The sequence below is a fragment of the Bos indicus genome, chromosome 14 (assembly GCF_029378745.1).
Source record: "Bos indicus isolate NIAB-ARS_2022 breed Sahiwal x Tharparkar chromosome 14, NIAB-ARS_B.indTharparkar_mat_pri_1.0, whole genome shotgun sequence".
Taxonomy (NCBI): Eukaryota; Metazoa; Chordata; class Mammalia; order Artiodactyla; family Bovidae; genus Bos; species Bos indicus.
In genome coordinates this window covers 1,096-71,680 of record NC_091773.1, presented here as the reverse complement: position 1 = coordinate 71,680, position 70,585 = coordinate 1,096, and the positions used below count along the sequence as shown (strand labels likewise).

Below are 70,585 nucleotides of genomic sequence, written 5' to 3'. Positions count from 1 at the left end.
GCAGGATTCCAACGTGCCTTAGCATGTTTCCAGCTGTAGCGTGAGGCTGAAAGGAGTTATCGGCCCTGAAGTCAAGCATGAGGTTGAAAGTGCCCCTTTGGCCCTGCCCTGCAGCTGCTGTTGGAACACCTGGGGTTACTGGTTTCCCGGTACGTTCCATCCCTCTGGATTACAGTGGGCAAGTGGCAGGCACAGTCCCCAGCTAGCATGACCAGTGAGGTGGAGGTGCTCAGGGCACTGAAATTTCTGTTTGAGCACCACAAGGCCCTGGACGAGAAGGTACCAGCCACCCATCCATCCTGGATTTGTACACTTAGTGCCTTGTTTTGACCTCACCGATTGCCTGGAAGTGCTGTGTTCCTTCCCTGTCAAAACAAGGCTAAGGCTTCCTTTCCCCCTTAGAGACCCTCCTACGGCTCTCTAAGCCACGAGTAAGACCTGACTAAGGAGCTCGCACTCAGGAAGTCATAGAAAAGCAGTCACAGGAGGAGAGCCAGTTGAAGGAGTGCCTGGCAGCCCTCTCTTTCCACGTTACAGATCTGGAGGAAGACCTGGACACGGCCAGGAAGAACCTCCTCAAGTCCAAGGACATGAACACGAAACTGCAGTGGGACATCCGCGAAGTGAGTGATGGCGGTCCTGTCTGCCTGAGGTGGACTGTGGGTCCCTTCTTCTCCCGGTGATCTCAGCCTTGGGATGGCTGCGTGAGTAAGAGCAGAGCACTGGAGAGACCACAACTGGCTGCCTCCCCACCTCTGCGTTGAGGTCTCTGGGGTAGAAGAGGCCTGGTCCAGGCAGTCCGTTGGCAGTGGACCGACATGAGGGCAGCCCTGGCGCTGTGCCGCACCCTGGGTGTGGACTCCTCATTTCCACAAGTTCTAGGGGGCCCATTGTGCTCCTTTTGTAAAAATTCATTCATCCATTCATTCATTAATTGGTGTATAGTGGCTTTACACTGCTATGTCAATTTCTGCTGTACAGCAAAGTGAATCAATCATCTATCTATCTATCTGTCTATCTATCTGCCTCTCTTTTAGATTTCCTGCCCATTTACTTCACCACAGAGCACTGAGTAGACTTCCCTGTGCTGTACACTAGGTCCTTACTCATTGACTTTATGTGTAGTATCAGTACTGTATATATGTCAACCCCAGTCTCCCAGTTCATCCCCGCCTCCACCTGCCTGTTGAATGCTGAAATTTCCTTCTGATTCCCTCAGACGAGTCTGGTGACATCTGTGGAGCCCATTCTCTCAGAGCGATGGGAGCATGCTGTGTGGGCTCTGCTGAGGCAGCTTGCCTGGCCATCTTCTCGAGTTTTCTGAGGTTCCGCTCCTTGAAGGGATGTGTGACAGTGATACAGTCAGACAAGTCGAGTGATGTTTGCTCACCCTCAGATCTTCAGGCCCGAAGAAATGTGGAATCATGATGTTTCTGGCGGTCGTGTCTGTGGGGGTCATGATTTATGAAAAACATTCCAGGGATGTGGTGCTGCTACCGGAATCGTCCCCACTGCCAGCCAGCCAGCCAGTCAGCCACCTTGTCCTTCTGGTGGGAAAGTGTTGCCCCGCACTGCCGGTGGGCACTGGCTGGTGATGAAGAGTCAGGCGGGGTTGTGCTGGCGTGGCTGTTGGGAGCGTTGCCCGGAGCTCAGTGAGCAGCTGAGGGGCCGTCCATCCGTTGGTGGGTGGTGGGCGGTGTCGGGTGCTCGCAGACCCTCCCAGAGCAGGGTCACTAACAACCGCCAGGGGGCGCCCTTCTGCCTGTGATCTTCTCCAGGCTTGGTTTCTCCTCCCCGCTGGCATCTCTGCTGTCCTTCCCCGGTTGGCCTCGTAGTCCGACCTTTTGTCTTCCAGAAGCTCTGCCACTAAGGAGGCTAAACGGTTCAAACTTCCTTCCCAGCTTAGGAACGTAGAATGTGTGCCTCGCGCGTCCTGCTGCCTGCGCTGGCTTGCCACATGCAGTCCGAGGAGGGGGCGCAGTGGCGGCGGTTGCGGCGCCCAGGGCAGAGGGGAGCACGTCTTCTCTCACGAGCCGGTCACCAGCACCCTCCGTGAGCCACGCGTCACACACAAAACTGCACAGGCTGCGTGAGCAGGCATGCGGGCATGCCCCCCACGAACCTGGGGCCGGTGGTCCACACAGAGCATGGTCTGCTTGCCGCCCCTGCGGTCACAGCCCGCGTGCCGTCAGGACAGGGTCGTTGAGAGCGGAGCTGATGCTGTTCTTGGCGGACAGGCGGGAGAGAGTCATGGCAGCATGGAGAATAGGCTGTGCCAGATGGAGGCCCAACTGGAGGAGAACAAGGAGCTGCAGCGGGTGCCTGTGCTGACGGGGAGGCGGCGTCTGGGCAGGAGACACGGCTTGGGCAGGGGCCAGAGCTGCCTTTCTCCGCCGCTCCCTTCTCTGCCACCGAGTGTGTGCATGTGTGGCCCCATCTGCTGATCCGGGCACCCACCTCCTCGGGAGCAGGGCCAGAGGTGGTCGCCCATAGGCGGTGGGCAGGAGCCAGGGCGTCCCCACGTTCAAAGAGGCTGCTTGTTGCTCTGACCAGCCAGTCTGGGAGCTGCTTGGGATACAGGTGGACCTCCCAACTGCCCCTCAGACAAACCTGAGGGTGCCAGCCCAGGGCCCATGAAACTGAAGGCATGGTGCCCAGGTGTGGAGCCTGCTTGCCTCGGACGTGGCGCTGGAGTCCCACATGCCAAACTGCTGGTCCAGACACGGTGTATGTGTAGGATGGCTGCTCCTAGGCAGGATGAGAACCGTAGTTGCGCTGCGACAGAAGGTGCGTCAGGAAAGGGTGATGGTGGAGGCTCACATCACCGAGTCCTGAGAGAGGTTTCCTGGAAAGGTTGGCCACACGGCGATACAGACCATTCAGGAAATGGAGTGGGGATCCCAGGTCCAGCCTCACATGTTAGTACTGTCCCCACTATGCCTGTGTTCTTGGGCCTGGACTGCAGAGCCTCAAAGACGGGCTCCCAGGGGGCAGTGGTTCTGACTCCCATTGTGAGACCTGTGGTGAGGCGCCTTCCTGGCTTAGGCAGAGAGCTCAGTGGCTCCCGATCAGGGGTGCTCTTCCTTACTTTCAGAACTGCTGTTCAGAGGCTGTTGAGATCAGGATGCTGTTTATGACTAAGCCAATTCAAAGTCAACTTTTGTTTTGCTTTAAAAATCTTTGAATGCCGATGCCTTATTGTGGAAGCTGTGACAGGTTTTATTTCCTTGGGCTCAAAAATCACTGCAGACGGTGACTGCAGCCATGAGATTAAAAACTGCTTGCTCCTTGGAAAGCTATGACAAACATAGACAGCATATTGAAAAGTAGAGACATCACTTTGCTGACAAAGATCCATATAGTCAAAGCTATGGTTTTTCCAGTAGTCACGGATGGGTGTGAGAATTGGACCATAAAGAAGGCTGAGCCCTGAAGAACTGATGCTTTCGAATTGTGTTGCTGGAGAAGACTCTGTTCTAACAGAAAATAAACTGTTTTTAAATGTATTACAATGGAAAATTTCAAACATGCACAAAAGTGGATGGAGTAGTATAATAAATACCCATGACCCATCAATTAATCTCAGCAATTTTTAACACAAAGCCAATCTCAACTAGATCATTCTTCTCTCCATTTCTTTATACAGTAGATTCTAAAACAGCTTTTTAAACCTTGAAATTGAATTGATGCTCATTTTATAAAACACAGCCTTGCCAACTTTGTTATTACGTTTAAAAAATGCTTGAGGTAATTATTTCCAGTTTTTTAATATGAATTTTCATATTGGAAAAGACCCTGATGCTGGGAAAGATTGAAGGCAGGAAGAGAGTGGATGACAGAGGATGAGATGGTTGGATGGCATCACCAACTCAATGGACATGAGTTTGAGCAGATGCTTAGCAGAAGTCAAGTTACATTTTCCTTATGCTAATCCACTGCTGTAACACGTATAGCATTTCTGGTTTTGAACACTGAATGTGTTTGCATTATAGTTGAATTTAGAGTGTGTGGCTGTTATGTGTGGTTCAGAATTCTGAGTAGTCCTTTCTGGGATCACCTGAAAGCTGAGACAAAGCGTGAGCCCTTCACGTGGACTGTGCTGTGCGTCAGAAAGATAATACGAGCCACCTACACAATCAAAAATTTCCTAAAACCCAATGGGCTCCTTGACATCCTTCTTTCACTGTGAGTCTTGAAATCTTCTGTGTGATTTCCACATCTAGTGTTGCACCAGCCTGTCTCACGTGCTCAGGGGCTGCACGAGGCGAGTGACTGCCATGGCCGACAGCACAGAGCTTCCAGGTTGAGTCGAGTGACTCGGAAACTTGGCCCGTTTGACTTGTTTTACCCCATAAGGAAGTGAAGTGGGCTGTAGAGGAATGAATGTGAGGAATGCCCAGGAATGCAGGTGAGCTCCATGGAGACCGTTTAAAGCAACGAGAGGAGTGAGGGCAATAGAGTGAGTTGTGTCCCCCTGACCCGAACCCCCGCCTGAAGTCGAGCTTCTCTCTACAGACTTCATCGTTGTTAATGGCTTGCCATGTTTCCTCCAGAGAAACCTTTTCTGCGCCTGAGATGGAACTTCCTCCTCATTGTGGTTTATGGGTGAATATTGTTCTGAGTGTTTATATTTTCTAGGGACTCCTAGAGAACATTTTCTCAGAATTAAAATGTTCGGAGTGGATACCTACTCACATAACCTGTTCTGCACATTTTGGTGCAAGTCATTTTACATCAGGAAAGCAAGCGGTGCAGGCTGTGTCATTTGCTGTTTCGTAGGACCAGCTGATTCTAAACCTGGAAACCCTGAGAGCTGAACTGGACCAGATGAGAGTGCGAGGGGCTCCCTTCCACTATGGGTAGGCTGCTCCCCCGGGCAGCTCCCCTCAGCGCTGTCGAGTGTGACAAGGGCCTGTCTGGTGTGTGGACAGTATGACTGGGTGTTGCTCATGGTCGCACCTCAAGGAGCCTGTAGCTTCGTGACCAGCGAGAGGGAAGAGACAAGCATCGTTCCTTAGGGTCAAACTTGGTACCATGGAGTGGTAGTCACAGTATTGACAACACTCAAAACCACAGGCAGAGATTTGGAAGTGTGGGGGCGACCAGTTGATATTTGGGTGTATTCATTTGAGGGGCCTGACAGACTGTGACACTGATGTTTCGGAAGAGTCGCAGAAGGTTAATGACCTGTAGTCTTTTTTACATGAATGGAGACTGAGACATGACTTGCCGTTGACTGTGGTGGGAGGAATCACCTGGCTTGTGAATGAGGCGAGCAGATTACTGAGCATCCTGATTTTTTCTTCCTCATTGTTCGAGGGGTGGTAATTCTTATTAAGTATTTAAATGTTTCTTTGGCTTCTTCACGGAAAAATGGTCACAAGTGAGAGACAAACTTTAGCAAAGGTCATTAAGTGCTTAACTGGTGACATTCATTCATCTGTAGGAAATCGACTACTGCTTGAAGCCTGACTTAGGAGACAGTTTGGAGCCCATACGCATATTTCTGTGTTTGTGTACTTAGGGGATCCTCACAGTCCAGGGCCCCAACCCAGCCTTCTTCTAGAGTAAGGGGATATCATTTGAGACAAAGGCAGAGCCAGAAACTGGCAGGTGGAGTCCGAAACCACAGTGGGTGGAGTTCAAGGAGAGCACGTGCCCTGCAATATGGATAGGGGACATGGCTGGACTTGCTGGTAGAGCTCCCCCAAGGTGAGAGGCTGGTGCTGTCAGAAGTGGGGAACCCCTGCTCCCGGGATGGACAAGGTGAGTGTGAGGCAGACTGTGTAGACAGTGGAGAAAGAGGAGGTGGACATGGCCTCCTGCTCTTGGGGGTTTTTGGGTAATGAGGAGGGCCCTGGTGCCAGGACCCGAGGCCTGGCATGGTTGGGGGGCTCAGATGGAGAAACCTGGGGCCTGGTCACCAGTCCCCTGTGTGTCAGTGAGTGTGAGAGACAAGAAGAGGAAGCAGCCGCGGGGCAGGAGGAGCCGTGTGTTTCAGCTGACCCCACTTGGGCAGTGCTCTGGACCTCAGGTTCCCTGTGGCAGACTGGTCAGCAGACTACTCAGGAGATCGGGCAGTGCTACAATGCCCCCAGAAAGGCCAGCTGGCAGCGCTGCACGATGAGCTGTCAGAGGCAAGGACCCCGCGGCCCTCTTCCCGTCCCTGGTGGGCACCTTGTGAGGCACCTGCCCCCTCACACTGTGGTCCTGAGGTGGGTTTGGAACAAAGCACTGATAGGTCGCTTTATGTCTTCCCATTTTCCTTTTTCTGGCTAAGAGTTTACTTTTAAGGCATGCTTTTTTTTTTTTTCTTAAAATAACCAATTTGGATAACTTGTGGCCTACTGTGAGCTCCAGCATGGTACTAATTACCACAGTTTTGAAATCATCCTACGAGTAAATGGATACACATATCCATCAGCTTATAGTGAGAAGAATTCTCATTGGGAGTTTAAGTGCCTTTATCTTTTCACCTCATTCATGCCATGTGTTTGTTCATACATGTCTGTGTTTTGAGCTTCCATATTCAGTGAGCAGTTAGTTTGGGCCAGACATGGTCAGAAGTAGGACTCCAGCAGTGAATTAAAAACCGTGTGTGTCCTTTATCCACTGCTACGTAACGAATCATTGCAAAGCTTAATGACTTCCTAGGGAGCAGCTCACGGTCCACAGTGCCTGTGCATTGTAGCAGGCGGGCCTGGTTCAGGGCCTCCTGAGGGCACAGACACAGGAAGGCCCCCCAGGGCTGGATGGCAGGCTTTCAGATTCACTTGGCTGCTGGGGACAGGCCCAGGTCCCTGCCGTGTGGCTTTCCCATATGGCCTGACTCTCCTCGGAACACCCTCTAAGAGTGAGAGCGTGGGGTTTAGCCCGGGGCCTTTTGCACCCTGATCCCGAGGCCGCACACCTTCACTTCTGTTTGCAAGAGTGAGCTGCACAGTCCTGCCTCGCTTAGGGGCTGAGCAGGAGTTGCCCCTTCTGCCGCTTGAAGGGAGGAGGAGGGAAGAATTTGTGGACCCCTTTTTAAACCCGCACAGCCTGTCGAACAGTAATGAGCAGGGAAAGGAGACCAGAGTGCCCGAGTTGTCCAAGGAGGAGGGGACGATTGTGTGTGAACAGGGTGGCCAGCAAAGTGACACCAGGAGGGTGACCTTGAACCAGAGACCCCGAGGCAAGAAGAGAAGTAGCCACTTGGAGATAGAAAAAGGGTCGTGTCAACCAGTGGGGACAAGGGAGAGAGCGGGCCACATCAGGGAGGAGCCCGGGCTCAGGCCTCAGCAGCTTGAGGCCAGAGCCTGTTTCCTGAGGTGAGGAGGGCTGCCGGGACGGGGAGCTAAGAGCTGGGCCTTGGCCCTGTTGAGGTGGACAAGCCCATGGGGTGTCCCAGGGACTTGTGAGGAGAGCAGCTGAGTGTTCCGGCCTGCATCCGGGAGAGGACTCACTCAGCTCAGGGTGGACTTGGGGTCGTGGGCATACAGGTGGCATTGAAAGCCACGAGCACGGTAAAGTCACCAGGTGGGTGCCCGTGGAGAGAGATGGGGTGCAAGGGTAGAGCTGTGGGGAACCCTGCATTCCAAGGTTGAGAAGGGGTGCAAGCGACAGGAATAACTGCAGGGAGGGCAGGGCCTGGATCCCAGGGAGAGACATGCTGGGGCGGGTGTGGGGGAGGGCAAAGAGGGGAGGGGGCTTGGTAACATGGGTTCTTCAAACCCCCGGGGAGCTGCCCTGCAGGTTGGGGCACACCCACCGCCTGCTGGCAGAGAGCTAGGAGCCGGGCGGGAGGGGACCATAGAGGCTGCTCCCAGGGAGCTTTCAGAGACCCACAGTGGGTGCTGCAGGGAGCCCTGGAGGAGGACTCTGCTGGTTCCCCTTGTGCTATTGGAAGGCGAGAGAAGGGAGAGGATTTGCTGACCGGGCTGATGGGGGTGAACCCATAGGCAGCTGGTTTGCTAGAGCGGAGCAGGAATGATGGCAGGTGGTCCTGGAGCCAGCGAAGGGGGTAGCCCAGGCCTGGGGTGGGGTTGTGATGAAGACAGGAGGCGAGGGCACTGGCCACAGGGGACAGGGAGCCAGCAAGCCAGCACCTCGAGGCTGCCCCTCAGTCCCTTTGAGGTCATGTTTGGGAAAGAAGGCAGGACCTGGGTGACAGTGTGGCAGGGGGGACGTTTTCAGAGAGAAGGGTGTGAGGTGTGAGAGCTGGAGGGCGGGACGGGGCCCCGTGGGCCCTCTCCCGTGTGTCTCTGATGACAGAGCCACACTTGTGGTGCGAGGGGCCGTCCCCCAGAACAGCCCGAGGGCCTGTGCCCAGAGAGGAGAGCCGCAGGGGGGCTGGCCCTCCTGTCTCCTGGCTGACCCTGCTCGCTCCTGTCTGTGGGTGTTCAGACCAGCCTGGGAAATGGAGGGCTGGAAGCCTGCGAGGATGGCACTCTCTGGTGAACTGGTACCAGAGGTGACCGCTGATAGGGACCCAGTGGCTGCCGAGCTGAAGGGTTCTTTTTTCTTATTTTCCTCCAGCCTGGCTGATGGAGGCATGGATGTATTTTTGTAATTTTCAGTTTCTGTCTCTGACTCCATCAGCCCACCCTTTTGAATAACCTCATAGAATGCCTGCCGTCCTGGGTGTCACCAGGCCATCTAGGAACTGGATTCTCCCCCTGCCCGTTTCTTCAGTCCTGCTCGATTAAGAGATGGCAGTGTCTCATGAACATGGCCCATTTATCCACAGTCAGGGTTTCCATGTAAAATTGGGTTCAGTTCCTGATAGACTTGAGCTGCCCTGAATGTTGCTGACGAGACGTGGTCCTCTCGTGCCCAGATGCAGACCCTGAAGGAGCAGAACTGGGAGCACGCGGAGCAAGCGAGCATGCTGGCCGACGTGGCCCAGGCATTTGAGAGTGACGAGGGCGTGTCTGACGACGAGGGCGACAGGGTCACCCTCTTCAGCTCGGCCACTCAGCTGTCGCCCAGCGGGCAGGCCAATGCCAAGACTCTGACTGTGATGCTTCAGGAGAAGCTGGACACCATCAATGAAGAGATTCAGTGGGTGATTGCGAACTCGGCTCCCCAGAAACTCGGTTTCTCTGAGGAGCTGTCTTCTAGGGACATCTGAGTGTTCCATAGCAAGAAACCTGACCTCAGGTCTGCTTCAAGAATTTTCAGTTTTTAGATTGCCCTTGCTTATAGAGCTCGGTCAGCCAGGGCGTTCTATCCACGGTGTGGTGTCAGCACTCTGTGGCGGGGCGTTGTGGGGTGTTCCCCGTCAGCTCTGAGCCCCAAGGTGGGTGAGGTGCCGAGGCGGTGTCCCCTATGGCCCTTGCACCCTCCTGTGTCCCTCGGAGCCCCCCACGTTCTGGTGAAAAGCCAGCTGGTGAAAGCTGGAGTTTTGGGGTTGGCAAATTCCCACTCAGATCTGCATTTTCCTTTTTAACTTAATGCAGTGTGAAGATTGGCTTGTTGTAAGACAGTGGTCCAAGGACATGTGTTTGAGTTTTTCACATCTCATCAGTATATTTAAGATGTTTTCTTTAGACACCATCTTGGCAGTTATAACAATTTTCAAAACGGGATAGAATCCAAAGGCCTCCCTCGTGGTGAGCAGGGGGCCTTGGGTCTGGGTGCGGCCGGGTGGCTGGGGGCCCCGAGGCCTGCCTGGTGCCACACCTGCACAGCTATGCCCGTGTCCCGAGTCCACGATCAGAGTGGCCGCAGGCTGGTGACCCTGCACAGGACCAGGCAGAGCTGCTGCTCAGACTGTTCTCGCCACGTCAGCCCAGGCTGAGGTGCCCTTTCCTGTCGGCCGAGTGCGGGGATCCCGGGGAAAGGCAGGGGGTGAATGGGACAACCAGCAAACGCAGGTGGTGTCGCCTGCCCATTTGACGCCAAGACAGACAGCTTTGTGGGCCGTGTTTGAGCAGAGACGAGCTCAGAAAGATGATCTTTCTGCATCCCTGCAGGAAGTATGGAATGGTTATATATTAATATTTTTATTTTTACAGCAAGTTGTCAGGTAAAAGTGATTTTTCCTTATTTGACAAGTTGACTTGATGTAAATGGTAAATTCTGTCCATCAACTTGTAATCAACAGTGAAAAACTTTCAAGATGTATGAGTAGAAGTGAAGCTGGAGAGTTTACTGTCTGTAAGAATCTTGTATTTTAATTTGAAAATCATTTTATTTGCATAATCGTGTATTTAAACTGCTATATAAAAACATCCACCACACATTAGGGGAGAAGAGCAGAAACTGTGAATTCTAGGTTAATGCAGCACATTGACATGAACCCAGAAACTCACACAAAGCTGGTGGAGAACTTCATCAAGTGATGCGTTTGTATATACACAACCTTAAAAAAAAAAAAAAATCAACTCAGCACTTCATCTGGTCTGGAGACTTGTGTTTAGAAACTGCAGCTTGTTCGTGAATTGCTGTTTTGATTATACAGAGTTCCTGATTCCCAGTGGAAAAGACTTGAGGCACTGACATGCATCTCTGCCCTGAGAGCAGGGGAAGTAAGGGTTGTCAACTTGAGGTATCTCCTCAGAGGAAGAGAGTTGCCACCAGGGTCCCTGCAGAAGGTTAGAGTAAATAAGTGAAATCAAGCGTGAATGATCAGGGCCAGTTTGTAAGACTCAACGCTAAGTTATTCTAAGTTTGAGAATATTCAAAAGAGGAAACGTAGAACCTTTTGGCTGAGATGTTCATTGAGCAACTGTTTCTGGAATTTGCTAATCATGACACAGAATGCCAGCCCAAATTTATTGTCCAGACAGGTTCCTCTGCTGACAAAGGCAGGTGATGCATTTTATTCTATTTTAGGTTGATCGAAGAAGAGAAGGAGAACACGGAGCAGCGGGCCGAGGAGACTGAGAGCAGGGAGGGCAGGGGGAGCTTAGGCAGCCTCTGTCGTTTTAAATCAGTGAGCTCCCTCAACCTGCTTCCCACCTCCTCGCATGCTGGCTCCTGCCCGCCCCTGCCCAAGCCCAGAACGAGGCGGCACAGCCCGGCACAGGAGGGAGACCAGCTGGGCATCATGACTCTGGTATGTGTCGGCCTCCTCCCTGCCGCATCCCTCCCCCAGCACGCTGTTTTTTGTTTGTTTTTTGATTTTTCTCTTTATACCCAGAAGAAAATCAGGTACATTTGCTACGCTCAGAGGTCTAAAAGTTTTTAAACCGCCTAGTCTTTAATCATTCCACAATGGCACAGTGACAAATTAGTCTTGATATTTGGACCACCAACTTAGCATGTCATCATGAACTCAGCCAGAGCCTGCCTCTGTAACGTTGGGCCTGGCCTGTGCTGGGCACAGCAGCTGCAGGGAAGTTTCTGTTCTCAGGGAGCAGACAGCTTTGTGAAAGTAACTATAGGCAGCTGTCATGGCGTGGGAAAGTCGTGCAGCACATTTTCCATTGGGAATGCCTGGCTACAGGGTACAGGGCATGCGGTGGGAACAAAACCAAGAATCTACACTGGTCTGCTTGCTGATGGACCTGGCCACGCACTCCGGCCAGCTCTGCGTGTGAAACCAGGTTAAAAGCCCAGTGCCCCAGGGCCCCAGGGAAGATGTCAGGCTGCCTCACTTTTCCAAGTCTAAAACTGGGATGACGACCTAGGGCTTTTGGTGACAAAGTGTGCGGCTCTAAAGCACATGTTCCAGCTTTCTTGGGTGTTTAGCTTAGGTGTTGTGAGTGCATTGCTGTTTACCCCATGAAATCACGTGTACAACACTCTGCTTTGTAACTGGACTTGTATTATCTCTTTTTTCTGTTACCACCCATTTCATGTTAGCTGCATTGTTAGTCAGCTTATAATTAAATTAACCGTGAATCATTTTAGAGGCCTGTGAAGTGGTAACTAGTCCATTTTGTGGTCTTTTGACACTGTTTTTATAATTTGCATCATTGGCTAATTAGTTGATATTTAAAATTCTTTGACGATTTCTCTGTGGTTTCATGCTTGATTTCTTTCCGAATATTTATGAAAAGAACAGTTCTGTATGTTTTCCTTGCTGTTGGAGTTCTCTGACAGTGTGTCTGCTTTCATCATTGGTTTTGATTTCCTGTCTCATCCTGTTGTCTGCTTAGTCGTCCTCAATCCAGATCCACCCCCCCAGCCCCCGAGGCTGTAGTTTACTCATCCATCTCCCCTCCCCCGTCCCCCCACTTCCTCTGGTCATAGCAGTGCTGTGGTCCACAGCGTGAGTCCCCTTAGTCGGGTTTGTGCTTTGTCTTCCTGTCTCGTTAAATGGTGTTTTTCCCCCATAGCAGTAATTTGAATTGGTGTATCACTATGCATTTACAGGAGAAGGCAATGGCAACCCACTCCAGTACTCTTGCCTGGAAAATCCCATGGATGGAGGAGCCTGGTAGGCTGCAGTCCATGGGGTCACACAGAGTTGGACAGGACTGAAGGGACTTAGCAGCAGCAACACGCAGGTATAAGCATAATGTAGATGGATCCTAAACTACATATCATGTGTAATTCATAAATGAGATTGTGCTTACATAAAGAAATGATCCTCTTAAGTGTAGAATTAATGGACTTTTAGATATGCAGATGACACCACCCTTATGGCAGAAAGTGAAGAGGAACTAGAAAGCCTCTTGATGAAAGTGAAAAAGGAGAGTGAAACAGTTGGCTTAAAGCTCACCATTCAGAAAACTAAGATCATGGCATCTGGTCCCATCACTTTATGGGAAATAGATGGGGAAACAGTGTCAGGCGTTATGTTTGCGGGCTCCAAAATCATGGCAGATGGTGATTGCAGCCATGAAATTAAAAAGACGCTTACTCCTTGGAAGGAAAGTTAATGACCAACCTAGATAGGATATTAAAAAGCAGAGACATTACTTTGCCAACAAAGGTCCATCTAGTCAAGGCTATGGTTTTTCCAGTGGTCATGTTTGGATATGAAAGTTGGGATGTGAAGAAAGCCGAGCGCTGAAGAATTGATGCTTTTGAGCTGTGGTGTTGGAGAAGACTCTTGAGAGTGAGTCCCTTGGACTGCAGGGAGATGCAACCAGTCCATTCTAAAGGAGATCAGTCCTGGGTGTTCATTGGAAGGACTGATGCTAAAGCTGAAACTCCAGTACTTTGGCCACCTCAAGTGAAGAGTTGACTCACTGGAAAAGACTCTGATGCTCGGAGGGATTGGGGGCAGGAGGAGAAGGGGACGACAGAGGATGAGATAGCTGGATGGCTTCACCGACTCGATGGACATGAGTTTGGTTGAACTCCAAGTGTTGGTGATGGACAGGGGGGCCTGGCGTGCTGCGATTCATGGGATCACAAAGAGTCGGACACGACTGAGCGACTGAACTGAACTGAACTGACACAATATCCTTTCTGTGTTGGTGCTTGTATTTAAGACTGTAAATCTCATCAGCTTTTGCACAGTTAATGTCTCTATTAGACTCGTTAAGAAAGTATCTTCTATAGTTAATAAAATGTAAAGACTGCACCTGCTATTATGCTAGCTTTCATTCTTACATATTATCACAGGGAACTTGCTTTAATGAATTTATTCTGAGAAGTTTTAAATCAAATTCTATGTCAGGATTTTACATTAATGTCCAAGAGCTGGTTAGATTTGTTCAATGTTAAAATAGATATTATGGTAACTTCCTCATCAGTTAAATTACTAATTTAAAGTATAACATGTTTTTGATTAAGAGAAACTAACTTATAGAGAAATTTGGCTGAGAATAGACACCTGTTAAGGCCCTTTGTTGTACAGAATGCTGTGCTTTAATAAATCATGATGTTGTAATAGAATGGTATCTTCCTGAGTAATAATTTATAGTGTTTCTCTAGTAAATCTTGAATAGCTTATTTATCTTCTGTGGTCAAAAAAAATGTTCTGCTTCCAGTCATATGTTCTGTAAATCTTCATGTCACTTACATGTTTGCCATCATTTTTGCTTTACTGTATTTGCCTCTACGGATTCTTGAAATTTTAGCTTCAGAGTCGCAATGAATCTGGTTTCTCTTCATTTCTTTGCATGCATCTATCAGCCTAGTGATTTAAGGAAGCAGTGTCGAAAGGTAAACTATTTAGTAATGTAGCACGCCTTTGTTTCTCTGTGAAGTATTAAAGAGTCCTTATCGTTTAACATGAATGAACACTGTGTGATTATGTCCTGGTGAATAATTGACGTTTTAATGGAAGCGATGAAACTCACCCACCACTTAAAATGTGCTGATGGTTCTGTTGGAAATAGGTCATTCGTTGGGACAGTTGTAACAGTGTGCCTTTCTCCCACTTGTTTGCCTTCTGATCATCTCATGCATGTTTATAATAGACATAGTATTATTTCTTATTTTTAAAATGTTCTTTACTTATGTTTTTGGCCATGCTACACAGCTTATGGGATCTTAGTTCCCCAAGCAGGGATCAGACCAGTGTCCCGGCAGTGAAAGTGCCAAGTCTTAACCTCTGGACCACCATGGAATTTCCGCTTGGAGTTTTCATGTAAGAAATGACTGAATCAGAGCCATAGATGTTAGATTTGCGGGAAGCCAATTTAATGATGGTGGGTAGCAGTGTCCAGGAGACTCTGTGTGCCAGGCACGTGCTTTCCGAGTCTGTCATCTCAGCCCCAGGTGAGATCCAGATTGCTGCTATCCCCATTCAGCAGACATAGACACTGAGGCTTAGCGAGGCCGGGCACCCTGCCCAGGCTCTCACACCCAGCAGCACGGTGCGGACTGGTCTGATCAGAGCCTGGACACTTAACCATGGTGCTGTCCAGCCACCTTTCCTCCAGAGGCTCTCGTGTCCATCACGGCATCCCTGATGGAGAGAGCATCAGGAGGGAGCTCGCTGCCTCTCCCCTCGGGTCACTTGGATGAGCCCCTGTTGTTGGAGTCCAGTGCCCCAAGGGCTGGCCTTCCTTGTCCCTCTCCTGCTCCCAGCCCACTGACCGAGCACTCCTGGGCCTTCCCGCAGGACTGGGGTGGCTGTGCTCCAGTTCAGGCAGCTCAGTGCCCAGGAGCCCTTCTCCTGGGCACAGCAGACCAGCGCTGTCCCCCTGGGGTTGGTGACCTGGGTGTGCCACTCGCCTGCTCTGTGGCCTGCTTTGCCCTCCTGTTAAGTGGACACGGTGCTGCCCATCCTGGCCATGTGGGCACCAGTGGTGTGGCTCCCATCCTGGGTAGGGCAGCCAGGCTGTGGACCCAGAGGCCTTCCTCAGGAGAAGGCCCAGGCGAAGGGGCTGGCCACAGTCCCTGACTTTGAGGCAGGTGTTTGTCTCCACTGAGTCCATAGTCAACCCAGGTGTGTCACTTCCCTGCTCTGTTCGTTGCTGTTTTCTGATTTTTATAAATGCTTATTTTAACTTGAATTTGAGATCGATCCCTGTTCAGTTCCATGTGGATAATTTCTAGCCTTTGTAGCCTTCTGTTGTCTGAGGGTTCTTGTTAGAGCTCAGGAGAGGGTGCCCAGTTTATCCAGCTGCTGTTAAACGAGCTCAGCTGTATTTTGCACTGTCACTTTGTTGTCACCAAGCTCCCGTGGGACTGCACGGGATCAGTATTCTTTACAGAATCCCACTAAAAAGGCACAGGTTAGTTGGTTAAAACAACACACTCATTGTTTATAAAAATACATGCCATGCATGTCTCCTAAAACCTCCCCTGGCTTAACCACACACCCAGATGTGTCAGTGAGACCTGTCTGGACCCTGAGGGGTTAATCTGTTCCCCACACTGTTGCCACCACTGTCTTTCCTGTCCTCACACCCAGGACCAGCAGAAACGCTGGGAGTCCAGGAGAGATCATCTCTCTCTTTTTTTTTTTTTTAATTTGTTTATTTTTTAGTTGAAAGATAATTGCTTTACAGAATTTTCTTTTCTATCCAACCTCAACATGAATCAGCCATAGGTACCCATATATCTCCTCCCTTTTGAACCTCCCACCCCACTAGGGTGATACAAGATCATCTCTTAGTGAAGACCAGGGGGTGCTTTACGGAAACCACTGTGAGCGAATGACACTCGAACTGCGTGTAAGTACTTCAGTGAGTAGCCCCGAGTCTGTATGTTACCGAGAAATACGATCCAGGCACATGGTGATCGCGTGGAGGGGTTAGGTACCTTTTCTGTGTTTCTCTTGTTGTCATGGGTTCCAGTAACCTGCATCATCATTACAAATGATCTTGGGTGGTGGCACAAGCTGTGTCTTTTTCTCCTTCAAACAGAAAGGTCTGGATGGCTTTGCTGAGAGGTTTCATACTCTAGCTGTGGTGCTTCTGAGCAGCATCTGGCAATGAGCACAGTCCTTTCATCAGGGCAGTTCATGCCATGCAGGGTCCACGGTGCTGGCGTCGCTCTGCTGTCCTGCCCGGCAGGGCCATCTGGTCGCTGGATTCCAGAGAGGGCAGAGCCCAGCTGCAGGAAGGCTCCCATCCATGGTCTCTGCACTCAATCGGATGCTCTCGCTGCCCCATAGCCCTGCTTCTCTTGAACAAGACAGTCCTTTAAGATGGCATTAAGCTAGAACAAGGGGGTTTTTTTTGTACTTGGGGGAAAGCATAGCTAATAGATTTTCAAATAAGTTTCTGGTTATAATGTAACGCCTATGTGATTGCCATTTTCAAAACAGTCTATTGTTAGCCAATTGGACACTTACCTCACTCCCTCAGCTGCCAGCTATACGGGAAGAGGTAGGAGATGACAAGACCACCATCAAATGTGAAACCTCGACCCCCGCCTTACCGCTGTCCCTTCGGCTGGGCCGCCTGCACACGGGGGCGCTGCACACAGCCACCCATGAGGACCTCAGGGACGCCCACAAGTAAGCGGCCTGTGTGCCCGTCATCAGTTTCAGGAGCCCTGCGCCTCTTGTCTTGAAGGAGTTGCAAGGATGATTTTAAAGGAATACCCTTGGGTTTAGTGCCTGTGTTTAGTGGTGAACTTCAGGTGCTGGGGAAGAAGAGCTCAGTGACCTCAGTGATTTTAGAAAACGTCCTTCTCTACAGATTGACTCCTGTGGGAGCTTTCTTCCTGATCTTGGTAGAGGTCTGCCCGGCCCGGGGCATGTTCCTGACAGTGATGGCCCTGTGCCTCTCAGGTTCGCTCTTGAGGGTCCCTCCCTTTTCCTCAGGGGTCTCCTCTCAGGAGACTCTGTCCCCTCCTGTGACTGACACTGTCCTCATTGAGACCACCACCTAAGCTCCCGTCCTGAGCCAGGCAGCACTCGATGGAGGACACATGTGGTCACTTGGCCAGCAGACCTGCACGGTGACCGTCGCTCTCCTGCCATGGCCGGGGACAGTCACCCTGCAGGAGGTGGGGGGAACTGCCCAGAGCAGGGGAGCTTGCCTTCTGCTTGAGCGTTTTCACCTGCTGAGCAGCGACCCTGATGGAGGGTCGGAGTGCCCTCTGCACCAGCTGGCCTGGAGTCCAGCCCTCCTCAGGGGAGAGCTCGAGGCAGAGAATCTCAACTTCCTGGGGTGGTTCTCTGTGTCTCGGAGCCTGCATTGCTTGTGTGGAGTGTGTTTGGTGAAGGAGACTCCACTGTCTGCTTCGAGGTTGAGGTGTGGGTGTTGCTGGGTGCCCATTTCTATCAGTAGATCTTGTGGAGGGGTGTGTGTTTGTACAAGGGTGCCAGTTAAAGGTCCTTTTCTCTCCCTAAAGCTCGACAGGCTCTCAGGACAGCCCCGGGAACAACCCCAGCAGCGGCACGAGCAGGCAGGACTCGCTGCACAAAGCCCCAAAGAAAAAGGGCATCAATTAAGTCCTCCATCAGCCTCTTGTTTCGCAAGAAGGAAAAGGGCCGGCCTGAAGACCCCAACAAGGAGGCATTAGGACCAGGTGGGTGCTTCACCTTTCAGAGGGAGGAGGGCCTGCAGGCATCTCCCTTCTGTGTCTCCCCTGTTGTCCCCACAAGGCTCCAGTCACTCACGCTGGGGGTCCTCCTAGGAGCAGGAGTGGAAGAGGCGTCTGTCTTCTCAATGGGTCTGAGATGATCAGATGAGTTAATGAGTGGACGGATGGATTGATTAGTGAGTGGATGGTTGGATGAACAGATGGCTGGCTGGATGGGTGGATGGACGGAGCATGGAATGAATAAAGCAGATGATTGTACTCCAATGCTAGAAACATATTGTACGAAATCAATTGAGTAGGAGCTAGGCAATGATTGTTTCCTCCTAACAGTGACATGTGTTTGGAAACTGCCTAAGTGCTCATCAGTGAGGGGTGAAGTACAATCTGTGGACACCCCACAAGGAACAGCCCGCCCTCCTTCCTGCCACCTCCCCATCCAGGAGCTCATCTGCCCATGCCCCTACCCCACCCCACAGCCATGCAGGTCCTCCTGAGGTCCCCTCATCACACAGGGTTATCATTAGGCCCTCATCTCGCTTGGCTTCATCTCCTTGAAGACAGGGTATGTTCCTGCCTCTTCAGCCACAAATTTGTTGAGTCTTGTTTGTGCTGGGTGTGGGATTTACGGGGGTAAGTAAAGCAGATGTGATCTGGAGCACAGTTAAGTGACAAGAGAGAAAAAGGAGCAGGTTATTAAATGTGATCCCTGTTATTAATATATACAATGCTGCAATGGATGGTGCATTGATTATATACAAGATGCTGTGTGTGCCCCTTCCCAAGCACGTGTTGCCCCCTCCAAATTTACAGAGGAGGACACGGTGACGGTCACACGGTCAGGGAGTGGTGAGGGCAGGTTCACACCCACGCAGCAAGACCAGGCACTTTGCCAAACCCCAGCCACCTCTCTGGTGGATGCCACCGGAATGAGATGGTTCTGTGGCATGATGATTCAATGGACATGAGTTGGAGCAAATTCCAGGAGATACTGAAGGACAGGAAAGCCTGGAGTGCTGCAGTCCACGGAGTGGCAAAGAGTCGGACACACCTGAGTGGCTGAACTAAAACCTGAGTGTGTGCTAACCTGCTTCAGTCGTGTCTGACTCTGCGACCCCAGGGACTGTAGCCCACTAGCTCCTCTGTCCATGGGATTCTCCAGGCGAGAATACTGGAGTGGGTGGCCACGCCCTCCTCCAGGGCATCTTCTCGACCCACGGATCGAACCCACATCGCTTGTTATCTGAAGCACGGGCAGGCAGGATCTTTATCCCAAGCACCACATGGAAAGCCCCAGTGAATGGTGACAACTAGAAATGCAGAAAATAAGGGCTGCTTCTAAGTTAAACTGGAAGAGCAGCAAGCACGGGTTATAAAGAGGAAAACACATGCCACCCCGCGGAAACTGCGACAGCCAGACAGAGGCGGTTGCTGTGGGGCGCCCTAAGAGCCTTGCTCGTCGCCACCCTTTCACTCTGATCTGCAGGTCAGGCCAACAGGCCGCACCTCTCCTTGGGGGGCGTGCTGTACTTGAGGTGCACGGCCTGCGAAAGGACACCAGCCTGCTGACGCCAGCCCGCCACCAAACACCGCCAAAACCAGACCAGGAATCGCCAGGCCATGCCCGGGGGCCCGAAGGGCTTCCAGGACATCCCAGTGACGGGGAGGGTGGGCGTGATTGCGCGTGGGGCCTGGGGGGTAGGCTGAGGGGTGCGGAGGTCTTGGCCCATTCCCACCCCCAGCCACTCCAAGCCCGGCTGCGTTCGCTGAGCAGGGCCTGCCCCCAATCCGTTTCTCTGATCAGGGCCACGCCGCCCTAGAGGTGTCGATCTTCGGGACCTGCCGTGACCTGACTCCCGCGGCCCGCTGGACTCTAAACCTCCTTCGGGACTAGGCACAATGAATCTTGAGCGCCCATCTTGCTGGGCACCTGCCTGGTGCTGAAACACACCTGGAGCCATGGAGGCGCAGTCCACTGGAGCGCGTCAGCCCCGCCCCTTCGCACTACCGAGGCCCCCCTTTGCCCCCACGCCGCCCGCCAAGCACTCGACCTTCCTGAGAGAGCAGATGAGCCACAGGCAGGCACACAGACAGACACTCGCACGCACCCATGCCAAGGGAGACAGCTGGCCTGCACAAGCTCCTCAGCCAGAGCTAGAGCACCTGGCAGAGGCCGGGGCCAGACGAACGGGCCGGCGGCTGGCTGTCAGGAGATACAGAGGCAGAAATACATGAAGATTCCGAGACAGACTCCAAGACGGCAAGAGGAGATACACACACACACACACACACACACACACACACTTGAGTGTGGTCTTTGGAAATACTTGTGTTCGTAGTTGCTGGGTTGAGCCCAACTTTAATACAACCCATGGACTGCGGCCCATCTGGCTCCTCTGTCCGTGGCATTTCCCAGGCGAGGATACTGGAGTGGGTTGCCATTTCCTTCTCCGGCGGGATCTTCCCGACCCAGGGATCAAACCCCAGTCTCCTGCGCGCCGATGCCTTGCCATCTGAACAAGGACATTGCTAATTCCCTAGGCAAAATACAAAGAATAGAGCTTGTGTTCTACTAAATGGAAAGATGATTTCAGAAACAGAAGCTGTCCTTTGTTGGTATCTGTCAATCTTTATGTGGTTTTTGTTGATTTTTACTATTAAGGCTACTGGAACAAGGCAAGAGAGAAACCCCAGAATTGAAAAGCAACTGGCATTTTTGAAAGAAACATGTGCAGGCGAAGCTCTCTTCCTTTTTGAGAGATGGTTAAATGCAAAATCTTGATTCAACACATAAGACTTTTGTGAACTTTATTTCAAATCTCCATGATGAACCCCTAAGGCATCCAGGAAGAAAGGACTAGAGGGGCAGACAGAAAGAGCAACCTTTCCCCTTGGAGCCATCTCAACCAGCTGCTTAGTTCCTTCATCTCAAGGACTACCATCTGGGCTTCTCTGGTTTGTCTGATTCTTGTTTCGGGACCGTTTCTAGTCACAAGGCTGTCAACAGAGGGGATGGTGTGTGTGTGGGGGGGAAACCCTTCTCTCCATTCCACATGAGACCCAGTGGATAATCCAGGCCCTGCCCACTGCATTGAGTGTGCAGCAACAGTATCAAGGGTGATGCTGGTTAACAACGCATATTCCTGGAATGCACTCCGTTGGCTACTGACTGTGTGTGGTGGTGGTCTGGAACCTACACCTGGAAGCTGTCTTGATGATTGCAAATGACACCAAAGTCTGAGGACGATGGAAGATCTTCACATTTCTGCAAGAGCCACACACCTCCAGAAGGAACCACAAGACTTGCCTGAAATGGTCAAGGTATAAGTATTGGACTCAACGTTGGAAGGTCTCCACCTTTGCTATGGAAGTCAAACGATCTTTCTTTGAAATGAAAATGGAGCATACTGAACGTTCACATTCTTCTAGAGCATTTGAAAACCCCCACCTTGTAGAAATCTGCGGTACGAGTTCCTTGAAAGCAAGAACCTATATTTATGGATGTGTCTTAATGCCGTAGATTGTGCCTCAAATATAGTGTACACATCAACCCAGGAAAGGAAAGAATTGAATCGACAAATATACAAAGAGATCAAAAGAGACACCTTGAGGCTTCCCAGAGCTTTTCTATCTTTCACACACTATGTAAATACTGAGCACCTACAAAGAGCTAGGAGGCAAGTAATAAGCTTCTGGAAATAGAATGTGGAGAGAAGAAGACACAGAGTTCCTGCTTTCACTGAGACGACTCTAATGATACATCACAGGCAGATCCTGTGAGAATTATAGAGGGGCCTCTTCCTTCACCAAAACCTGGGTGTCAGGGAAGGCTTTTCAGAGGAACCATTGCATTGAGGTCCATAGGGTGAACCTAGGTAAACCAGGGTTGAGATGCAGGAAGAATTTCAGGCAGGGAAAATAGCATCTTGGAAGGCTATGTGACCAGGGAAACTTAGGACATTCAAGAAACGAAAAATGCCCTATGGGATGGAAGCCAAAGAGTGCAGAGGGCATTCCAGGCAAAAGACATCAGAGAAGAACGTGAGGAGCAAGCCTGAAGAGAAGTGGTCGTATCTTCAATATGATGGGAAAATACAAGAGCCATTGGAGCAGGGAGGTGACAGAATTGCATCTGCACTTCCAAAAGGTCATCTTGCTCCACATCACTAATGACTGGAGAGACTCAACTCCAAACTCCAAGGAGGGACCACTTCACATGAGTCCGATTGGGCCTCACTGCAATGTCTGTCAATAACCAATGCTGGAGAAGATGTGGAGCAAAGGGAACTCTCCTCCATGGTGAGTAGGAATGGGAGTTGGTGGAGCCGGTATGGACAAGAATATGGAGGTTCCCGAAGGAACTAAAAGTGGAAGTAGCCTATGGTTCAGCAGTCCCACTCCCAGGCATAGATCCACCCACAGTATAAGTGAACAAGATAGATGCCCCGTTTGGGCACATCTATCTGTGCGTGCGCGCGCGTGATCGCCTGCTAGGCAGGGGGTGGGGTGGGGGATGGGGCTCTGGCTGGAGTCGGTGCAAGCCCCGGGATTGCCTGAGGCAAGCCAAAGGAGCCCCAGATGGAGAAGGGACTGCCTGTCGTCTGGTGTCCTGGAAGTCGAATGCGAATGCGGAGGGGCTCGCGGGCAGCGTGGAGGCAACCCAGGTCTGCAGCGGGAGCCAGGGCCCGGGCCACCCACTCCCCCCGCCCTGGGAGGGGCTGGGGCTGCGGGGGGGATCCAAGAATTGGGACGCGGGAGGTCGGAGGGGGTGGGGCTAAACGACCTCTTCTGGCAGGCAAAAAGCCTCGAGCACCCGGGATTCCCAGGTGGTCTCCCATCCAAGATACTAACCAGGCCCGACCCTGCTTAACTTCTGAGAGCAGACAAGATCTAGCGCCTTCAGGCTGATATGTCCGGAGACTGAAGCGGTTGGCGCCGGGCGCCCTAAGAGCCTTGCACTTCGCCTCCCTTTCGCTCCGACCTGCAGGTCGGGCCAACGGGCCGCACCTCTCGTCGGGGGGCGTGCTGTATTTGAGCCGCATGACCCCCGACCTGACTCCAGCCTGCTGACGCCGGCCCGCCCCCCGAACACTGCCAACACCAGACCAGCAAGCGTCTGCCCGGGCCCGGGGGCCCGAAGGGCTTCCAGGACCACCCAGTGACCGGGAGGGCATGCGTGCGTGCGCGCGGGACCTGGGGTGTGGGCTGAGGGGTGCGGAGGTCTCGGCGCCGTCCCACCCCCGGCCACTCCAGACCCGGCCGCGCTCGCTGAGCGGGGCCACCCCCGATCCCATTCGCTGCTCAGGCCCGCGGGGCCCTGGAGGTGTCGGTCTTCGGGGCCCCCCGGTTCCCAACCCCCGCGGCCCAGGGACCTTTGAACATCCTGCGGGCCTAGGCGCAGCGAAACTTGAGTGCCCAACTTCCCGGGCACCTGCCTGCTGCCCAAACCCACCGGAAGCCACGGAGGCACGGTCGACCAGAGCGCCTCAGCCCCGCCGGTTCGCACTACCGAGGCCCCCTTTTGCCCCCACGCCGCCCGCCAAGCACTCGACCTTCGTGAGAGAGTAGACGAGCCACAGGCAGGCACACAGACAGACACTCGCACGCACCCACGCCAAGGGAGACAGCTGGCCTGCGCAAGCTCCTCAGCCAGAGGCAGAGCACCTGGCAGAGGCCAGGGCCAGACGAACGGGCCGGCGGCCGGCTGTCAGGAGATACAGAGGCAGAAATACATGAAGATTCCGAGACAGACTCCAAGACGGCAAGAGGAGATACACACACACACACACACACACACACACACACTTGAGTGTGGTCTTTGGAAATACTTCTGTTCCTAGTTGCTGGGTTGAGCCCAACTTTGATACGACCCATGGACTGTGGCCCATCAGGCTCCTCTGTCCGTGGCATTTCCCAGGCGAGAATACTGGAGTGGGTTGCCATTTCCTTCTCCGGGGCGGGGCGGGGGGGGATCTTCCCGACCCAGGGACCAAACCCCAATCTCCTGCGGGCGGATGCCTTGCCATCTGAACAAGGACATTGCTAATTCCCTAGGCCAAATACAAAGAATAGAGCTCGTGTTCTACTAAATGGAAAGATGATTTCAGAAACAGAAGGTGTCCTTTGTTGGTATCTTTGAATCTTTATGTAGTTTTCGTCGATTTTTACTCTTAAGACTACTTGAACAAGGCAAGAGAGAAACCCCAGAATTGAAAAGCAGTTGACGTTTTTGAAAGAAACATGTGCAGGTGAAGCTCTCTTCCTTTTTGAGAGATGGTTAAATGCAAAATCTTGATTCAACACATATGACTTTTGTGCACTTTATTTCAAATCTCCATGACGAACCCCTAAGGCGTCCAGGAAGAAAGGAGTAGAGTGGCAGACAAGAAGAGCAACCTTTCCCCTTGGTGCCTTCTCAACCAGCTGCTTAGTTCCTTCATCTCAAGGACTATCATTGGGCTTCTCTGGTTTGTCTGATTCTTGTTTTGGGGACCGTTTCTAGTCACAAGGCTGTGAACAGCGGGTGGGGGTGTTGGGCTCTGTGGGCGTGGGGGAAGCCCTTCTCTCCATTCCACATGAGACCCAGAGGACAATCCTGGCCCTGCCCACTGCATTGAGTGTGCAGCAACAGTATCAACGGTGATGCTGGTTAACAACGCATATTCCTGGAATGCACTCCGTTGGCTACTGACTGTGTGTGGTGGGAGACCTGGAAGCTTTCTTGATGATTGCAAATGACAGCAAAGTCTGAGGACATTGGAAAATTTTCACATTTCTGCAAGTGCCACACACCTCCAGAAGGAACCACAAGACTTGCCTGAAATGGTCAAGGTATAAGTATTGGACTCAACGTTGGAAGGTCTCCACCTTTGCTATGGAAGTCCAACGATTTTTCTTTGAAGTGAAAATGAATCATACTGAACGTTCACATACTTCTAGAGCTTTTGAAAAGCCCTAACTTGTAGAAATCTGCGGTACGAGTTCCTTGAAAGCAAGAAACTATATTTATGGATATGTATTAATGCCTTATATTTTGCCTTGATTATAGTGTACACATCAACCCAGGAAAGAAAGAATTCAATCGCCAAATATACAAGGAGATCAAAAGTGCCGAGCCAAGTGACACCTTGAGGCCTCCAAGATCTTTTCTGTCTTTCACACACTAAGTAAATACTGAGCACCTACGATGAGCTAGGAGGCGTGTAATAAATTTCTGGAAATAGAATGTGGAGAGAAGAAGACACAGAGTTCCTGCTTTCACTGAGAGGAATTTAATGATACATCACAGCCAGATCCTTTGCAAACTTATAGTGGGACCTCTTCCCTCACCAAAACCTGGGTGTCAGGAAAGGCTTTTCAGAGTAACAATTGGTTTGAGATCCGTAGGTTGAACCTACGTAAACCAGGGTTAAGATGCAGGAAGAATTTCACGCAGGGAAAATAGCATCTTGGAAGGCTATGTGACCAGGGAAACCTAGGACATTCTAGAAATGAAAAATGCCCTATGGGATGGAAGCCAGAGTGCAGAGGGCATTCCAGTGAAAAGGCATCAGAGACAAACTTCGGGAACAAGCAATGAAGGGATGTGATCATATATTCAATATGATGGGAAAATCCAAGAGCAGTTGTGGCAGGGAGGTGATAGAATTGCATCTGCATTTCCAAAAGTTCATCTTGCTCCATAACACTAATGATTGGAGCGACTCAACTGCAAATTACAAGGAGGGACCACTTCCTCGAATCCGAATGGTCCTCATTGCAAAGTCTATCAATAACAAATGCTAGAGAAGATGTGGACCAAAGGGAACTCTACTCCACATGCAGACTGTGTGGGTGAATTCTCTAAGAAATTACGGGAAGAAGTGCTCCATCTTGTTTATTGCATTGTGTTTAGGGGAACTAATTTGGAATTAGTGGAGCCCATTTCTCAGTATATTATTTCCAAACTAGGCAACTATAATTACAGTCTGATAAGATGGAACTCAAATAACTTCTGAATGTTAATATATTTTGAAAGAGGAAATAATCTTGCAAGAGAAATATAGACAAACAGGAAAAGCATAGTTGTCAATATATTAACCTAGAGATGCTTCAAATATTGTTTAAGAAATATGAAAGTTTCATGGAGTATTTCACATGAAGGAATTATTTCCTCTTAAAAGTCAAAAGGGCTTCCCTGGTGGCTCAGAGGTTAACGCATCTGCCTGCAATGCAGAAGACCTGGGTTTGATCCCTGAGTCAGAAAGATCCCCTGGAGAAGGAAATGGCAACCCACTCCAGTATTCTTGCCCGGAGAATCCCATGGATGGAGGAGCCTGGTGGTCTACAGTCCACGGGGTCGCAAAGAATCAGATACTACTGAGCAACTTAACTAACTTAAAAGTCAAAAAGGATTATGAGTCCACTCATAAAAATGATTTGTTCTTCAGTTTTATCATGAATTACCTGACTAAAGGATGATTATTTATTGTATTATTCCTTCAAAATTATAGCACATTGTTCACTTTCCAGATTTTTATTTAATTGATATTTATTTAACATTGACTCTGTGCCAGCACTGCAAAACCCACCCACACACCCTACACCAATTTTGTGATTTCATTAGAAACCACTTAATCAAGCAAATTCTATAGTTACCTCTATTTTACATCCTAAATTGGCACATTATATGTCACCCTACTTAACACTATTAAGATTATCTCTTTTTTTAAAACTCTTGATAAATATAATTCCTTGCTTCCTCACAAAATAATTTAAATTATATAAAAACTGGAACTTTGTCTAATTTATCACTGTATTCTTAGCTCATAGAAGAATATTAGTACTAGATAGTCAAAGACTCGTATTAAATGAAAATGATTTCAGTGGGTCTCAAAATAACTTGTCTTTAAAAGGCATTGGTGTGGGAGGAGCCAAGATGGCGGAGGAGTAGGACGGGGAGAACACTTTCTCCCCCACAAATTCATCAAAAGAGCATTTAAACGTCGAGTAAATTCCACAAAACAACTTCTGAATGCCGGCAGAGGACATCAGGCACCCAGAAAAGCAACCCAACTCTTCGAAAGGAGGTAGGAAAAAATATTAAAAACAAAAAAAAAGAGACAAAAGAGGGAGGGACGGAGTTCCGTCCCGGGAAGGGAATCTTAAAAAGAGAGAAGTTTCCAAACATCAGGAAACCTTCTCACTGCCGAATCTGGGCCGAGCTTTGGAAGCACAGAGGGCAATATAACAGGGAGAAAAAATAAATAAACAATTTAAAACTCGCAGATTGCGAGCCCTATGGTAACTCCCCCAGCAGAGAAGCAGCGCAGACGCCTGCATCCGCCATTAGCAAGCCGGGGCTGGGCAGGGAGGCGCGGCGCGGGCTGCATCGCTGAGAGTAAGAATCTGGCCTGAATACCCTGAGCGCTATCTGAGCGAAATAATTTGGGCTAGCAAACCAGACTGTGGGATACCTACCACGCGAAAAGCCAGCCCTAACCTAAGACCGCCAGGCCCGCGCACGGAACAAAGGACTGAACAGAGATAGCCGGCTGCAGACCTTGCCCCTCCGGTGACAGGCAGCCAGAGCCGGAAGGGGGCAATCGCAGCCCCAGAGAGACATTATCTATTAAACTGTAAGCAGGCTTCTTTGCTAACTAAAACTTCTTGGGGGTCTGGACGGTCAACATCTGCCTGAGAAGGTGCGCCGGTTTTACATCCAGATATCCGAGTGGCGGGGAGGCGATAAGTCGCAGCATTGGCGCTCGCCTGGGAAGAGCAAATTGGCGCTCGGACCTGGGAAGAGCACAAAACGCAGGCCCAACTGAGTCTGCGCCTCTGAGGACTACCCGAGTGCCTGAACCTGAGCGGCTTGGACCTGGGAGGTGCATGCAGCCCAGGGCCAGCCTCGGATTGTTCCCGGCGGAACAACCTAGAGTCCGAGCAGTGTGGACAGGGAGGCTACACGCGCCGTGAGCGGGGGCAGACCCAGGGTGGCTGAGGCACTGCGAGCCCACGCCAGTGTTATTTGTTTGCAGCATCCCTCCCTCCCTCCCCACAGTGCGACTGAACAAGTAAGCCTAAAAAAAAAAAAAAAAAAGTGTCCTCCACCGTGCCCTTTGAGTCAGGGTGGAAACCAGATACTGAAGAGACTAGCAAACAGAAGAAGATATAACAGAGGGAAACGCCTTGGAAGCTACAGGCAATAGATCAAAACCCTGTGGTTACTACGGACTACATAGGAAGGGGCCTATAGGTCTTGAGAAATATAAATCTGACCAAGGAACTAGCCAAAAATGAACTGAACCCACAACACCCACAAAAAAAAAAAAACCCAAAAAAGCCCTAGATATATTTTTATTATTTTTACGATCATTCTTTCTTTTTTTTTTTTTAATAAAAAAAAAAAAAATTTTAAGTCCTCTATTGTTCCTTTAATTTTCACTTTTATAACCTATTACTTCGCAAAAAAAAAAAAAAAGACCCTATTTTTTTTCTTCTTCAGCAAACTTCATATATATATATTTTATAATTTTTTGACCTTGTTTTTTTTTGTTTGTTTTTTTCTTCTTTTCTTTAACACTGTATTTTTGAAATTCCAAACTCTACTCTAGATTTTTAATTTTCGCTTTTTGGTATATGTTATCAATTTTGTACCTATAGTTTTTTTTTATATAATTTCTGTGACTTTTTTTTTTTTTCTTCTTCTTCTCTGTTTCTTTCTCTTCTTCTTTTATATAACATTGTATATCTGAAATTCCAAACTTTACTCTAGATTTTTAATTTATGCTTTTTGGTATTTGATATCAATTTTGTACCTGTATTTTCTTTATAATTTTTGTGACATTGTTCGTATTTGTTTGTTTGTTTTCTCTCTTTATTTTTCTTCTTCTTTTTTTTTTTTAACATTGTATTTTTGAAATTCCAAACTCTACTCTAGATTTTTAATTTTTGCTTTCTGGTATTAGTTATCAATTTTGTACCTGTACTTTCTTTATAATTTTTGCGACCTTGTTTGTTCGTTTTTTCTTTCTTTTCCTTCTTCTTTTCTTTAACATCGTATTTTTGAAATTCCAAACTCTACTCTAGATTTTTAATTTTCGCTTTCTGGTATTAGTTATCAATTTTGTACCTGTACTTTCTTTATAATTTTCACGACCTTGTTTGTTTTTGTTTGTTCGTTCTTTCTCTCTTTCTTTTCCTTCTTCTTTTCTTTAACATCGTATTTTTGAAATTCCAAACTCTACTCTAGATTTTTAATTTTTGCTTTTATGTATTTGTTACCAATTTTGTACCTTTAAGGACCCAATCTTCAGGACCCATTTTTCACTAGGGAGTGAGATTACTGGCTTGACTGCTCTCTCTCCCTTTGGACCCTCCTTTTTCTCCACCAGGTCGCCTGTGTCTCCTCCCTAACCCCTCTCTACTCTACCCAACTCTGTGAATTTCTGTGTGTTCCAGACGGTGGAGAACACTTAGGGAACTGATTACTGGCTGGATCTGTCTCCCTCCTTTTCATTCCCCCCTTTTATCCTTCTGGCCACCTCTGTTACCTTCCTCCTTCTTCTCTTCTCTGTATAACCCCGTGAACATCTCTGAGTGGTCCAGTTGTGGAGTGCACATAAGGAAGTGACTACTGGCTAGCCCACTCTCTCCACTATTGATTCACCTCATCTCATTTGGGTCACCTCTAACTCCCTCCTCCCTCTTCTCTTCTCCATGTAACCCTGTGAACCTCTCTGAGTGACCCTCACTGTAGAGAAACTTATCATCTTTAATGTAGATGTTTTATCAGTGGTGCTGTATAGAAGGAGAAGTTTTGAAACTACTGTAAAAATAAGACCGATAATCGGAAGCAGGAGACTTAAGTCCAAACCCTGACTCCAGGGAACTCCTGACTCCAAGGAACATTCATTGACAGGAGCTCATCAATTGCCTCCATACCGACACTGAAACCAAGCACCACACAAGGGCCAATAAGTTCCAGGGCAAGACATACCAAGCAAATTCTCCAGCAACAAAGGAACACAGCCCTGAGCTTCAAGATACAGGCTGCCGAAAGTCACCCCAAAACTATAGACATCTCATAACTCATTACTGGACATTTCATTGCACTCCAGAGAGAAGAAATACAGCTCCACCCACCAGAACACCGACACAAGCTTCCCTAACCAGGAAACCTTGACAAGCCACCTGTACAAACCCACACACAGTGAGGAAACGCCATAATAAAGAGAACTCCACAAACTGCCAGAATACAGAAAGGACACCCCAAACTCAGCAATTTAAACAAGATGAAGAGACAGAGGAATACTCAGCAGATAAAGGAACAGGATAAATGCCCACCAAACCAAACAAAAGAGGAAGAGATAGGGAATCTACCTGATAAAGAATTCCGAATAATGGTAGTGAAATTGATCCAAAATCTTGAAACTAAAATGGAATCACAGATAAATAGCCTGGAGACAAGGATTGAGAAGATGCAAGAAAGGTTTAACAAGGACCTAGAAGAAATAAAAAAGAGTCAATATATAATGAATAATGCAATAAGTGAAATTAAAAACACTCTGGAGGCAACAAATAGTAGAATAACAGAGGCAGAAGACAGGATTAGTGAATTAGAAGATAGAATGGTAGAAATAAATGAATCAGAGAGGATAAAAGAAAAACGAATTAAAAGAAATGAGGACAATCTCAGAGACCTCCAGGACAATATTAAACGCTACAACATTCGAATCATAGGGGTTCCAGAAGAAGAAGACAAAAAGAAAGACCATGAGAAAATACTTGAGGAGATAATAGTGGAAAACTTCCCTAAAATGGGGAAGGAAATAATCACCCAAGTCCAAGAAACCCAGAGAGTCCCAAACAGGATAAACCCAAGGAGAAACACCCCAAGACACATATTAATCAAATTAACAAAGATCAAACACAAAGAACAAATATTAAAAGCAGCAAGGGAAAAACAACAAATAACACACAAGGGAATTCCCATAAGGATAACAGCTGATCTTTCAATAGAAACTCTTCAAGCCAGGAGGGAATGGCAAGACATACTTAAAATGATGAAAGAAAATAACCTACAGCCCAGATTATTGTACCCAGCAAGGATCTCATTCAAGTATGAAGGAGAAATCAAAAGCTTTTCAGACAAGCAAAGGCTGAGAGAATTCTGCACCACCAAACCAGCTCTCCAACAAATACTAAAGGATATTCTCTAGACAGGAAACACAAAAACGGTGTATAAACTCGAACCCAAAACAATAAAGTAAATGGCAACGGGAACATACTTATCAGTAATTACCTTAAATGTAAATGGGTTGAATGCCCCAACCAAAAGACAAAGACTGGCTGAATGGATACAAAAACAAGACCCCTACATATGTTGTCTACAAGAGACCCACCTCAAAACAGGGGACACATACAGACTAAAAGTGAAGGGCTGGAAAAAGATTTTCCATGCAAATAGGGACCAAAAGAAAGCAGGAGTAGCAATACTCATATCAGATAAAATAGACTTTAAAACAAAGGCTGTGAAAAGAGACAAAGAAGGTCACTACATAATGATCAAAGGATCAATCCAAGAAGAAGATATAACAATTATAAATATATATGCACCCAACACGGGAGCACCACAGTACGTAAGACAAATGCTAACAAGTATGAAAGGAGAAATTAACAATAACACAATAATAGTGGGAGACTTTAATACCCCACTTACACCTATGGATAGATCAACTAAACAGAAAATTAACAAGGAAACACAAACTTTAAACGATACAATAGACCAGTTAGACCTAATTGATATCTATAGGTCATTTCATCCCAAAACAATGAATTTCACCTTTTTCTCAAGCGCACATGGAACCTTCTCCAGGATAGGTCACATCCTGGGCCATAAAGCTAGCCTTGGTAAATTCAAAAAAATAGAAATCATTCCAAGCATTTTTTCTGACCACAATGCAGTAAGATTAGATCTCAATTACAGGAGAAAAACTATTAAAAATGCCAACATATGGAGGCTGAACAACACGCTGCTGAATAACCAACAAATCACAGAAGAAATCAAAAAAGAAATCAAAATTTGCATAGAAACGAATGAAAATGAAAACACAACAACCCAAAACCTGTGGGACACGGTAAAAGCAGTCCTAAGGGGAAAGTTCATAGCAATACAGGCACACCTCAAGAAACAAGAAAAAAGTCAAATAAATAACCTAACTCTACACCTAAAGCAACTAGAAAAGGAAGAAATGAAGAACCCCAGGGTTAGTAGAAGGAAAGAAATCTTAAAAATTAGAGCAGAAATAAATGCAAAAGAAACAAAAGAGACCATAGCAAAAATCAACAAAACCAAAAGCTGGTTCTTTGAAAGGATAAATAAAATTGACAAACCATTAGCCAGACTCATCAAGAAACAAAGGGAGAAAAATCAAATCAACAAAATTAGAAACGAAAATGGAGAGATCACAACAGACAACACAGAAATACAAAGGATCATAAGAGACTACTATCAACAATTATATGCCAATAAAATGGACAACGTGGAAGAAATGGACAAATTCTTAGAAAAGTACAACTTTCCAAAACTGGACCAGGAAGAAATAGAAAATCTTAACAGACCCATCACAAGCATGGAAATTGAAACTGTAATCAAAAATCTTCCAGCAAACAAAAGCCCCGGTCCAGACGGCTTCACAGCTGAATTCTACCAAAAATTTAGAGAAGAGCTAACACCTATCCTGCTCAAACTCTTCCAGAAAATTGCAGAGGAAGGTAAACTTCCAAACTCATTCTATGAGGCCACCATCACCCTAATACCAAAACCTGACAAAGATCCCACAAAAAAAGAAAACTACAGGCCAATATCACTGATGAACATAGATGCAAAAATCCTTAACAAAATTCTAGCAATCAGAATCCAACAACACATTAAAAAGATCATACACCATGATCAAGTGGGCTTTATCCCAGGGATGCAAGGATTCTTCAATATCCGCAAATCAATCAATGTAATACACCACATTAACAAATTGAAAAATAAAAACCATATGATTATCTCAATAGATGCAGAGAAAGCCTTTGACAAAATTCAACATCCATTTATGATAAAAACTCTCCAGAAAGCAGGAATAGAAGGAACATACCTCAACATAATAAAAGCTATATATGACAAACCCACAGCAAACATTATCCTCAATGGTGAAAAGTTGAAAGCATTTCCTCTAAAGTCAGGAACAAGACAAGGGTGCCCACTTTCACCATTACTATTCAACATAGTTTTGGAAGTTTTGGCCACAGCAATCAGAGCAGAAAAAGAAATAAAAGGAATCCAAATTGGAAAAGAAGAAGTAAAACTCTCACTATTTGCAGATGACATGATCCTCTACATAGAAAACCCTAAAGAGTCCACCAGAAAATTACTAGAAATAATCAATGACTACAGTCAAGTTGCAGGATATAAAATCAACACACAGAAATCCCTTGCATTCCTATACACTAATAATGAGAAAACAGAAAGAGAAATTAAGGAAACAATTCCATTCACCATTGCAACGGAAAGAATAAAATACTTAGGAATATATCTACCTAAAGAAACTAAAGACCTATATATAGAAAACTATAAAACACTGGTGAAAGAAATCAAAGAGGACACTAATAGATGGAGAAATATACCATGTTCATGGATTGGAAGAATCAATATAGTGAAAATGAGTATACTACCCAAAGCAATTTATAGATTCAACGCAATCCCTATCAAGCTACCAACAGTATTCTTCACAGAGCTAGAACAAATAATTTCACAATTTGTATGGAAATACAAAAAACCTCGAATAGCCAAAGCGATCTTGAGAAAGAAGAATGGAACTGGAGGAATCAACCTACCTGAGTTCAGGCTCTACTACAAAGCCACAGTTATCAAGACAGTATGGTACTGGCACAAAGACAGAAATATTGATCAATGGAATAAAATAGAAAGCCCAGAGATAAATCCACGCACATATGGACACCTTATCTTCGACAAAGGAGGCAAGAATATACAATGGATTAAAGACAATCTCTTTAACAAGTGGTGCTGGGAAATCTGGTCAACCACTTGTAAAAGAATGAAACTGGACCACTTTCTAACACCATACACAAAAATAAACTCAAAATGGATTAAAGATCTAAACGTAAGACCAGAAACTATAAAACTCCTAGAGGAGAACATAGGCAAAACACTCTCCGACATACATCACAGCAGGATCCTCTATGACCCACCTCCCAGAATATTGGAAATAAAAGCAAAAATAAACAAATGGGACCTAATTAACCTTAAAAGCTTCTGCACATCAAAGGAAACTATTAGCAAGGTGAAAAGACAGCCTTCAGAATGGGAGAAAATAATAGCAAATGAAGCAACCGACAAACAACTAATCTCAAAAATATACAAGCAACTCCTACAGCTCAACTCCAGAAAAATAAACGACCCAATCAAAAAATGGGCCAAAGAACTAAATAGACATTTCTCCAAAAAAGACATACAGATGGCTAACAAACACATGAAAAGATGCTCAACATCACTCATTATCAGAGAAATGCAAATCAAAACCACTATGAGGTACCATTTCACACCAGTCAGAATGGCTGCGATCCAAAAGTCTACAAATAATAAATGCTGGAGAGGGTGTGGAGAAAAGGGAACCCTCTTACACTGTTGGTGGGAATGCAGACTGGTACAGCCACTATGGAGAACAGTGTGGAGATTCCTTAAAAAACTGGAAATAGAACTGCCTTATGATCCAGCAATCCCACTGCTGGGCATACACACTGAGGAAACCAGAAGGGAAAGAGACACGTGTACCCCAATGTTCATCGCAGCACTGTTTATAATAGCCAAGACATGGAAGCAACCTAGATGTCCATCAGCGGATGAATGGATAGGAAAGCTGTGGTACATATACACAATGGAGTATTACTCAGCCATTAAAAAGAATACATTTGAATCAGTTCTAATGAGGTGGATGAAACTGGAGCCTATTGTACAGAGTGAAGTAAGCCAGAAGGAAAAACATAAATACAGTATACTAACGCATATATATGGAATTTAGAAAGATGGTAACAATAACCTGGTGTACGAGACAGCTAAAGAGACACTGATGTATAGAACAGTCTTATGGACTCTGTGGGAGAGGGAGAGGGTGGGAAGATGTGGGAGAATGGCAATGAAACATATAAAATATCATGTAGGAAACGAGTTGCCAGTCCAGGTTCGATGCATGATGCTGGATGCTTGGGGCTGGTGCACTGGGACGGCCCAGAGGGATGGTATGGGGAGGGAGGAGGGAGGAGGGTTCGGGATGGGGAGCGCATGTATACCTGTGGAGGATTCATTTTGATATTTGGCAAAACTAATACAATTATGTAAAGTTTAAAAATAAAATAAAATTGGAAGAAAAAAAAAATAAAAGGCATTGGTGCCATTTAAAGTAGATATTAGGTTTCCATTTTCTCATCAATGATTCGTTTCATTGGTTTTGTCATTTCAGATCACTTTCTTGAACATCAGATCATGGAAGATAGAAATAATGTTACTGAATTTATCCTCTTAGAACTTTCTATGGACAAGAAAGTCCAGATCCTCTGCTTTTTATTTTTCTTATTCTGTTACCTGGCTATTTGGTTGGGGAATTTGATCATTGTGATTTCTATTACATGCAGTCAGCTAATCACCCAGCCCATGTACTTCTTCCTTAACTGCCTTGCACTCTCAGACCTCTTCTACACCTCCACTGTGACACCCAAACTCCTGACTGACTTACTGATGGAGAAAAAGGCCATTTCCTATAAAAACTGCATGACACAGCTTTTCACCACCCACTTCTTTGAGGGGGGATTGAGGTCTTCACCCTCACAGGGATGGCCTGTGACTGCTATGTGGCCGTCAGCAAACCTCTCCACGACGCCATCACCATGAACAGGCAAAAACGTCACTCAATTCTCATAGCGTCGTGTGCAGGGGGACTTCTTCATTCTCTTGGTCTCTTTCTTCTTGCGATTGTTTGACCTTTCTGTGGCCCCAGTGAAATAGATCACTATTTCCGTGATGCATATCTTTTGTTGAAACTAGCCTGCACTGATACTCACAAAATTGGCTTTTTTGTCATTGCCAGTTCTGGCTTGATGGGACTGGTGCTCTTTGTGGTTTTGATGGCCTCCTACACTTTGATTCTGTATAATGTGTGCACATATTCTGCAGAAAGCCACCATAAAGCACTTTCCACCTGTAGTTCCCACATCACAGTCCGTGATCCTCTTTTTCACACCTGTCATCTTTGTTTACATTAGACCTGCCACAACATTACCAGAAGATAAAGTGTTTACGCTCTTCTACACAATTATTGTCCCCATGCTCAACCCGCTTATCTACACACTTAGAAACATGGAGATGAAAAATTCCATAAGAAGAGTTTGGTGCAATAAAAGGTTCTGGGAAGGGAACTTAATGATCTGAAGGTCATTCGTCTGACGCCAGTGACTGTCTTCTCATCACTCCCTCTGTTGCTGATTCTCTCCTGCTAATGGGAAAATCAGTCAGAATGTGTAAAAGCCAAGCCTCCAACAACAGCTTGCCTTCGGTGGTTCCTTCTTTATTTTCCTCTCAATGTGTTTTCCTTGATTTCACTTTTCACTAATAATCCCCTTTGTTTAAAAAAAAAAAAAGAAAAGAAAAGAAAACTTTTTACAGAGTAAAAACACACTGAAAAATCTGGAGGGAGAGTGATCCTGCCTGTATTGAAGGCTAAACCTGGGGGAGACTTCGCTCTCAAAATAGTTGGCCTCAAGGTATAAAAGGAATAATATGTTAAAAGGTAAAAGACAGTTGAAGAATCCACCTGCTAATGCAGGAGACACAGGTTCAATCCTTGGGCCAGGAAGATCCTCTGGAGAAGGAAATGGCTACCCACTCCAGTGTTTTTGCCTGGGAAATCCCATGGAGAGAGGAATCTGGTGGGCTACAGCCCATGGGGATGCAAAACAGCTGGACATGATTCAGCGACTAAACAAAAACAAAAAGGCAGTTATAGGAAAATAAGAACAATCACATATTGCAAACTCCTTTCAGAACTATATACCTAGCCTCGTATCCTACAATTCTAGATTTCTTTTAATCAAATACCTAGAGATCTTTTTGTGTGTATTTGTGAACTGCGATTATTTTACTTAAGTGAAAAGAATATATAGATCTAAATACAACATAGTGTAAAGTCCAGCCTTATAGTCTACATGGCAAGTCTTACAGTCTGAAAAGCAAGTCACTGTGTGATCTGTTTGTGAAGTAACATTGTAAGTATTGGGGAAAATATATGTGTGTGTGTGTATATACACACACAAACTCTTGCTATTTTAACTGGGTTTCACATTAAGTATACATGATCAAGGAATATATAAACTACAACTGACTTTGCTACAAAAAAGAAGAAAATATAAATCCTTTAGTTCCTCAAAATAGATGATTTATTTCAAAGTAAAAGACTTTCACTTCGTTTCTAATTTCAAGTGTAGAATAATCCTAAAATAATATTTGACAAAATATAGATCAGACTCAGTGATGGGAATATATATATTCTGCTGCTGTGCTTAGGTGTTTCTGACTCTGTGGCCACATGGACTGTAGCCCACCAGGCTTCTCTGTCCATGGGGATTCTCCAGGCACAAATATCAGAGTGGGTTGCCATGTTCTCCTCCAGGGGATCTTCCCAAGCCAGGGACTGAACCCAGGTCTCCCATACTGCAGGCAGACTCTTTACCAACTGAGCCATCAGGGAAGCCCAAGTATACTGGAGTGGGTAGCCTATCTCTTCTCCAGGGGATTTTCCTGACCCAGGAATCAACCAGAGGTCTCCTGCATTGCAGATGGATTCTTTACCAGGTGAGCTACCAGGGAAGTCTAATGTGTATACATCCATACCTATAGGATTTTCATGATTTTCTAGTGCAAAGTATACATTTTGTTTGAAATACATTTTTAAGATTGCTGCATTTTCTTATGAAAATGTGCACAGTTTTGGATATAAAGTGTAACTATTGATAGTATAGATTTGTATTCTATATAATGAGTTAAACTATATTTAATACTATAGATTTATTTTAGGTAATAGGATATTTTCTAATGTTTCTCTCTCAAATAATGTAATATTTTTTAGAATTAATAGGAAAGATTATGAATTTTAAAGAATCATATTATTAATATGTCATAAAAATGTTGTTAACTGTTCTCCACACAAAGATAGGCCATATTAATATTTGGCTATATTATGTGTGTGTCTCCTTCAGAATTTTCCACAGTTTATTGTGATCCACACAGTCAAAGGCTATGGCATAGTCAAGAAAGCAGAAATAGAAGTTTTTCTGGAACTCTCTTGCTTTTTCGATGATCCAGCAGATGTTGGCAATTTGATTTCTGGTTCCTCTGCCTTTTCTAAAACCAGCTTGAACATCTGGAAGTTCATGGTGCACGTATTGCTGAAGCCTGGCTTGGATAATTTTGAGCATTACTTTACTAGCAACAAAGATCTGTCTAGTCAAAGCTATAGTTTTTCCAGCAGTCATGTATGGATGTGAGAGTTGGACTCTAAAGAAAGCTGAGGGCCGAAGAATTGATGCATTTGAACTGTGGTGTTGGAGAAGACTCTTGAATGTCCCTTGGACTACAAGGAGATCCAACCAGTCCATCCCAAAGGAGATCAGTCCTGGGTGTTCATTGGAAGGACTGATGTTGAAGCTAAAACTCCAACACTTTGGCCACCTGATGAGAAGAGCTGACGCATTTGAAAAGACCCTGATGCTTGGAAAGGTTGAGGGGAGGAGGAGAAGGGGACAACAGAGGATGAGATGGCTGGATGGCATCACTGACTCAATGGACATGGGTTTGGGTGGACTCCGGGAGTTGGTGATGGACAGGGAGGCCTGGTTTGCTGCAGTACATGGGGTCTCAAAGAGTCAGACACGACTGAGGGACTGAACTGAACTGAATATGTATGTGTCTTATTTTTGTACTTGCAAGATACTTTGCAAATATTATTTTCATATTTTGCTTCATATTTACATGTCAAAAAAGAATGGTGTTTCAGAATTGTAAATAATAATCTTAAGGAGGCAAAAGTTATCAAAGTAACTGAATGAATATGTAGTAAATAATGTAAATTAACCAAATCTTACTTATTTTCCCAATTGAATTATCTCCTCAAGTGGATCAGTTGTTTGGAGTTACATTTTCATAAAGATCATCCATTCATCTTCCCAGATAGTTGCGAATATCTGGTAATAACTGATATTTTTCAATATCCCCATCTCTGTGTTTGCTTATAGTGTTTAATAGCCTTCCATAGAGACCTCAGTTCTGCCTTCATGTGTAAATTAAGCATAAACCATAATCCATGACCTTCAGCCACGAACTACAGAGTTTAATACCAGATATTTTGGGTGAGGAATTTTTTAAAAAGATGCTTACAATATATGCCATTCTTATCTCTCTTGTTAATAAGTACAAGTACTAGGAAATAAAGAGGCCAGAATATATTGCTTCATTTCACAGAGACATCATTCATACAAATCTCTCTCTCTCGGAATGAGGCTTAAAATAAGACATTATTCTGCCTGCCTCATTCAGTCTGGATTCATGAACAGTTCAGGTTGTGGGGTGGTGGTTGCTTTTCGCTAGTAAATCACACTGTATGAGAAAACTCATATACTGATTTTAATTCCTATTGCGTGGGGATTTCTTATGTTATGTCGGTTCAGTTCAGTTCAGTCGCTCAGTCCTGTCCGACTCTTCGTGACCCCATGAATCGCAGCACGCCAGGCCTCCCTGTCCATCACCAACTCCTGGACTTCACTTAGACTCATGTCCATCGAGTCAGTCATGCCATCCAGCCATCTCATCCTCTGTCATCCCCTTCTCCTCTTGCCCCCAATCCCTCCCAGCATCGGAGTCTTTTCCAAAGAGTCAACTCTTTGCATGAGGTGGCCAAAGTACTGGAGTTTCAGCTTTAGCATCATTCCTTCCAAAGAAATCCCAGGGCTGATCTCCTTCAGAATGGACTGGTTGGATCTCCTTGCAGTCCAAGGGACTCTCAGGAGTCTTCTCCAACACCACAGTTCAAAAGCATCAATTCTTCGGTGCTCAGCCTTCTTCATGGTCCAACTCTCACATCCAAACATGACTACAGGAAAAACCATAGCCTTGACTAGACGGACCTTTGTTGGCAAAGTAATGTCTCTGCTTTTGAATATGCTATCTAGGTTGTTCATAACTTTTCTTCCAAGGAGTAAGCGTCTTTTAATTTCATGGCTGCAGTCACCATCTGCAGTGATTTTGGAGCCCCCCAAAATAAAGTCTGATACTGTTTCCACTATTTCCCCATCTATTTCCCATGAAGTGATGGGTGCAGATGCTGTGATCTTCGTTTTCTGCATGTCGAGCTTTAAGCCAACTTTTTCACTCTCCACTTTCACTTTCATCAAGAGGCTTTTTAGTTCCTCTTCACTTTCTGCCATAAGGGTGGTGTCATCTGCATTTCTGAGGTTACTGATATTATCCTGGCAATCTTGATTCCAGCTTGTGTTTCTTCCAGTCCAGCATTTCTCATGATGTACTCTGCATAGAAATTAAATAAGCACGGTGACAATATACAGCCTTGATGTACTCCTTTTCCTATTTGGAACCAGTCTGTTTTTCCATGTCCAGTTCTAACTGTTGCTTCCTGACCTGCATACAGATTTCTCAAGAGGCAGGTCAGGGGTTCTGGTATTCCCATCTCTTTCAGAATTTTATACAGTTTATTGTGATCCATGCAGTCAAAGGCTTTGGCATAGTCAATAAAGCAGAAATAGATGTTTTTCTGGAACTCTCTTGCTTTTTCCATGATCCAGCAGATGTTGGCAATTTGATCTCTGGTTCCTCTGCCTTTTCTAAAACCAGCTTGAACATCTGGAAGTTCACGGTTCGTGTATTGCTGAAGCCTGGCTTGGAGAATTTTGAGCATTACTTTACTAGCATGTGAGATGAGTGCAATTGTGCGGTAGTTTGAGCATTCTTTGGCATTGCTTTCTTTGGGATTGGAATGAAAACTGACCTTTTCCAGTCCTGTGGCCACTGCTGAGTTTTCCAAATTTGCTGGCATATTCAGTGCAGCACTTTCACAGCATCATCTTTCAGGAGTTGAAATAGCTCCTCTGGAGTTCCATCACCTCACTAGCTTTGATCATAGTGATGCTTTCTAAGGCCCACTTGACTTCACATTCCAGGATGTCTGGCTCGAGGTCAGTGATCACACCGTCGTGATTATCTGGGTCGTGAAGATCTTTTCTGTACAGTTCTTCTATGTATTCTTGCCACCTCTTCTTAATATCTGCTGCTTCTGTTAGGTCCATACCATTTCTGTCCTTTATCGAGCCCATCTTTGCATGAAATGTCCCCTTGGTATCTCTAATTTTCTTGAAGAGATCTCTAGTCTTTCCCATCCTGTTGTTTTCCTCTATTTCTTTGCATTGATCGCTGAGGAAGGCTTGCTTATCTCTCCTTGCTGTTCTTTGGAACTCTGCATTCAGATGCTTATATCTTTCCTTATCTCCTTTGCTTTTCACTTCTCTTCTTTTTACAGCTAAGTCATACAGTGACTCACTTAGTGGCTCAGTCACACACTTGAGAATGTAAGGAACAACACTTCTTGAAACAGGCAATATCGAAAACAATAGCAGTAATAGTAGAATCATAAGAAGTTAAGTCAAGAACTTCTATTAGGTGTAGCCCAGTGACATCTCCATGTCATCTGACTTAGTTTGCTAAATGACTATAGCTTGCTGTTGATATCCTGCTTGTAGATCCTGAGCATCTGATCTTTATTCAAAGACTGGTTATTGAGATAAGCTTTAGAAACAAACTCAGAATGTCCTTTTTAACAACTTAATTCAACCTCTTAGCAATGTAACATAACCACAAGGAACTATCTAAGGAGTGAGTCTTAGTAAATACAGACCTTAATTAAAAAAACTGGAACTTAATATTCAGTGAAACATAATAGATGCCATAGGCCTGACATCAGTTAGGTGGATTTTTCTTTTACAGCTCCCCAGTATATGTTGAGATTTCTGTATATGTCGGGAGACAGTCTTTTTATTTACCTGATAAGGCTGTTCAGAACCCAAGTGTCTCCAGTTTCTGGAGGGATGAGGCAGAAAGAAAAAAGGTATAATTTTACCCATAGGAGTAAATCACTAGATTGTTTTAAACGATCAGTAACTCGAGGAGAAGTGCTTCTTTATATCTGAAAACACAGAGTAAAAGTCAACAATATGTCAGACAAAAAGTCGTGAAAATTGTGGTCATATTTAGCGGTCTACTCCATCCCATGCAATTGATCCCTTTGTTCTGCTGTCCTTGCCCAATGACCAAGGACATCAGTGAAAGCAATAGTCTCGAAGAGACTCATGAAGTTTTTGTGAACGTCTGTATGACCTGTCCAGCAAAGTGGGTGCCCTGATCACTGGAGATTGTGGAAAGCACCTTTTAACCATTTTTTTCTATTCTGAGATATTAATCCTGAAGCCAGGAAAGGCATTATCAAATAAAAATGAGGTTTGTCAGGGAGCCAGGAAAAGCCAAGTGGCCATCTTGGACCTCTCATAGCCCCAACTCTTTGGTTTATGGCCATTTATAATCCATTTTAAATTCCCTGAAGACGTGTTAACTTTTGTAGAAGCAGAATGAGCTTTGTTCATATGTGCTGTAGTCTGTTCTCAAAAGCCACATTCCAAGAAAACTTTGTTCTTTTAATCAGTGAGAGAAAACCAAATTCCAGTTTGGTAACAGCTTATATTCACTGTGAAACAATAGTTATTCACTTAGTCATAGTAACAATAAGACTTCAAAGGCAGTTTAATGTCTTAACAAACTTGTAGCATGCACAAAACTCTTCTTCACTTGCAACACACCTGGTTACACTTTCTGTATTCATCACTTCATTTGTCCATTTAGAGGACAGCCACCTGTACGTTTAGACTTACTTTGCTTTCCCTTAATAGAATGGAATTCCATTCCTTATTACTTTTTATTAAAAACACACATCTTACTTTTCTTCAGAAACCATGACTTGTACTTTACATCATCATTCTGTAGATTGGTAAGGATAAATCACCCAAAGTTATATCATTTATAAAAGTATCTTCACAATGCCTCTGTTAATTAGATCAATAAACAAACATCAATATCATGTATCAGTTCAGTAATGATTATTTCCCAGATCACACAAGCCTCAAATTCATTTACTTTAATTTTCTTGAATTTAGAATTGTTTGATTTGTAAGCACTGACTTCTCTTTAGGCCAATTAATTAGAGCTCATTGAACCACTTAGCCTTTAGCAATTTTTTCCAAGGATGGAGACATACACCGAGACACACACATATCTGGACAGACAGAAACCTCACAGTTTTCCACCTGAAATTTAAAATGTCTCTTTGTCCCTTTTAATTTCTTGGCTTGAGTTCCAGCTCATGGCTGGAGTCCCAGATAGAGTGGGCTGTGTATCTCAAGGACATGATAAGAGTTAACTCAGGTTTTTCCCCAGGCATGTTTCTGTTTCTCAGGCAGGATCAGAGCTCCCCAAAAGAGTATTTTCACAAGTCAAACTTTTAGTAATTACATGTGCAAAAAGAACCAGTTTTGCAATTTCAAAAAGATTCCATTTTACCTAGTTTTCTCTGGAGTCTAAAGAATACACATGGCCATTCAGGGTTCAAAATGTCATTTCTCCTTCATGTAGTCATAGCTTCATAGCTAAACTTTAAACCAGAGAGTGCTCAGATGGGCTCTGATGACAGGGGTAGACTGATCGATAAGATGTCCCAGCAGGGATTCTCTCTCTGGGCAGGTGAGGTCTTCTCTTAAAGCAAAGAAACCCCATATATAAGGGATTTTTAGGCCTTGAGGATCAAAATTATCCCAGTTTTTCAAGATATTATTCAAGGGGGGTGGTTCTGGACTGTTAGGCCCCATCTGTAAGAGAGAAAAAAGCAGTGCCCAGTGCCATGGCTTTTTTCTACCAGAGGTGTCTGCCCCTGCTCTAGACGGGGTTGGAGACTGATTTTCCACCTAAGCTTCCTTCCCTGGCCAGAGCTAACCTGTCTCTTACAGGTGAAGGTGTCCTACTCCCAACCCCCCTCGTTCTACCACCCAGGCATGGTGGAGATGCACCAGGGTTAGACCTGATGGCATCCCAGATTGATGTCCAGGTCCTCACCATTAAAACCTTGGTTTGATTTCCCTTTTATTCCGGCACCACCTGGGGTGGAACAGAGTAGTTTTCCGGATGCTTGCCGAGCCAAGACCACTAGGGGAAGCACCCAACTTCTGTGTACCTGTGCACATTCCTCATAACAGTATAAGTGGCAAGTCATAAAGGGATGAACAGAAAACCCAAGACATCCTCCTGAGAGTGGCCACACGAGTCTATTTAATAACAAAGGAGGCGATGGAGGGCCCGCCTGCGAGGAAAAGCTAATCCTTCATATTCATGGAGTGCCAGCATCATCCTTTTTATTCCTGTCCAGCAGACTGTACAAAAAGAATACCTAAGGAGTTGAGACAAGAGCCACTGGAGGGCTTCGTCTGCTCTGCTAAGAGCTAGCGTTACTAAGGGAAGAAGCCCAATGCACTTTCAATCTGCCCAAATCTGGGGTGTCCCAATCTGTGTCCTCAGGAATCTCATGCTCACCAGCAATGCCTCAATCCATATAGTCCAGAGGCATAGCCATGACAAGAACTTGCCTGTGTGTCTGTGGGGTCAGGATGGTGATTTCCAGTCTGAGAGATGTCCCTGGAGCTAGAGCTCCAGCTAGCTCCCTAAAGTGCTCCTGTCTGCAGTGTCCTGTAAAACTTGGAGTGGGGGCCTTGCTAGAAAAGCACAATAACAGCATGGATTGCAAGTCCCTTGAAAGTCTACAATCCGGCACACAAGGTTAATAACTTTAATTCCCCAAGCAGATATGAAATGGTCAGAGGGACCAGGAAAAGCTGACTGGGGAAAAGAAATTCAGTCCACATGCTTCTGATTTAGTAAAGTAGCTACTGCTGCTGCTGCTGCTGCTAAGTTGCTTCAGTCGTGTCTGACTCTGTTGAGTCAGACCCCAGAGTTGGCAGCCCACCAGGCTCCCCCGCCCCTGGGGTTCTCCAAGCAAGAGTACTGTAGTGGATTGCCCTTTCCTTCTCCAATGCAGGAAAGTGAAAAGGGAAAGTGAAGTCACTCAGTCATGTCCAACTCTTAGCGACCCCATGCACTGCAGCCTACCAGGCTCCTCCGCCCATGGGATTTTCCAGGCAAGAGTACTGGAGTGGGGTGCCATTGCCTTCTCCGTAGTAAAGTAGAGACCACAGTAAAAGAGCAAAAGAATCTCAACTCTGAGTGTTCTTATCTTGTCTTGAAGATCTTGGACAAGCCCCCAAGATGATAACCTAGCAGTCAACGGTGACCGATGCCACTGGATTCATGGTGTCTAAGAAGAAGATATTACTCTGGGGCCAAAGACAGTCTCAGTCACTCAGAGCTTTGTGTATATTTTATTTAAAGTGAAGGTGACAGAAAAAGCTTCTGACACAGACATCAGAAGGGGCTCACTAATTTAAGTGGGGCCATATATACTTCTCAACTAGCCTCTGAGAATAGACAAAAAACATCTCAAGGATGTGAGCGTTTTGCCCAGACCCTTTCCTATAACATACCTCCAAAGCTCAAAAAGAGGAATGTCCTTGAACCTGAGATACTGCTCCCTACAATGCCTACTTGTCTTAGGCAAAAGAATGTGAAAAAGAAAGCAAGCTTGCCTCCTCCTTAAAGGGGCTTTAGGCTTGGACTCTTTATCAACCTGCTGGGACAGGTAAGTATACAGTTAAACTCAGAAAACTCTAATGTTGTAATGGTGGTGAGTAAAGCATTTGTATAACATACCACTGATAACTCATATAAGTATATCACTTATAAATTCAGTATGAAGGTCAAAAGATAAAATATCAAAATAATGATAACTACAAAATGAAATAATGGAACCATGTTTGAAGAATTAGATGACAGTATGATACGAAGTCAACAAACAGAGAGACGCAATGAAGAGCTACAAATTATTTTTTTTTAAGGAAACTAACATAAATTCTGGATTTGAAAACTAAAATAATTGAAATGAAAAATTGATAGGTTCAACAGCACATTTGAGATGCTAGCAGAAATAATCCATAAACTTGAAGATGAATTCATAGAAATCAATGTAAAAATAAAGAGAAAAAAATGTTGAGGGAAAATGATCTAAGGCATCCATTCATTACACCATCAAGTATGGAAGGAGAGAGACTCTCAGAAAGCAGGGAGAGAAAGGGGAGAGAGTAAAATCACTTGTAGACGGAATGGCTGACCGGCAGTTCAGAGCGAAACGGAGATGCAGCGCAGGGCTCTTAGGGCGCCCGGTGGCAGCAGCCTCTGTCTAAGGCGATAGCGCCCTGAACGCGCCCTATCTCATCTGATCTCGGAAGCTAAGCAGGGTCGGGCCTGGTTAGTACTTGGGTGGGAGACCGCCTGGGCATACCGGGTGCTGTAGGCTCTTTGCCTTCCCTCTCCTTTAGCCCCCGCCCCACGTCCCAACTCTTGGGCTCCCGCAGCCCCAGCCCCTCCTGGGGCTGGGTAGCCAGGGCACTGACTCCCGCTGCAGACCTGGGTTGCCTCCGCGCGGCCCGCGAGCCCCTCCGCATTTGGCTTCCAGGAAACCAGACGACCGTCCCGGGTCTCCGTCTGGGGCTCCTTGGCGTGCCTCAGGCAATCCCAGGGGGCTGCACCAGCTCCAGCCCCAGCCCCAGCCCCACCCCCACCCCACCCCACCGTCCCGCGGGTCTCTGTCTGGGGCTCCCTTGGCGTGCCTCAGGCAATCCCAGGGGGCTGCACCAGCTCCAGCCCCAGCCCCAGCCCCACCCCCACCCCACCCCACCCCCATCCTCGCCGGGCGAACGCCCGAGCTCGCGCGCACCCGCGCGCACACACAGATATATGTGCACAGACGGTGCATGTATCTTGTTCAGTTATAATTTTGGTGGATATATGCCTGGGAGTGGGACTGCTGAATATGGTACTTCTAGTTTTAGTTCCTTTAGGAACCTCCATACTCTTTTCCATAGTGGCTCTACCAACTCACATTCCTACTAACGGTGGAGGCGAGTTCCCTTTTCTCCACATCCTCTCCAGCATTTGTTATCTACAGACTTTTCCATGAGGACCATTCTGACTAATGTGAAGTGGAACCTCGTTGTAGTTTGGAGTTGAGTCTGTCCAATCATGAGTGATGTGGAGCAAGATGACCTTTTTAAAATGCAGATGCAATTCTATCACCTCCCTGCTCCAACTGCTCTTGTATTTTCCCATCATAGTGAAGATATGACCAAATCCCTTCATTGCTTGGTCCCCCCTTTCTTCTCTGATTTCTTTTCACTGGAATGCCCTCTGCACTCTTTTGGTTCCATCCCATAGGGCATTTTTCATTTCTTGAATGTACTAAGGTTCCCTTGTCATGTAGCCTTCCAAGATGCTATTTTACCTGCCTGAAATTCTTCCTGCATCTCAACCCTGGTTGACATTGGTTCAACCTATGGATCTCAACTCAATTATTAGTCTGAAAAGCCTTCTCTGACACCCAGTTTTTGGTGAGGGAAGAGGCCCCTATAGAAGTTCTCAAAGTATCTGCCTGTTATTTATCATTAGTCAGTGAAAGAAGGAACTGTGTTTCTTCTTCTCTCAGCATTCTATTTCCAGAAACATATTGCATGCCTACTAGCTCATAGTAGGTGCTCAATATTTATTCAGTGTGTGAAAGACAGAAAAGTTCTGCGAAGCCTCAGCTTTTCACTTGGCTCAGCACTTTGGATCTCTTTGTATCTTTGTCAATTCAGTTCTTTTCTTTCTTCTGTTGATGTGCACACTATATTCAAGGGACGATCTAAGGCATGAAGACATATCAATAAATATAGGTTCTTGCTTTCCAGGAACTCATACATCAGATTTCTATAATTCAGGGTTTTTTTTAATTAATGCTCTAGAACAATGTGAACTTTTAGTATTATCCATTTTCATTTCAAAGAAAGATCATTTTACTTACATAGCAAAGGTGGAGACCTTCCAACTTTCAGTCCAATACTTATAACTTTACCATTTCAGGCAAGTCTTTTGGTTCCTTCTGGAGGTGTGCAGCTCTTCCAGAAATGTGAAGATCTTCCATAGTCCTCATGGAGTGGATTCCAGCAATATGCATTGTTAACCAGCATCACTGGTGATTCTGTTGCTACAGACTCAATGCAGTGGGCAGGGCCTGGACTGCCCACTGGGTCTGATGTGGAATGGAAAGAAGGGCTTTCCCCCTCCACTGTTTCTAGCCCTGTGACTAGAAACGGTCCCCAAACAAAAATCAGACAAACAAGATTATCCCAGATCGTAGTCCATGAGATGAAGGAACTAAGCAGCTGGTTGAGATGGAGCCAAGGGGAAAGGTTGCTCTTTTTTTCTCCACCTCTACTCCTTTCTTCCTTGATGCCTTAGTGATTCATCGTGGAGATTTGAAATAAAGTTCACAAGAGTCATATTTGTTGAATAAAGATTTTGCATTGAACCAACTCTAAAAAATGAAGAAAGTTTCACCTGCCACATGTTTCTTTTAAAAAGTCAATTGCTTTTCAACTCTGGGGTTTCTCCATTGCCTTGTTCAAGTAGCCTTAATCATAAAAATAAAATAAAACTAAATAAAGATTCAAATATACCAACAAAGGAAAGCTTCCGTTTCTTAAATCATCTTTCCACTTAGTAGAACACTAGCTCTTTTCTTTGTATTTTGACTAGGCAATTAGTTGTATTGTGGCTCAGATGGGAAGGCATCCACCTGCAGGAGACTCAGGTTTGATCCCTGGGTCGGGAAGATCCCCTGGAGAAAGAAATGGCAAACCACTCCAGTATTCTTGACTGGGAAATGCCACGGACAGAGGAGCCTGACTGGCCACAGTCCATGGGTAGCATAAAAGTTGGGCACAACTGAGCAACTAAGAACAGAAGTATTTCCAAGGACCACATTCAAGAGATTTGGAACTCTTGCTTGACTTCCTCATGTTGACCATGTTGACTAGGCAGCAGATAGCAGCTGATTCTTCTGTACAATTAACAAAGAATGTGTCATTCTGTTCTATACTTTTCTGTACTGCAGGAAGAGACTGTACAGAGCAGATGTCTGGACTTGTACAGGACTTTTGGTCCTTTAGAGGATTACAGTTGCACCATCAATGCTTGCCAGGGGTGGCAGGAAGGCGGCCCTGAAAGTTTGAGTCCAGACATGTCCAGTGTTTTAGGATATATCAGATGAGTAAGAATGCATTTACCCTTCACTATGTCTCCATAGAAAGTTGCTTTGGGTTTGGAGGTACACACACACACACACACACACACCCTGCCGCCGAGACAGGTCAAGAGCTAGAAACCACAGGTAAGGGAGACGGAGAAAGAGGGAGAGAGAGACAGCAAGAGGACACGCAAGCTTCCCAACCCCCGGCCTCCACACCCTCCCCCCTCCACTCTGGGTATTCACTCGGCCCCAAGTCGACCCGACCTCACCCTCACCCACCGACACACTCACACACACTCTCACACACTCACCCTCTGGCCTGGGGATGGGGGCTGGGTCTCGCCTTAGGTAGCCAGGCCAAAGGGGACCTTTGAGACCTCGGCTTCAAGGAAGTCTTGGGGTCCCCACGGGTGACCGCCAGCCCCAGGGCACCGCGTCCAGCCGGGCCCGGCCCAAAGCCGACGCCCCCTCCCTTGGGGAAGCTGCTTCTTCCGCGTGACCTTCCTCTGAGGTGCGTCACGGGCTGTGCCAGTGTGTCTGTCTCAGATCCGATGCCATCCTCTCTCCCCTGTCTCCTGTTTGCTGTCTCTCTGTCACTCGCTCTGTGTCTCCCTCTGTCTCTGGCTCTGTGTGTGTGTGTGTGTGTGTGTGTGTGTGTGTGTGTGTGTGCGCGCACGCGCATGCGTCTGTCTGTCTGTCTATCTGTATCTCCCTCTCACAGTCCTGAAGTCTATCTCTGAACTTTCATCTCTTTCTGCCTCTGTCTCTCCTGACACCCGGCGGCCCGTCCGTTCCTCTGGCCCCGGCCTCTCACAGGTGCTATGGCTCTGGCTGATGAGGTTGCGACGGCGGGCTGTCAACTGTCTGTGTGTCTGTCCGTGTGCCTGCCTGTCGCTCGTCTGCTCTCGCAGGAAGGTTGTGTGCTTGTCCGGCGGCGTGGGGGAAAGGTGGGGGCCTCAGTAGGGCGAAGGGGCGGGGCTGAGGCGCTCGGGTGGACCGCGCCTCCGTGGCTCCCGGTGGGTTTGGGCACCGGGCAGGTGTCGGGCAGGATGGGCGCTCAGGGCCCTGGCTGGGTTGCGCCTAGGCCCACAGGAGGCTCAGAGGCCCGAGGGCCGCGGGGGTCGGGCGGCGGCAGGGCCAAAAGCCAGAAACCTCTGGGCCGCGTGGCCCTGGGCAGCGAACGGGATCGAGGGAGGCCCGGCTCGCCGAGCGGGGCCGGGCCTCGAGAGGCCCGGGATGGAGGGCGCCAAGACCTCCGCGCCCCTCAGCCCACCCCCCAGGCCCCGTGCGCACGCATGCCTGGCATGCCGCTGGGGGTCCCGGAAGCCCTCCGGGCTGCCGAACCTGGCCAGGCGTTTGCTGGCCGCGGGGTGGCAGTGTTCGGGGGCGTGGCGCCATTGGCCGGCGGAGTCTGGTCGCGGGTCGTTCGGCTCAAGTATAGCGCGCGCCCCCACGGTGAGGTGCGGCCTGCTGGTCCGACCGGCAGGTCAGAGCGAAAGGGAGGCACAGCGCAGGGCTTTTAGGGCGCCCGGCGGCAGCCGCCTCCTTCTACGGCCATATCACCCTGAACGCGCCTGATCTCCTCTGATCTCGAGGGCTCACATTTGATGGTGGTCTTGTCATCTCCTACCTCTTTCTCGTAAAGCTGGCAGCTGAGGGAATGAGGTAAGTGTAAAATTGAATAACAATAGACTGTGTGGAATCTGTGAATGTGGAGCTCTGTGAATCCGTAGGTCTAAGGAGAGACTGGCAGCTGCCGACGTGGAGTATCTGTCCCCATGACCACGTTTACGTCATCAAATGTGCCATTGACCGCCCTCCCCCCACCCCGGGTGGCAGGGACCCCCACGTGGCAGCCCCCAGGCTCGCTCTCTCTGGCTCATCCACCCTCTAGAAGTTTCCCCAGACCCTCAGTAGGAGTGGGCACTGCTGCGGGTGTGCGTTGTGTGTCCTCGTGCCCCATGTGACGTTGCACGACTAACCGCACTCTGTGTTTGCACCCTTCCTCCCGCGCTCATGGGACCAGGCAGCGTGGCGGGAATGCAGGGGCTGGATTCTGCTACAGTCAGGACTTGCTCCTGATGTGCTTTGGGGTGAGTACAGGCCGGCCTGGTCCTGCGGGGGCATGGAGCCCACGCCCCAGGGAGTGGAGGGTCAGTGGGTCTCTGGAGGTTAGCCTGGGAGAACCCTCACACCAGAGAACGTGACCTTGGCGCCCCACTGCCGCCGGAGTGGTCAGAGCATGGCCAAGGCCCCTCGCATAGGGACGCATGGGTATCCCTCCCACAGCGGCAGTGCTGCCAGCCATGCCCTGCGTGCATGTTCTCGGAGGGAACAGGGCCCAGAGCGTCAGGGTTCACGAGGCTGCCCTGCCCTGGGCCTCTCCGTACGGAGGCCAGCGTTTCACACGGAGGTGCACCGGCATCTGGGGCTCGGCTGCTGCTAAGGGGCCACCCTCCCTTGCAGGCGCTGCTCTGGGTAGGCCTCTGGTGGGTCTGGCCCTGGGGCCCAGCCCTGCTCGAGCAACTCTGAGGGCAGGAGGCTGTCTGCTCTGTCCTGTTCACATCTCAGCTAGAAAGCTGGATTGGGCTTTTGAGGTTTTTTTACCAGCAGCTTTTAGCTATATGTCAGAATAAAGTCAGCCACAGAGTTCTCTCCTTGATCTGCTTGGCCCTCCATGTTTCTCTGAATTCTCAAAGCAGCTGAAGCCCCAAATGGGGTGGGGGGGTGGGGGTGTCAGGAGGGGCAGGGGCTGGGGCACCAGCTGCCAACCCAGGACTGACTTTTCTGTGTGTGTTTCCAGTTTACCTGCACGAATTCTCCAGATGTTTATACAGCATCCAGTATACAACAAAGACTACATTTTGAACTCGATGGAATCTTTACTCTGTTAATACTTGTTACATGGACCCGAAGATATTACAGGGTTTTTAATTAGTGAAAAATTCATGAATACCATAGAGAAAATATTTTAGAATTTAATGTTTCTGATATTTATGGAAACTTATGACTTCATTTATATAATTCCTTCCTTTTTCTTGTATATTCAGGCTATGAATATCCTTTCAGATCAATTTCATGTTCTGATACCTGATTTCAGTCTTTCAAATGAATGTACTGTAGTGCTTGTCTGTATAAATCCTATGAACAAACACAGGGCTTTTGTAAATGATGCATTTATTGTAATTATTCTTGTTTAATTTTTCAATGTTAAGCCATGAGAGAAGGGGTTTTCCTGCGATTGTAAAATCATCATGACACGGTGTGCTTTATTATCCTTCCAGAATGTAACCAAGCTCTCCAACAATCACTCTGAAATAAGAAAACTTAATTTCAACCAATTGTTGTTGGATGTTAACGACTGGCCTAAACTGTACTTTTTCTAGCAAGAAATGCTTTTTGTCCACAGTGTGAAGTGATTTAAAAGTACTGGGTGTTAAATGTGAGCTTCTAATGAAATTTGGGCTGAAAGGATGCCTAGAAGAAGACTGAAAATCTCTCCTGTAACCCTGTCTCTGTGGACCTGGATCCCTCCTCTCTGGTGAGACTCTTTGGGGACCAATCTCGATGCCCTGCACCCGCTACAGAGCCATCGAGCTGGACAGTGAAGGTGCCACTTCCCAGACAGACAGGGTAGTGTAGCTCTGACAAAGGCCTTATTTTTATGGAAATCATCTTTTTACATGATTGTAAACATGTTTAAAGAAGGGACCTAGGCGTACATTTTTAGATTGTGATGACATAGCCATTCTGGATTGTATAAGTAGCAAATGTAATTTTTACTTTTTCAGCGGCACATTAAAAAAGCCAGCAAGAGATGCGTTCAGGTCACAGTGTGATATTTATTATGCAGCTGGTATCTTGGTAGACAGAGACAGCATGTTTCTTTACATGTGGGTTCTGCCTTTAATTTACTTGTACAATTCATTGTTATCATTCTATTTTCCTATTAATCTTTTGTGAACTTCCCGAATATGTGACAAAGTATGTACAGTCTACTTTTGAACTATTTTTATCACAGTATTATTTATTGCTTTCTTTCAATAAAGTACTGAAGCAAAATTTCCCAGGGCCAATAAAGAGTGCCGAGGGTAAGCTGTACTCTCACTGAGAACAGACCAGAGCTGGTAATGGGAGCCCGTGTCATCACATGGACATTCTGTTAAGAGAAATGGACGGATGCAATGGAAAGGCCAGAGGCGGAAGCATAGGTGTCCCTAGAGGACGACCGACGGTGTGTTCATGCCCTTGGCTCTGGAGACAAGAGGCTCCATCACTTCAGCATCTGCGGGGACAGGGCCCCTCTGCTGCTGAGGCGTGGGCAGCGGGCCGAGGGTGGGAACAAAGTTCAGGTGTCGAGGCTCGCCATCGGTCACAGCGTGGGGTGTCCGAGGGCAACCTTGACGGGGACCCAAATGATGCACCCTAGTCCAGCATCAGGTCCTCCCCCAGCATCAGACCCTAGTCCAGCATCAGACCCCAGTCCAGCGTCACGGCCCTAGGCCAGCATCAGGCCCTCCCCGACGCTCAAACCCTCCCCCCACCTCCGACCCTTCCCCAGTATCAGGCCCCCCACCTCCAGTATGAGGTGTGGCAGCCCTACTTGTCTGATACTCCTGAGCACACTCAGGCAGCCCCAGAGAAGCAGGACAATAGCTCTGGCAGGAGGTGCATCTTTAGGAATCACCTGTGGAGCAGCAGCAGCTGGGCTTTGTTTTAGATCAAGGAGAGACAAAGAAAAGGCACTTGTGCAGGAGGCAGTGGAGGCTGTGGGCACGTTCCCCCAGCTCTGCTTCCTCCCCATAGGGGCTTTGCTCTCCTGCTCTCTCACAGGCCCCAGGGTGGTGTCCTTCCAGATTCACGGTCTCCTTGATATCTCAAGCCCAAGTCCTGAGTTGTGTCCCAGTCCGGCGTGGCAGAGGGCTGGGAACACCCAAGCTCAAGGGCTGAAAGGATTCCAGGGGGACAGCTGGGCCCCAGCAAGTGGCAGGGCAGGGGATGAGGGTGGCCGCCTACAGAGGGCTCCGGAGCAGCACTGGAAGGAGAGCAGTGATGCCTTAGCTCACTCGGGGATGCTGCCCGGCCTGGCACTCAGAGATGTTACTGCCAGCAGCTCTGGGGATACAGGAAGCCTGGTGAGTGACACCACGCCACCCAGGCCGTGTGGTGGGCACTGCTGACCATGTCCTCGGTTTTCATTCTGGTTCCAACTGTCCCTCCAAGGGCTGATGGGCTCCTCTTCCGAACGGCACAGACATTTTCTTTCTGTGGGTGAACGCATCCCTTGTTTCTGTTGGCGCTGTTGTCGCTCATCGTGTGTTTTCCTCTTTACAACCTGTGCTTGCTGCTCTTCCAGTTTAACTTAGGAGCAGCCCTCATTTTCTGCATTTCTAGTTGTCAGCATTCACTGGGGCTTTCCAGGTGGCGCTAGGGGTAAAGATCCTGCCTGCCAATGCAATAGATAATGAGAGATGTGGGTTCGATCCCTGGGTTGAGAAGATGCCCTGGAAGAGAGCATGGCAACCCACTCCAGTCTTCTTGCCTGGAGAATCCCATGGACAGAGGAGCTAGTGGGCTACAGTTCCTGGGGTCGCAGAGTCAGACACGACTGAAACAGGTTAGCACACACTCAGGTTTTAGTTCAGTCGCTCAGTTGTGTCCGACTCTTGTCACTCCTTGGATTGCAGCACTCCAGGCTTTCCTGTCCTTCACTATCTCCTGGAGTTTGCTCCAACTCATGTCCATTGAATCATCATGCCATAGAGCCATCTCATTCCTGTTTCATCCACGAGAGAGGTGGCTGGGGCTCGGCAAAGTGTCTGGTCCCACTGGGTGGGTGTGAACCTGCCCTAACCGCTCCCTAACCAGGTGACTGTCACTTTGTCCTCTGTAAATCGGGAGGGGGCAGCACCTGCTTGGTAAGGGGCACACACAGCATCTGGTACATAATCAATGCACCATCCATCTCAGCATTGTATTTACTACTAATAGGGATAGCATTTAATAATCTGCTCCTTTTTCTCTCTTGTCACTAAACTGTGCTCCAGACCACATCTGCTTTACTTACCCCTGTAAATCCCACACCCAGCACAAACGAGACTCAACACAGTTGTGGCTGAAGAGGCAGGAACATGCGCTGTCCTCAAGGAGAGGAAGCTGAGTGATATGGGGGCCTGATGATAACCCTGTCTGATGAGGGGACCCCAGGAGGACCTGTGTGGCTGTCGGGTGGGGTGGGGGGCATGAGCAGAACCCCTGATGAGCTCCTGGGGATGGGGAAGGTGGCAGGAAGGAGGGCGGGCTGTTCCTTGTGGGGTGTCCACAGATTGTACTTCACCCCTCACTGAGGAGCACTTAGGCCGTTTCCAAACACATGTCACTGTTAGGATGAAACAATCATCGCCCAGCTCCTACTCAATCAATTTCGTAGAATATGTTTCTAGCACTGGAGTACAATCATCTGCTTTATTCATTCCATGCTCCGTTCATCCACCCAGCCAGCCAGCCATCTGTTCATCCATCCACCACTCACTAATCAATCCATCCATCCACTCTTAATTCATCCATCCATCCAACCATCCACTCATTAACTCAGCCGATCATCTCAGACCCATTGAGAAGACAGACGCCTCCTCCACTCCTGCTCCCAGGAGGACCCCCAGCGTGATTGACAGGAGCCTCGTGGGGACGACAGGGGAGACACAGAAGGGAGATGCCTGCAGGCCCTCCTCCCTCTGAACGGTGAAGCACCCACCTGGTCCTAACGCCTCCTTGCTGGGGTGTTCAGGCCGGCCCTTTTCCTTCTTGCGAAACAAGCGGCTGATGGAGGACTTGATGCCCTTCTTCTTTGGGGCTTTGTGCAGCGAGCCCTGGCTGCTGGTGCTGCTGCTGGGGTTATTCCCGGGGCTGTCCTGAGAGCCTGTGGAGCTTCGGGGAGAGAAAACGACCTTTAACTGGCACCCCTGTGCAAACACACACCCCTCCATAAGAGCTACTGATAGAAACGGGCACCCAGAAACACCCGTGCCTCAACCTCGCAGCTGACAGTTGGAGTCTCCTTCACCAACCAGACTCCACACGAGCAATGCAGGCCCCCGGTGTCAGACAACCGCACCGGGAAGCTGAGATTCTCTGCCTCGAGCTCTCCCGAGAGGAGGGCTTGACTTCAGGACAGCTGGTGCAGAGGGCGCTCTGACCCTCCCTTAGGGTCGCTGCTCAGCAGGTGACGACGCTCCAGGAGAAGACGAGCTCCCCTGCTCTGGGTAGTTCCCCCCGCCTCCCACAGGGTAACCGTCCCCGGCCGTGGCAGGAGAGCGACGATCACCGTGCAGGGCTGCTGGTCAGGTGACCACACGTGCCCCCCATCGAGTGCTGCCTGGCTCAGGATGGGAGCTTAGCAAGTGGTGGTCTGAATGAGGACAGTGTCAGTCACAGGAGGGGACAGGGTCTCCTGAGAGGAGACCCCTGCAGAAAAGGGAGGGACCCTCAAGAGCGAACCCGAGAGGCATGGGGCCGTCACCGTCAGGAACGTGCCCTCTACCCAGAGTAGGAAGAAAGCTCCCACAGGAGTCAATCTGTAGAGATGGACATTTTCTAAAATCACTGAGGTCACTGAGCTCTTCTTCCCCAGCACCTGAAGTTCACCACTAAACACAGGCACCGAACTCAGTGGTATTCCTTTAAAATCATCCTTGCAACTCTTTCAAGACAAGAGGTGCAGGGCTCCTGAAACTGACGATGCACACACAGGTCACTTACTTGTGGGCGTCCCTGAGGTCCTCATGGGTGGCTGTGCGCAGCGCCCCCGTGCGCAGGCGGCCCATCCGAAGCGACCGTGGCCAGGCGAGGGTCGAGGTTTCACATTTGATGGCGGTCTTGTCATCTCCTACCTCTTCCCGTATAGCTGGCAGCTGAGGGAGTGAGGTAAGTGTCAAATTGGCTAACAATAGACTGTTCTGAAAAAGGCAATCACACAGGCTTTACATTATAACCAGAAACTTATTTGAAGATCTATTAGCTATGCTTTCCCCCAAGTACAAAAAACCCTTGTTATAGCTTAATGCCATCTTAAAGGACTGTCTTGTTCAAAAAAAGCGAGGCTATGGGGCAACGAGAGCATCTGACTGAGTGCAGAGACCCCGGACGGGAGCCTCCCTGCAGCCGGCCTCGGCCCTCCCTGGAATCCAGCGACCAGATGGCCCTGTGGGGCAGGACAGCAGAGCGATGCTGGCACCCTGAATCCTGCACGGCATGAACTGCCCTGATGAAAGGACTGTGCTCATCGCCAGATGCTGCTCGGAAGCACCACAGCTAGAGTACAAAACCTCTCAGCAAAGCCGTCCAGACCTTTCTGTTTGAAGGAGAAAAAGACACAGCTTGTGCCACCATCCAAGATCATTTGTAGTGATGATGCAGGTTACTGGAACCCATGACAACAAGAGAAACACAGAAAAGGTACCTAACCCCTCCACGCGAACACCATGTGCCTGGATCGTATTTCTCGGTAACATACAGACTGGGGACTACCCACTGAAGTACTTACACGCAGTTCGAGTGTCATTCGCTCACAGTGGTTTCCATAAGGCACCCCCAGGTCTTCACTAAGAGATGATCTTGTATCACCCTAGAGCGGTGGGAAGTTCAAAAGGGAGGAGACATATGGGTACCTATGGCTGATTCATGTTGAGGTTTGACAGAAAAGAAAATTCTGTAAAGCAATTATCTTTCAGTTAAAAAATAAACTAATTTAAAAAAAAAAAAGAAGAAGAAGAAGATGATCTCTCTTGGACTCCCAGCGTTTCCGCTGGTCCTGGGTGTGAGGAAAGGAAAGACAGTGTGGGAATAGATTAACCCTGCAGGGTCCAAACAGGTCTCACTGATACATTTCGGTGTGTGGTTAAACCAGGGGAGGTTTTAGGAAACATGCATGGCATGTATTGTTATAAACAATGAGTGCGTTGTTTTGACCAACTAACCTGTGCTTTTTTGGTGGGATTCTGTAAAGAATACTGATCCCGTGCAGCCCCACAGGAGCTTGGTGACAACAAAGTAACTTAGCGCAAAATACAGCTGAACTCATTTAAGAGCAGCTGGATAAACTGGGCTCCCTCCCCTGAGCTCTAACAAGAACCCTCAGACAACAGAAGGCTACAAAGGCTAGAAATTTTCCACATGGAACTGAACAGGGATCAATCTCAAATTCAAGTTAAAATAAGCATTTATAAAAATCAGAAAATAACAACGAACAGAGCAGGGAAGTGACAGGCCTGGGTTGACTATGGACTCAGTGGAGACAAACACCTGCCTCAGAGTCAGGGCCCAGGCCAGCCCCTTCCCCCGGGCCTCCTCCTGAGGAAGGCCTCTGGGTCTGCGCCTGGCTGCCCTCCCCCAGGATGGGAGCTGCCCCACTGGTGCCACATGTGGCTAGGAAGGGCAGTGCTGTGTCCTCGCTGAACAGGAGGGCAAAGCAGACCACAGAGCAGGCGAGCAGCACACCCAGGTCACCAACCCCAGGGGGACAGCGCTGGTCTGCTGTGCTCAGCAGAAGGTCTCCTGTGCACTGAGCTGCCTGAACTGGAGCACGGCCACCCCAGTCCTGCGGGAAGGCCCAGGAGTGCTCGGTCAGCGGGCTGGGAGCAGGAGAGGGACAAGGAAGGCCAGCCCTTGGGGCACTGGACTCCAACAACAGGGGCTCATCCAAGTGACCCGAGGGGAGAGGCAGAGAGCTCCCTCCTGATGCTCCCTCCATCAGGGATGCCGTGATGGACACGAGAGCCTCTAGAGGAAAGCGGGCTGGACAGCACCATGGTTAAGTGTCCAGGCTCTGATCAGACCAGACCACACCACGCTGCTGGGTGTGAGAGCCTGGGCAGTGTGCCCGGCCTCGCTAAGCCTCAGTGTCTATGTCTGCTGAATGGGGATAGCAGCAGCCTGGACCTCACCTGGGGATGAGATGACAGACTTGGAAAGCACGTGCCCGGCACACAGAGTCTCCTGCACACTGCTACCCACCATCATTAAATTGGCTTCCCGCAAATCTAACATCTATGGCTCTGATTCAGTCATTTCTTACATGAAAACACTAAGCGGAAATTCCATGGTGGTCCAAAGGTTAAGACTTGGCACTTTCACTGCCGGGACACTGGTCTGATCCCTGCTTGGGGAACTAAGATCCCATAAGCTGTGCAGCATGGCCAAAAACATAAGTATAGAAACTTTTAAGAATAATAAATAATACTATGTCTATTATAAACAAGCATGAGATGATCAGAAGGCAAACAAGTGGGAGAAAGGCAAACTGTTACAACTGTCCCAACGAATGACCTATTTCCAACAGAACCATCACCACATTTTAAGTGATGGGTGAGTTTCATTACTTCCATTAAAACATCAATTATTCACCAAGACATAACCACACAGTGTTCATTCACGTTAAACGATAAGGACTCTTCAATACTTCACAGAGAAACAAAGGCCTGCTAAATGAGTAAACAGTCTACCTTTCGACGCTGCTTCCTTAAATCACTAGGCTGATAGATGCATGCAAAGAAATGAAGAGAAACCAGATTCTTTGCGACTTTGAAGCTAAAATTTCAAGAATCCGTAGAGGCAAATACAGTAAAGCAAAAATGATGGCAAACATGTAAGTGACATGAAGATTTAGAGAACATGTGACTGGAAACAGAACATTTTTTTTGACCACAGAAGTTAAATAAGCTATTCGAGATTTACTAGAGAAACACTATAAATTATTACTCAAGAAGATACCATTCTATTACAACATCATGATTTATTAAAGCATAGCATTCTGTACAACAAAGGGCCTTAACAGGTGTCTATTCTCAGCCAAATTTCTCTATAAGTTCGTTTATCTTAATCAAAAACATGTTATACTTTAAATTAGTAATTTAACTGATGAGGAAGTTACCATAATATCTATTTTAACACTGAACAAATCTAACCACCTTTTGGACATTAATGTAAAATCCTGACACAGAATTTGATTTAAAACTTCTCACAATAAATTCATTAAAGCAAGTTCCCTGTGAAAATATGTAAGAATGAAAGCTAGCATAATAGCAGGTGCAGTCTTTACATTAACCATAGAAGATACTTTTTTAACGAGTCTAATAGAGACATTAACTGTGCAAAAGCTGATGAGATTTACAGTCTTAAATACAAGCACCAACACAGAAAGGATATTGTGTCAGTTCAGTTCAGTTGCTCAGTCATGTCTGACTCTTTGTGACCCCATGAATCGCAGCATGCCAGGACCCCCTGTCCATCACCAACTCTTGGAGTTCACCCAAACTCATGTCCATTGAGTTGGTGATGCCATCCAGCCATCTCATCCTCTGTCCTCCCCTTCTCCTCCTTCCCCCAATTCCTCCCAGCATGAGTCTTTTCCAATGTGTCAACTCTTCACTTGAGGTGGCCAAAGTGCTGGAGTTTCAGCTTTAGCATCAGTCCTTCCAATGAACACCCAGGACCGATCTCCTTTAGAATGGACTGGTTGGACCTCCTTGCAGTCCAAGGGACTCACTCTCAAGAGTCTTCTCCAACACCACAGCTCAAAAGCATCAATTCTTTGATGCTCAGCTTTCTTCACAGTCCAACTTTCATATCCATACATGACAACTGGAAAAACCATAGCCTTGACTAGATGGACGTTTGTTGGCAAAGTAATGTCTCTGCTTTTGAATACGCTATCTATGTTGGTCATAACTTTGCTTCCAATGAGTAAGCGCCTTTTAATTTCATGGCTGCAGTCACCATCTGCAGTGATTTTGGAGCCCCCCAAAAATAAAGTCTGACACTGTTTCCCCATCTATTTCCTATGAAGTGATGGGACCAGATACCATGATCTTAGTTTTCTGAATGGTGAGCTTTAAGCCAACTTTTTCACTCTCCTCTTTCACTTTCATCAAGAGGCTTTCTAGTTCCTCTCACTTTCTGCCTTAAGGGTGATGTCATCTGCATATCTAAAAGTCCATTAATTCTACACTTAAGAGGATCATTTCTTCATGTAAGCACAATCTCATTTATGAATTACACATGATATGTAGTTTAGGATCCATCTACATATATTATGCTTATAACTGCGTGCTGCTGCTGCTAAGTCCCTTCAGTCGTGTCCGACTCTGTGCAACCCCATGGACTGCAGCCTACCAGGTTCCTCTGTCCATGGGATTTTCCAGGCAAGAGTACTGGAGTGGGTTGCCACTGCCTTCTCCTGTAACTGCACAGTGATACACCAATTCAACTTACTGCTATGGGGGAAAAACACCATTTAATGACACATGAAGACAAAGCACAAACCCGACTAAGGGGACACACGCTGTGGACCACAGAACGGCTATGACCAGAGCAAGTGAGGGGACGGGGGACGGGAGATGGATGGGTAAACTACAGCCTCGGGGGCTGGGGGGGATCTGGATTCATGATGACTAAGCAGACAACAGGATGAGAGAGGGAATCAAAACCAATGATGAAAGCAGACACACTGTCAGAGAACTCCAACAGCAAGGAAAACATACAGAACTGTTTTTTTCCAAATATTTGGAAAGAAATCAAGCATGAAACCACAGAGAAATCATCAAAGAATTTTAAATATCAACTAATTAGCCAATGATGCCAATTATAAAAACAGTGTCAAAAGACCACAAAATGGACTGGTTACCACTTCACAGGCCGCTAAAATGATTCACGGTTAATTTAATTATAAGCTGACTAACAATGCAGCTAACATGAAATGGGTGGTAACAGAAAAAAGAGACAATACAAGTCCAGTTACAAAGCAGAATGTTGTACACGTGATTTCATGGGGTAAACAGCAATACACTCACAACACCTAAGCTAAACACACAAGAAAGCTGGAACATGTGCTTTAGAGCCGCACACTCTGTCACCAAAAGCCCTAGGTCGTCATCCCAGTTTTAGACTCAGAAAACTGAGGCAGCCCGACGTCTTCCCTGCGGCCCTGGGGCCCTGGGCTTTTAACCTGGTTTCACACGCAGAGCTGGAATGAGCGCATGGCCAGGTCCATCAGCAAGCAGACCAGTGTAGATTCTTGGTTTTGTTCCCACCGCATGCCCTGCACCCTGCAGCCAGGCATCCCCAGTGGAGAATGTGCTGTACGGCTTTCCCATGCCATGAGAGCTGCCTATGGCTACTTTCAGGAAGCTGTCTGCTCCCTGAGAACAGAAACTTCCCTGCAGCTGCTGTGCCCAGCACAGGCCAGGCCCAACGTTACAGAGGCAGGCTCTCGCTGAGTTCATGATGACGTGCTAAGTAGTGGTCCAAATATCAAGACTAATTTGTTGCTGTGCCATTGTGGAATGACTAAAGACTAGGCGGTTTAAAAACTTTTAGACCTCTGAGCGTAGCAAATGTACCTGATTTTCTTCTGGGTATAAAGAGAAAAAACAAAAAACAAAAAAAAACAGCGTGCTGGGGGAGGGATGCGGCAGGGAGGAGGCAGACACATACCAGAGTCATGATGCCCAGCTGGTCTCCCTCCTGTGCCAGGCTGTGCCGCCTCGTTCTGGGCTTGGGCAGGGGCGGGCAGGAGCCAGCATGCGAGGACGTGGGAAGCAGGTTGAGGGAGCTCACTGATTTAAAACGACGGAGGCTGCCTAAGCTCCCCCTGTCCTCCCTGCTCTCAGTCTCCTCGGCCCGCTGCTCCGTGTTCTCCTTCTCTTCTTCGATCAACCTAAAATAGAATAAAATACGTCACCTGCCTTTGTCAGCAGAGGAACCTATCTGGACAATAAATTTGGGCTGGCATTCTGTGTCATGATTAGCAAATTCCAGAAACAGTTGCTCAATGAACATCTCAGCCAAAAGGTTCTACGTTTCCTCTTTTGAATATTCTCAAACTTAGAATAACTTAGCGTTGAGTCTTACAAACTGGCCCTGATCATTCACGCTTGATTTCACTTATTTACTCTAACATTCTGAAGCGGCCCTGGTGGCCACTCTCTTTCCTGTGAAGAGATACCTCAAGTTGACAACCCTTACCTCCCCTGCTCTCAGGGCAGAGATGCACGTCAGTGCCTCAAGTCTTTTCCACTGGGAATCAGGAACTCTGTATAATCAAAACAGCAATTCACAAACAAGCTGCAGTTTCTAAACACAAGTCTCCAGACCAGATGAAGTGCTGAGTTGATCTTTTTTTTTTTTTTTTTTTTTAAGGTTGTATATATACAGACGCATCACTTGATGAGGTTCTCCACCAGCTTTGTGTGAGTTCCTGGATTCATGTCAATGTGCTGCATTAACCTAGAATTCACAGTTTCTGCTCTTCTCCCCTAATGTGTGGTGGATGTTTTTATATAGCAGTTTAAATACACGATTATGCAAATAAAATGACTTTCAAATTAAAATACAAGATTCTTACAGGAAGTAAACTCTCCAGCTTCACTTCTACTCATACATCTGGAAAGTTTTTCACTGTTGATAACAAGTTGATGGACAGAATTGACCATTTACATCAAGTCAACTTGTCGCATAAGGAAAAATCACTTTTACCTGACAACTTGCTGTAAAAATAAAAATATTAATATATAACCGTTCCATACTTCCTGCAGGGACGTGGAAAGACCATCTTTCTGAGCTCATCTGTGCTCAAACACGGCCCACAAAGCTGTCTGTCTTGGCGTCAAATGGGCAGGCGACACCACCTGCATTTGCTGGTTGTCCCACTCACCCCCTGCCTTTCCCCCGGAGCATCCCGCTCGGCCGACAGGAACGGGCACCTCGGCCTGGGCTGACGTGATGAGAACAGTCTGAGCAGCAGCTCTGCCTGGTCCTGTGCAGGGTCACCGGCCTGCGGCCACTCTGAACATGGACTCGGGACACGGGCATAGCTGTGCGGGTGTGGCACCAGGCAGGCCTCGGGGCCCCCAGCCACCTGGCAGCACCCAGACCCAAGGCCCCCCACTCACCACGAGGCAGGCCTTTGGATTCTATCCCGTTTTGAAAATTGTTATAACTGCCAAGACGGTGTCTAAAGAAAACTTCTTAAATATACTGATGAGATGAGAAAAACTCAAACACACGTCCTTGGACCACTGTCTTACAACAAGCCAATCTTCACACTGCATTAAGTTAAAAAGGAAAATGCAGATCTGAGTGGGAATTTGCCAAGCGCAAAATCCCAGCTTTCACCAGGTGGCTTTTCACCAGAACATGGGGGCCTCTGAGGGACACAGGAGGGTCCACGGGCCACAGGGGACCCCGCCTCGGTACCTCACTCACCTTGTGGCTCAGAGCTGAGGGGGGACACCCCACAACGCCCCCCCCCGCCCCCACAGAGTGCTGACACCACACCACGGACAGAATGCCCTGGCTGACCGAGCTCTGTAATCAAGGGCCATCTCAAAACTGAAAATTCTTGAAGCAGACCTGAGGTCAGGTTTCTTACTATGGAACACTCAGACGTCCCTAGGAGAAGACAGCTCCTCAGAGAAACCGAGTTTCTGGGGAGCTGAGTTCAGGATCACTCACCGGATCTCTTCGTTGATGGCGTCCAGCTGCTCCTGCATCATCACGGTCAGAGTCTTGGCATCAGCCTGCCTGCCGGGCGACAGCTGAGTGGCCAAGCTGAAGAGGGTGACCCTGTCGCCCTCGTCATCAGACACGCCCTGGTCACTCTCAAATGCCTGGGCCACGTCGGCCAGCATGCTGGCTTTCTGCATGCGCTCCCAGTCCTGCTCCTTCGGGGTCTGCACCTGGGCATGAGAGGACCACGTCTCATCAGCGACATTCAGGGCAGCTCAAGTCTATCAGGAACTGAACCCAATTTTACATGGAAGCCCTGACTCTGGATAAATGGACCATGCTCATGAGACACTGCCATCTCTTAAGCGAACAGGACTCAAGAAACAGGCAGGGGGAGAATCCAGTTCCTAGATGGCCTGGTGACACTCAGGTCTCAGCGTGGACGGCAGGCAATCCTATGAGGTTATTCACAAGGGTGGGCTGATGGAGTCAGAGACAGAAACTGAAAATTACAAAAATACACCCATGCCTCCATCAGCCAGGCTGGAGGAAAATAAGAAAAAAGAACCCTTCAGCTCGGCAGCCGCTGGGTCCCTATCAGCGGTCATCACTGGTACCAGTTCACCAGAGTGTGCTGTCCTCGCAGGCTCCCAGTCCTCCGTTTCCCAGGCTGGTCTGAACACCCACAGAGAGGCGCAAGCAGGGGCAGCCAGGAGACGGGAGGGCCAGCCCCTCCGTGGCTCTCCTCTCGGGACACAGGCCCTCGGGCTGTTCTGGGGGATGGCTCCTCGCACTGCAAGGGTGGCTCTGTCATCAGAGACACATGGGATAGTGCCAGCGGGGCCCCGTCCCGCCCTCCCGCTCTCACACCTCACACCCTTCTCTCTGAAAACGTCCCCCCTGCCACACTGTCACCCAGGTCCTGCCTTCTTTCCCAGACAGGACCTCAAAGGAACTGAGGGGCAGCCTCGAGGTGCTGGCTTGCTGGCTCCCTGCCCCTGTGTCCAGTGCCCTAGCCTCCAGTCTTCATCACGACCCCGCCCCAGGGCTGGGCTACCCCATTTGCTGGCTCCGGGACCGCCTGCCATCATTCCTCCTCTGCTCCAGCGAACCAGCTGCCTATGGGTTCACCCCCATCAGCCCAGTCGGCATGTCCTCTCCCTTCTCTCGCCTTCCAATCACACAAGGGGAACCAGCAGATTCCTCCTCCAGGGTTCCCTGCAGCACCCACTGCGGGTCTCTGAAAGCTCCTTGGGAGTGGCCTCTATGGTCCCCCTCCCCGCCAGGTCTCCACTTCTCTGCCAGCAGGCGGTGAGCCCCGCCCTGCAGGGCAATTCCCCAGGGGCTCGAGGAACCCGAGTTACCAAGCCCCTTCCTTTCCTTGCCCTCCCCCACGCCACCCCCTGCCCCCAGCATGTTTCTCCCTGGGCTCCACGCCTTGCCCTCCCTGCGGTTATTCCTCAGTCCCTTGCGCCCCTTCTCAACCTTGGAATGCAGGATGCCCCACAGCCCTACCCTTGCACCCCATCTCTCTCCACCGGCACCCGCCTGGTGACTTTACTGTGCTCGTGCCTTTAAATGCCATCTGTATGCCCACGACCCGAAGTCCACCCTGACCTGAATGAGTTTTCTCCCGGATGCAGGCCGGAACACTCAGCTGTTCTCCTGACACGTCCCCGGGACACCCAATGGGCTCGTCCACCTCAACAGGGCTGAGGCCCAGCTTAGCTCCCCGCCCCAGCCGCCCTCCTCACCTCAGGAAACAGGCTCTGGCCTCGAGCTGCTCAGGCCTGAGCCCAGGCTCCTCCCTGATGTGGCCTACTCTCTCCCTTGTCCCCGCTGGTTGACATGACCCTTTTTCTATCTCCGAGTGGCTACTTCTCTTCCTGCCTCTGGGTCTCTGGTTCAAGGTCACCCTCCTGGTGTCACCTCACTGGCCACCCTGTTTACACACGATCATCCCCTCCTCCTTGGACAACTCAGGCACTCTGGTCTCCTTTCCCTGCTCATTACTGTTCAACAGGCTGCATGGGTTTAAAAAGGGGTCCACAAATTCTTCCATCCTCCTCCCTTCAAGAGGCAGAAGGGGCAACTCCTGCTCAGCCCCTGAGCGAGGCAGGACTTCGCAGCTCACTCTCGCAAACAGAAGTGAAGGTGTGCGGCCTTGAGACCAGGGCGTGAAAGGCCCCGGGCTAAACCCCGCACTCTCGCTCTCAGAGGGTGTTCCGAGGAGCGCCAGGCCATGGGAAAGCCACACAGCAGGGACCTCGGCCTGTCCCCAGCAGCCAGGTGAGTCTGAAAGCCTGCCATCCAGCCCTGGGGGGCCTTCCCTTGCCCTCAGGAGGCCCTGAACCAGGCCTGCCTGCTAGAATGCACAGGCACTGGGGACTGTGAGCTGCTCCCTGGGAAGTCACTAAGCTTTGCAATGATTCGTTACGTAGCAGTGGATAAAGGACACACACGGTTTTTAATTCACTGCTGGAGTCCTACTTCTGACCATGTCTGGCCCAAACTAACTGCTCACTGAATGTGGAAGCTCAAAACACAGACATGTATGAACAAATACATGGCATGAATGAGGCGAAAAGATAAAGGCACTTAAACTCCCAATGAGAATTCTTCTCACTATAAGCTGATGGATATGTGTATCCATTTACTCGTAGGACGATTTCAAAACTGTGCTAATTAGTACCATGCTGGGCCTCACAGTAGGCCACAAATAATCAAAATTGGTTAAGGAAAAAAAGCATGCCTTCAAAGTAAACTCTTAGCCAGAAAAAGGAAAATGGGGAGACGTAAAGCAATCTATCAGCGCTTTGTTCCAAACCCACCTCAGGACCACAGTGTGAGGGGGCAGGTGCCTCACAAGGTGCCAACCAGGGATGGGAAGGGGGTGGCGGGGTCCTTGCCTCGGATGGCTCATCGTGCAGTGCTGCCAGCCGGCCTTTCTGGGGGCACCGCAGCACCGCCCCATTGCCCAAGGAGTCTGCTGGCCAGTCCGCCACAGGGAACCTGAGGTCCGGGGCGCTGCCCAAGTGGGGTCGGCTGAAACACACGGGGAAGAAGAGTGCTGTTAGAAGAAAAGAGAGCTCACTCTGTCAGACGAGCCAAAGCCTGTCCATTTGGAAGATCGGCAATTTCATAGCAAAAGGGCCCCCGGGAGGGCACTGTCCTCCTGGCTCCAATAGCAACAGGCCGCCCGCTGCTCTGCAGACACTCAGGGCTCATCCCCAGCAGCTGGAAAACTCCCGTATGTGGGGAAGGCAGTGCTGCCGCGAGGGTGTGGAGCTGACTAGGACAGGATCGGCTGTCTGGGGTTGGGGCGTCCAGGGTCCCCCTGGAGCCCGCTCTCAAGTTCCAGGGCAGGGCGTGCACCTGCTTTGCTTTCCCCTTGGCACCCCACCTCCCCTCTGGCCCACGCCTGCTCTGACCTCCCTTTCCCACGGGAAGTCTGTGGATCACAATCACCGGTCTGCCTGGAACACTGTCTGCACCGCTCTCAGTGCTTTTAAAGGCGCCTCAGACAACCCGCAGCAGAAAAGCCTCGGACCCACAGCTCGGAGCTGAGCACCATTGGTGTCTCCCATTAAAGCAGAGGTGAGCGTGTCACCAGAGTCTGGGCTGAACAAGGCCCAGCACAGATGCTCAGGCCCTGAGCACTAAGGCCTGGGCCTGCAGGTGCCAGGAGCTCACTCAGCAGGGGCCTGCTGGGAGGCAGGGCAGCCCCGCCTTGACTGTGAGCCGCCTGTACTGCAGGAACGCCCGGGCTCTGCTCAGTCTTGTCTCTGGGACGAGGGTGGTGCCTTCATGTGCAGAAGTCCCTAAACCCAGGAGACAGGGCCTTCCTCCGAGGACAGGACACCCCATATGTCTGCAGAGTGGCCAGGGCCAACCACCAGCTCAGCCTGCTCGGGGTCACAGGCTGCTCTGCTCGACGGTTTTGCGAACACTGTGCTGCACAGGAGATGGAAATCTGGAATCTCCCGGAGCCACACCTGTCTTCCCTCCCATCTCCCCTCCCTCCTGACAGAACTTTTCCCTTCTCTGCTCCACTTCCACCCAAGTGCCTGGGGCTAGAGCACACTTGAGAACTGAGTGGGGGGTACGACACAGTCCCGCTGTGGACTGGGGACCCTCGAGGGTCCTCTGAGGGCCACAGAGGCCTCCGGGTTGGGTCAATCCCCAACCATCACCTCCCAGTCCCCTCGCGGGGTGCAACCTCCATCTCTCTCCCCCTCCTCACCCGAAGCTCTTTCCTCCGGGAGAATGTCTCAGAGACAAGGTGACCAATTCCTCTGGGAGGTCCCACCAAATACGCCGTGCCTGCCCTGCCTGTGAGCCAGTTTTCAGTCCCCACTCCCTCCCTCCTGAGGCAGCACAGTGCCCCCCACCCAGCCCACACTGCCCACAAGCCCCACTCTGAGGCCCCACCTGTGCTGCTAAGTCACTGCTGTGACCCCTCCAGAGCTGCCTCCTGGAGACACCCCTCCCTCGCACCGGCCGCTGTGGCCCACTGTCTTCAGAGCACAGCGGCTCCTCCTGCCCCGCGGCTGCTTCCTCTTCTCGTCTCTCACTCTCACTGACACACACGGGACTGGTGACCAGGCCCCAGGCTTCTCCATCTGAAGCCCCCAATTGTGTCAGGCCTCGGTTCCTGGCACCAGGTCCCTCCTCGTTACCCAAAAACCCCCAAGAGGAGGAGGCCGTGTCCACCTCCTCTTCCTCCACTGTCTATGCAGTCCTCCTCACACTCACCTCGTCCACCCTGGGAGCAGGAGTTCCCCACCTCTGACAGCCCCAGCCCCTCACCCTGGAGGAGCTCTGCCACCAAGTCCGGCCACGTCCCCTCCTGTTCTGTAGGGCACGTGCTCTCCTTGAACTCCACCCACCATGGTTTCAGACACAGGACCAGTTTCTGGCTCTGCCTTTGTCTCAAATGACATCTCCTTTTCTCTAGAAGAAAGCTGGGTGGGGGCTCTGGACTGCGAGGATCCCCTAAGCACTCAAACACAGAAATATGCGTATGGGCTCCAAACTGTCTCCTAAGTCAGGATTCAAGCAGTAGTCCATTTCCTACAGATGAATGAATGTCACCAGTAAGCACTTAATAACCTTTGCTAAAGTTTATCTCTCACTTGTGACCATTTTCCGTGAAGAAGCCAAAGAAACATTTAAATACTTAATAAGAATTACCGCCCCTATAACAACGAGGAAGAAAAAATCAGGATGCTCAGTAATCTGCTCTCCTCATTCACAAGCCAGGTGATTCCTCCCACCGCAGTCAAAAGACTACAGGTCATTAACCTTCTGCGACTCTTCAGAAACGTCAGCGTCACAGTCTGTCAGGCCCCTCAGATGAATACGCCCAAATACCAACTGGTCGGCCCCCTACTTCCAAACCTCTGCTGTGGTTTTGAGTGTTGTCAATCCTGTGACGACCACTCCGTGGTACCAAGTTTGACCCTAAGGAACGATGCTTGTCTCTTCCCTCTCGCTGGCCACGAAGCTACAGGCTCCTTGAGGTGCGACCATGAGCAACACCCAGTCATACTGTCCACACACCAGACAGGCCCTTGTCACACTCGACAGCGCTGAGGGGAGCTGCCCGGGGGAGCAGCCTACCTGTGGTGGAAGGGAGCCCCTCGCAGTCTCGTCTGGTCCACTTCGGCTCTCAGGGTTTCCAGGTTTAGAATCAGCTGGTCCTACGAAACAGTAAATGACACAGCCTGCACCGCTTGCTTTCTGGATGTAAAGTGACTTGCACCAAAATGTGCAGAACAGGTTACATCAGTAGGTATCAACTCCCAACATTGTAATTCTGAGAAAATGTTCTCTAAGAGTCCCTAGCAAATAGAAACACTCAGAACAATATTAACCCT

General features: G+C 48.3%; 2 protein-coding genes, 1 long non-coding RNA gene and 3 pseudogenes across 12 annotated transcripts in view; 5 read left to right on the top strand and 1 right to left on the bottom strand.

Annotated features, from left to right (window-relative positions):
• The window catches only part of LOC139186838 (liprin-alpha-1-like), a 63,582-nt gene extending 44,116 nt beyond the window's left edge, over positions 1–19,466 (top strand). For 3 of the 9 annotated variants that reach the window (XR_011570433.1, XR_011570432.1, XR_011570431.1), the window contains one exon: positions 10,819–10,889. Coding sequence is in view for 6 of the 9 variants with exons in the window: in XM_070802187.1 (XP_070658288.1) it covers positions 4,393–4,408; positions 6,002–6,215; positions 10,819–11,041; positions 15,927–16,007; positions 16,644–16,795; positions 16,980–17,071; positions 17,638–17,969 (1,110 nt within the window). In the remaining 3 variants the exon portion in view is untranslated. Of the gene's footprint in view, positions 1–4,300; positions 4,409–4,512; positions 4,606–4,779; positions 4,860–5,651; positions 5,767–6,001; positions 6,216–10,818; positions 11,042–15,926; positions 16,008–16,643; positions 16,796–16,979; positions 17,072–17,637 lie in introns of those variants that run through there. The other 6 variants (XM_070802189.1, XM_070802190.1, XM_070802188.1 and 3 more) reach the window with 6 other exon arrangements.
• Positions 7,699–10,889, top strand: LOC139186839 (liprin-alpha-1 pseudogene; annotated as a pseudogene).
• Positions 19,467–35,263: 15,797 nt separating the features above from the next.
• LOC139186837 (olfactory receptor 4P4-like) lies at positions 35,264–37,584 on the top strand (annotated as a pseudogene).
• An 8,733-nt stretch (positions 37,585–46,317) lies between these two features.
• Positions 46,318–46,436, top strand: LOC139187015 (5S ribosomal RNA; annotated as a pseudogene).
• Positions 46,437–50,680: 4,244 nt separating this feature from the next.
• Positions 50,681–53,096, top strand: LOC139186836 (uncharacterized). The gene is made up of 3 exons (XR_011570430.1): positions 50,681–50,870; positions 51,232–51,298; positions 52,009–53,096. It is a non-coding gene; the product is annotated as an uncharacterized lncRNA (long non-coding RNA).
• A 116-nt stretch (positions 53,097–53,212) lies between these two features.
• On the bottom strand, positions 53,213–69,107 carry LOC139186835 (liprin-alpha-1-like). 2 transcript variants are annotated; one of them, XM_070802186.1, is made up of 7 exons: positions 67,538–69,107; positions 64,713–64,936; positions 62,694–62,916; positions 57,748–57,828; positions 56,964–57,115; positions 55,960–56,132; positions 53,213–54,651 (listed from the first exon to the last, which is right to left on the bottom strand). In XM_070802186.1, the coding sequence occupies exons 2-7, from the start codon at positions 64,901–64,903 to the stop codon at positions 54,596–54,598; spliced, it is 876 nt and encodes a 291-aa protein (XP_070658287.1). In that variant the 5' UTR covers positions 64,904–64,936; positions 67,538–69,107; the 3' UTR covers positions 53,213–54,595. The 2 variants fall into 2 exon arrangements, with proteins under 2 accessions (XP_070658287.1, XP_070658286.1); XM_070802185.1 differs by lacking the exon at positions 67,538–69,107 and having other exon boundaries at positions 64,713–65,276.
• Positions 69,108–70,585: the final 1,478 nt, after the last annotated feature.

Coding starts and splice junctions, on each gene's coding strand:
- LOC139186835 (XM_070802186.1), bottom strand. CDS start 64,903: ATGCAGAAAGCCAGCATGCTGGCCGACGTGGCCCAGGCATTTGAGAGT. Junction 62,917..64,712: donor GCCATCAACGAAGAGATCCG/GTGAGTGATCCT, acceptor ATTCTATTTTAG/GTTGATCGAAGAAGAGAAGG. Junction 54,652..55,959: donor CAAGGAGGCGTTAGGACCAG/GTGGGTGCTTCA, acceptor TTGCATTGGCAG/GCAGGATCTTTACCCCTAGC.